At 38.7% G+C, this 60,948-nt stretch overlaps 1 protein-coding gene across 1 annotated transcript; it reads right to left on the bottom strand.

Annotated features, from left to right (window-relative positions):
- Positions 1-19,870: 19,870 nt before the first annotated feature.
- On the bottom strand, positions 19,871-29,778 carry LOC110694860. Its single transcript, XM_021872024.1, has 7 exons — positions 29,441-29,778; positions 29,276-29,317; positions 29,100-29,153; positions 28,959-29,012; positions 20,720-20,773; positions 20,562-20,633; positions 19,871-20,427 (listed from the first exon to the last, which is right to left on the bottom strand). Exons 1-7 carry the CDS (start codon positions 29,477-29,479, stop codon positions 20,212-20,214), a joined length of 531 nt encoding a protein of 176 aa, XP_021727716.1. The 5' UTR covers positions 29,480-29,778; the 3' UTR covers positions 19,871-20,211.
- Between the last annotated feature and the right edge of the window lie 31,170 nt (positions 29,779-60,948).

Raw genomic sequence — 60,948 nt, 5'->3', positions numbered from 1 at the left:
CATAATCCTCTCTTCATCCTCTACAATCCTACATAAAAAATTTCAAGTTTTAATCAGATATTTTCATACCCATTTTTCTACTATGGCTTCAAAGAGGGCTTGATCAATTATTGGGAGGAGTTCTAGTTCGAGGGAGGAGTACGATCCAGATTTGCAACTCTCCTATTGGCCAACCATCCGAATTGCTAGACAAGAGGAAAAGGAACGGCTAGAACACCTTGACGGGCGAGAGGTAATTCCTTACGGTGGTTACACCGCCCCACTCTTGAATCTTATGGTTTGTATGATTTTGTTAAACGATTATTGAATGATATAGGAATGAGAAAATTCGTTGACATGCACTATCCTACATACCGTGAATTAACATGTAAATTTTTGTCTTCTTTGAAAGTTGTAAATAGTAGAAATAGACCGAACTTATTATTAGGTTGAACAATAGGAATATTAGTTTGACTTATGTTGAATTTTGCAAATTATTTGAATTTAACTCTGAATTACCTTTTTAATGGCATGCTGATTATAAAATGGGTGATATATATCATGCTTTAATTGGTTTACCGACCCCCGACCCCCAACATGCTAGTACGAAACCTATCCAATCACCCTATCCCGCAAATCTGGCAAAGATTTGCAGGATTGTGTTCTCTTGGTAGGAACGAGCCTCATAACGCCCAAACCAACGAACTAGCTGTTATTGGACACTATTTGTATGGGTTTGGTAAATTGAACATAGGTAGATACATCATCCACCACCAGAGTACACATGCCACGGCCAGTACACAATCTCGTACCCCTATTCATATAGGAGGCCTTATCACTAGGATAGCAGTTAAAAAGGCCGGTTTTATTGAGAGTGGACCCCACCAGATGACTAACTATGGACCGGATACCTATATGACTGCTAGGTATTTTGAGGAGTTGGGTTGGGTGCGACTGGATAGTGAGCAAACCCCCCACTGGTGCATTAGGACTGGGACCAAGCAGCCATTGCCCATCTTTTCCTTACCTAGTCCTGACCTGACCGCCTTTCCCCCGGGCAAGTGTCCTACACGTACGAACTTTTAGTTGCCCATGCTAGGGGGCAAGCACCACTAGTACAACCACTAGTTCCACCACCCCAGCCTGAGCCCGAGGTAGAGCTTTCACCACCTCGCATGTCTCACTCTGTCCCCCATGTTGCCTCTAACCCAATTTGGGACTTCCAAAGTATAGGTCAGGCTTTAGGTTGTATTGAGCATTCCCACACTAACTTTAGGAGGATGGTAGGCTCCATTGACCATAGGTTAGGGTACCTTGAGAGGAACCAAGGTAGAGCTCTCTACCCTATGTATGATGATTATGTTCGTCGGGGCATTATTCCCGATGATGCCATTTACCCTGACTGGTTTCAGCCTCCACCCTAGGGATACGATAGGGATCCCACTGTCCATGGTATTTATACTGATTATTCTGTCTTCCATGGGTACGGCCAGGACATTCCTTTTGAGGGACCGACGTGGGGATTTTTCACGCCGATTATTTTGGTGGTAGCTCTTCTGGTGCAGGTGGTGTAGGTGGAAGCAAAGGCGGAGGGTTCGGCTCCATGGATGAGGATGATGAGGACTAGCCATGTTGGGCTAGTTCCCGAGCCAATGAAGACATTGTCTGATTCTAGCTTAAGGGAGATTTTAGATTTGGTATCTTTCTTTTTCTCTTTTCTTTTATTTTTGGTGTGTTTTCTTAGTTTAGATTTATTACTTTCTAGGTTAGTTTTATTGCTTTCTTATATGAAAAATACAAAAAAATTGAAAAATAAAAAAAAATCCAAAAATACGTTCCAATGAATTGTAAATCATGCTTCCCTGTGCCCCATACTTGGAAAATATTGTTTTGATTCTTGGTATATGATGATAAGCATTGTGGATTTGTTGATCATGATTTGAATTTTGATTGCTTAGATGTCCTAACATGTGTCAATTTTGTCCAACTGCTTGTGAATATAGTGCTTGACTAGTTGATTTAGTTAGGAATGTATGATAGTTCCTGGTATGTCAATAAATTTGAGTATTGATTTGTAACTATAAGTAATGTTTATATGACTCATTATTATGCACATTGTGGAGGACAAAGGCATTTGTTCTTTTAGGTAGCCTTCAAATGATTTTAGATACATTTGTTCCCTTCTTGATACCCATGTTGTTGCCTTGACTTTTTGTTATTTATTGGCCACATTACAAGCCTATTTTTCCCCATTGGTTACTAGTCCTAAGCTTGGCTTGGGGGATCTATTAGTGATTGAGGTGAGGGAGTTTGTAGTGTGCTTATTATTTGCACAATTTGGGTGGGTTTTGAGGAATTAATTAGTTCTTTATTGTAGTTTATTTTTGATGAGCTTGAATGTTTATTCTTCTTGAAAAAATAAAGTATGATGTTATAAAAAATAAAAAAAAAAGTGAGTGAACTTCAAAAAAAAAAGCAAACAAAACAAAAAAAAATGTTCAATGTTCAAATGTTCTAGTTGGAGGATAATCAAAGGAAAGAAAGAAATTGAGTTTCAATGAAAAATTCAAGTTTGGAAAATAAAGTTTGTTATTTCACTCTAATTCTTCATTATTTTATCTTTATGAGTGAAATTTGTAAGTGTTGGGATTGTTGTTTATGTTTGGAGTTATTTTTGGTGGATTCTTGTTGGAGTTGGTTATATTGGAGATGTTGATCATTATTTATTTTGATCATGGGTGTTATTAGGATTTGCTCCCTTTAAGCATAGCTTTTCTCTCACTTATTCCCAAATGTTTCCTACCCTTTACCCTAGCTTTACATTACAAGCTTTAAAGACCTTCCGACCTTTGTGAATAGAGTTGTATGAATGTGAAAGTGTTGTTTATCAATGCAAGTTATGATTTGACATATTTCGAGTCGACTAGTAGGTTGAGTGTACTTCTTTTTATACATACGAGACTGTGAGTTGGGAGGGAATTGTTCACATTAAAGGGGTTGGTTGGAGAGCGATCGAGTACATCTTTTACTCGCCACATAAATGAGAGTTAAGTGTGTGAGAACTAGTCTTGAATTCTATATGCTCTTGTGGTTTGCTCTATTTGACAATTGTTAGGGAGGAAGAGTAATTGGATGGATTTGATTGGTTGACTTTGAATCCTGTTTATTAGATTTACCTTGAATTGTTTGCGCTTGATTTTTACTTTTTAGGGTGAAGCATATTTATTTATTCATTGATGAAATCTTTGCTTAGGGACAAGAAAAGGTTTGGCTTGGGGGAGTTTGATGTGACTATTTTATATAGTATTTTACCCCCGTCCCTTGGTCATAATTAGTAGTGTTTTTGGCTCTTTAGAGCCACTTTTATTACTAATTGTTGTTTTCTAGTGTTTTCGTAGATTTGGTTGACTTTTGTAGTAATTTACACTTTTGGAGCATTTTCCCGAGATATTATGGAGTAACTACGAGCATTGGAGATGCACGACCATCCTTTATAGCCCAGGGCCGGTTAGAGCCATCGAACTGGTGATTAAGGGCTCGGTATATGTAATACCGGGGCATTTGGACCGAGTATTCAAGACCCAAAGAGGAAATCCAGATTGGCCTGAAGAATTGGAGCCCAATCGAAGTCCAAAGAGTGGCCCAAGAGTGCCGCCTGGCATTAGAGCTGCCGCCCGAAGGCGAGCCCGGCAACGCAGGGGAAGCAAAGCCGGCGCCCGAACTCGCGCCCGGCCGGGCGCGAGAGATATACCTGGGAAGAAAAAGGCGCACCCGATCGGGCGGTGCCTCGCTCGATCGGGCGCGTGTTATTATTAGGCGGTTTAATCGTCGTTTAAGTTTGTTTTAATTTAGGATACTTGCTTAATATAAATACTTTTCCGTTAAGTGAGTTTAGTATCTTCTTTTACTCTTTCTTAATTCTTCTCTTAGATTTTCTCTCTCTACTTAACTTTTAGATTAGTTTCTCTCACTAATACTTTGTTCTTAACTCTACTCTTAGTTCCAGATTACTTTGATAACGATTTCTTCTACTTTAATCTCAGTTATTTTTTTAATTCTTTCATCATGTCTTATTTTATTGCTTTGACTAGTTTAGATTTAATTATTTGTGAGTAGTTTTATTTCTAGGGTTTATGGGGATCCATAAATAATATGAAGGGGTGATTTGTTGTTGTTGATTATCAATGCTAGATTAATTTCCTATTGATTGATTTAATGCTCTGTGACTAGATTAGGCCTGGTCTTTTATGCATGAATTTGAAAATATTGATTCGAGATTCGAGAGATGAGAATTCATGTTTAGGTCTAGTTTCAATAGGCAAGTTAATTTATAAATGCTTAAGTCGAGATTCGAGAGATGAGATTTAATACCGGTAAATTAATTGTGTGATTGTAATACGTAGCGAAAGCCCTTTATGATCTGATTAATTTATGCATTGATGATTGATTATTATGTTTTACCATGGAATGTTATTTATTGGTGAACCTATTCCCTAGATCTTTTATTCATTGATTTCCTCTATTCTTATTCTTCCCTACTTTTAATCTCCGTAGTTTAGTTTCCTTTGATTATAATATATTGGTTACTTTATAATTTAGATTGCTTGAATTAATTAGGAATAGAAATACCAGTTTCCCTGTGGATTCAACCCTAATACCCTATCTATTATTAGTTAGTGGTTTTAGGAATTACTTTTGATTAGGTGATACGACTTTAGCCTGTCAACAACCTCTTCCTCGGTCTTGTTCATGATCGGGCCTCCAGCTCCGGCATCAAGACATGACTTCCCTTGGGGGATCAATCCTCCTTAGAGAATTTGTATGATTTTTTAAGTGGGGGTTCCATGGTGAGGACATTCTCGTTGATCCTCCTTGTATCTTTCCCAAGCCTCATACAAACTCTTACTAGGCTTTTGCTTGAAACTTTGGATTAGAGTTCTTGCCTCGGCTGTCTTCTTTTGAGGGTGGAAACGGGAAAGAAACTCCTTAGTGACCTCATCCCAATTTCTCAAGGAATTAGGTTTCACTTCCTTGTATAACCACTCCAAAGCTCTTTCTATTAGAAAGAACGGAAATAGCTTGAGCCTTATGAATTCTTAAGAAACCCCCATTGACCTTGATTGTATTACAATACTTCTCGAACTCTTTGAGATGATTTAGTGGGCTTTCATTCTTGGCACCACTAAATTGCTTTCAATCAATCATTGTTATCATTGTCGGCCTTATCTCAAAGTCATTGGCGGGAGTTGTTGGTGGAGCTATGCTACTCTCGAATCTATAAGCATCGGGAGTTCCTAACTCCTTCAAAGCAACTCTTGGATTAGCTCCCATGTTTCCTCGATCCTTCTCTTCTCTATCTTGATGAATTTCCTCTCTTGAAAAGCTTGGACTTGAAGAACAATTAGCAACCCTTATCCTTGTTTATGGTTCTCTCAATTTCTAGATAAAATGGCACTAGAGTCCTTCCTCTTATCCTACGCAAACAAAAACTCAAAGATAATATCAATAGCACGGCTACAAATGTAGCCCAAAAGAGAAATATTTTTGTATTTTTCAAAATAAAGTGAAATAGACTCAACAACAATAGCAAACAACAAAGCCCCTCCCTGGCAACAGCGCCATTTTTACGAGGGGGTTGAGACTAAGTAATTGGACTAATCTTCCCTAGGCCAAAAAAAATTTATATTACTCAACACACCCTTATTACTAGTATAGGAGTAAGTCAAGGGTCAAACCACTAGGAATGGGAGGTGGTTACTATTGCTAGAGTTAAGCTATTTCGAAAAGGGTGAAATAGAGGTGTGTGTACTCTAAGACAGCTAACAAACTAGATGAATTCAAATATATCAAACACTAGGGTTTAGGATCCACATATACTTGCAATGGATACAACTAATCGGGATTGGAATTGACTAAGTTGAGTATTGCGAGGGAAAATCAATAATGCAATCAAAAGAGTATGATAAGTTATTCTCCTAGAGGTCAAATCAGCTTCAACTACGAGAGACTCTAGCTAGGAACTTCACAAACCAACTTAATCGGAAAAAATTCAAGCCATAAATCAATTGTCCGTATCAATGTGAACTTACAATGAAATCTAGTGCACCAATCAAAGTTAGATACTCTTCAATCTATCACACACATGCACATAATCAATCAACCAATTAAATCACAACATCAACTCCATCAATTTCCCCCAATTAGTATCAATCCATTACTCACATATGCTTCACCATCCCCCTAGCAAAAGAAATACTCACAATCCATGGAAATCAAGATCAAAACTAAGCTATACAAGATCATCATCATCATATTAATCAAAATAAATCAATCACAAATCAATAAAACTTGAACAATCAACAAAACATTTGAAATCAAAAGCTAAAGATTTCATTAAAGTAAAAGAAATCCTTATAGACTTTGGTGAAATCAATAGAAATTGTGCTTAGAATCATCAATCATAAACAATGAACTTCTCTCTCTACAACCTAGAGTTTCTCTCTCTAAAACTATCTCTAATTATCTTCTCATGGAATTCTCCTTCAATTCTCTCTCTAAAAATAGAAGGAAAGTATGTATATAGTAAAACTAACAAAGGGAAATTAGTTATATCGTTCAAAATAGAACCATACAGGCGCGGCCATCTTCAAGAGGGAGCGTGACTGCGCAAAAATGGGCATGGAACAGGGAGAGCAAGCGGCGCGCCCACGCCTGGGAACAGGGCAAGCCCCCTTCACTCTCACTTTGATGCTCCTTATGCGCTTCACTCGATGCTCTTGATAAACACGAGACATGGCAGACCCAAAATCACCACGATGGTGGGTTCAACACGAGAATTTGTGCCCCCACGGCTTGAATGCACGGCCTAAAGTCAAATGGAACTTGCACTTCTCCATGCCCGAGCCTTAAATAGAGAACACTAGGCATCCTAACCAATTCCAAACTCGGGAAGGGGACTCGGGAATCATTGGATAATGACCTTAACCTGAAAATTGAAAGTAAACAAACAATAAAAGGGAAAAAGATAAGAAAAACCAAGAAATGCATGAAAATAGAAAATCAACTAAGAAAATGCAAACTAAGGAAATAAAGAGTAAAACTAAGGAAAAACTAATGAAAAGAGCTATAAATTAGCATGAATTTCACCCTAAAAGGATCAAATGAGTGCTATAAATGACACTCATCAATGATTGTTATTGATTTCTCTATATAAGCCTAGTGTTGGCAACCCCTAGTTAATGAGTCAATCCACAAGGGTTACAGTGTGCTATGATTATGAATGATGCTATGTTGCTTGTTTGGTTTTTACTTTTGTGAAAAAGGAAGATATTATGCGTTCAAGTCTCGCTCTCTGACTAGTGATTATCAAAGTTAAATCCTGTTACAACCCATAGGTAAGCTAGTGTTGGAAACCTTGGACCATAACTAAAATTTAATCTTGTAACCTCTAAGTCCCCATTTGAGTCGCCACTATAAGGAGGGTGTTCCCATCGTAGGGGATATTTCTCCTTAAATTCCCATGACCCTTTAAAAGCGTAGGACTTTACACTTGTTAGGGTGTATTAGGATTTGAATTCCTTACAGCGTAGGGGACCTTGAATTAGAATTGATCCTATCATCACGCTTTTTTGTAAGAAACAAGTAGGAGTCACCAATGAGTTTTAAGAAAAATTATTAACCTCGTTCATGCCTTTCTCCCAAGTAAAGTTCAAAGGATATATAGCACAAATTGTAAGTTTACCCATGCCAAAATTTGTCTACATGAACCAGAAATGAGTTCAGGAGCGAGTGTACCAAGATAACACTCCCTTCAAAGGGGAATCGCTATCCTAGCCCTAGTACGGCCTCTACTAGCTCTTCCTTTTTCACAATTTCATCACCAAACAATATATGCAACGTGATGCCTATAAAAAAGTTAGTTGATTTTATTTACACGCATCAATCATGTAGGAACTACATTGCAGATCGTTATTCTTATTTAATCAATCGTGAAAAGAACAAAAATAAACAAAATTCGCCTTGGCTTAAGTGATCAATCAACAATTAATTATCCAAATCTATTCTTTATTTAACACAAAATACTGAGTGGAATTGATTAATTAGAGATTTTTTTTACAGTGATTAAACAACATTAATTAATTAAATAAAGTTATTTTAAACAAGAAAATAATGGTGATTGATCTAAGTCCTCAATAATTTACCACTTCTCTTTGTTAGATCTTTGTTTAGAACACTTATGGACTCCTTCATGTTTGGGAACTTCCACTGTAGTAACAAGTATTGAGAGGGTGAGTGTTTGATAGTTCATAAGTTCACAAAGTTTCTGCCAGAGTTTTAGGTTAATTTCTGTCTATTTGAGCCTTGTATTAAGCCTCTATTTTTAGGGAATAGGTATGTTTAGGGTTTTGAGCATTCTGCCGCAGCAACTGTCGTGCGCATCTAAATGGGTTGTGCGCCACAGCCCAGGGCAAGTGATTAAGATGCGCTGCTATGGGTAGCGCAACTAATGATCTTACACGCGGTATTATGGTAAGATTCGATTTTATATTTTTATGAAATTCTAAATCTTTTGCAAGCGCATCACTAGTAGTCGAGCTAGGTGTTGCACGCAACTGAATTAGTTGTGCGCGCCAGATCTAGACCATCGCGACTCATTGAGATGCGTGTGGATTTCTCTGCGGCAGCATTGTTTTTTAACCTAGGCGCCTCGAAATCTGTCATAATAGGTTTTAACCTCATGCTTAAACCTAATTATGATCGGGTTTAGTTAATTAGACCTTATTTTATTTGTTTTTGGGTTAGGCTATTCATTTTTTTGTTCTTTTTATTTAATTAATTATCCATAAGTGTTCTTCACGTTGATCCAACACAAAGACGGTTTTATTTATCGTTATAGCACTTCCTGTCAGGACAGGAGGTCAAAAGTATATGTTTAGAGCGGCCGAATGTCCTTCAAATGTATCTTCCGGCCTGCGTGCCGAGTAATCATGTACCTTTACCGACCAAGGAGTCGGGTAATTCAACAATTTCTCCCGGTTTTACAGGTTAACTTTTGTTGTCGTCCATAGGGACGGCTGTTTTTAATTTAATGAAGCATCCGGTCAATCTTACCGGTTTTGATTATATTAACATCTTGATTTAAAATTTTTAGATCTTTCAATTTTATATGCCTAGATTTTAAGCTAAGTATTTAACCTGCCTGTATACTATGCGATTATTTTCTTTACCGGATGCCTTTGCCCCTAGCCGGATGTTCGCTTGGTTTTAAAAATTGGTTGATTGACTTAGAAATTATTGATACTTTAACTAGTATGATTGGTTTCTAATTTAATCAATCAATATGATGATTTCCCCAAACCAAGCAACAGACGGCCATCTTGAGCAGACAGATAAGCACTGAGAGTATCCAGCCAAAGGCCTCGATTAGTCGTTTTGATGTTCTTTAGTCGCTAAGTATTTAGACTTAGCTTATTTTAATAAGCATAATATGTCAGTCTATATTGCCCCAAAGCAATAACAGGCGGTTATACATAAATAGTGTAGCCACTAAAATGAAATAGTAGCCGCTTTCGGTCTATATTAGGACAGTTGGAAAACATACACTTTTTTAATTTCAAATTAGATTAAGTCAAACGGCTGCAAGCGTTATCTTAATCCTGACAGTCAGTAGGGCTGTTTGTTTTCGAATTATAGAGCAATTTACCACCCGAATGGGAGATGCTCTCTTCGACGAATTCATTCAAATGGACGTCGTTGTTTGTCTAGCTCATGTTGGAGCAGACATTCATACTCATATTGGAGCAAATGGCTTTATTTATTCACCACATACTTTGGGAAAGAAGGTGGATTTCTCATTAATGATTTTGAATTAAAAATATACAAAATTTCAGAAATAGTACTTTTTCAAGTTATCTACATTCCAGGTTCTGGGTAGCTGCCTATTGTCTGGTGTCTCCAAACGTAGGTGCCGCCTCTTACTTCTTCATATATTCGGTAGGGGCCTTCCCAATTTGGGGTTAGCTTCCCTTGCTCATTCGCCCTACCGACTGCCTCCATTTTCCATAGCACAAAGTCCCCAACTTTAAGGGACGGCTCATGCACTCTCTTGTTGTAATCTCTAGTCATTATCATACGGTAGATCTCATGGCGCAAGGTGGCATTGCCCCTGTGCTCTGGAATCGAGTCCAATACTAGTCGCATGGCCTCCCAATTTGCCTCTTTGTCATACAACATGATTCGAAGAGTCGGCTCATAGTGTTTGATGGGCAAGACAGCCGATGCACCGTACACCATTAGGAATGGGGTCTCTCCATTTGCCCCTTTTGTTGTTCTTCTGATGGCCCACAAGACGTGTGGTAGATCATCCACCCAAAGGCGGGTAGCTCTTTCAATCTTCTTTTTTATGTCGTCTGAGATTAAGTTTTTGAAAGCTTCGACCTGGCCGTTTGCGTTGAACCGGCCGACTAACGCAAAAAAAATTGAGATCCCTTAATCTCCCAACCAAGTCTTGAGTTGAGGCGTCTCAAACTGAGGACCAATGTCAAAAACCATAGACATAGGCAACCCGAACCGGGTGATTATATTCTTTTAGATGAAGGAGATGACCTCCTTGGTCTTGTTATTTTTGACCGCCTTTGCCTCTACCCATTTGGTGAAATAATCTATGGCAACTGTAGGCGTCATTCGAAGTGCGTCTACGTTAAAGCATGTGGTGAATATGCTTGGAACTCATAGGAAGTGGGAATTGACATATACGATTAGGGACAAGGAAAGTAGGGAGCCGCCAACAAGTTTTTAAGAAACTTTTCAAACGTTCACGGATCATAAAAGGCAGCCACGAACAAAGGGACAAAGAAAGGCAACAACGATTGACCCGTGAAGGTTACACCCCATTCATAATCCATGAGATAACTAACTCCGTATGGTTTGGAACCATGAAAGGAGGATCGGGGATGATGGTACGAAGTGAGTCATGGAGTCACATTTGCAAGTATTGGCCTCTACTCGATTCTTATAGTGAAAAAGTGATTTCTGCGATCTCAAAGGCATGTAAACAAATATTTAATTTTCTCCAAACTATTATTATGCTAAATTGGTTTAATATTAATGCAACATATAATTCTAAAATATTAGTGATCACTTGATTTAACAACAAGATTAAAAAGGAACCTAAACCGGTCGTCCAAATTATCTTATTAGGCGTGATTTCCAATTACATATTCCATTTAAACATGCAATATGGTGATCATAATAATAATAATAGAATATACATTAATATTAGAAGCAATTTAAAAATAATAACGTTAGTCAAATCAAATATAAAATAACCTAATCATGATACTAGCAAGTAGCAATATTAAAATAAAATAAGTAATTAAATTAATTAATTGCTCACATTCTTTGCGTTCTTTTAAATTGCTACATCATGAATAAATTGTTAGTAACTTCAATAAAAAATATAAATCAAATGAAAATTAAATTAAATAAATGTAGATTTGATTTGGACCAAACCCTCAGTTATTTATACTTTTCAAGCCTTGGTTTAAGGACGGAACCTCGGGTTAAGTATGGACTTCTTGGAGTGCTTAAGGGAAGAATGGTGTAATTAGAAAGATAGGTTTAAGGCTTAGAATATGAGAGAGAGAGAGAGAGAGAGAGAGAAGAGAATGATTTTTGGTATAAAAGAGAAGAAGAGAGAATGATTTGATGCCCCGAATTGTAGAAAGGAGGGGGGTATTTATAGGGAAAATGAGTAGAGGGAACACACGAAACCCTAAAAAGATAAAAACTCTAAAAAAGGTTGTCGCGACACGGAAAAATATGCCGTGACATGGGAAACTCTTGTGTGACGCTGCATACTCTGGAGTGACGCGGGAAATATTTGACCTAGGGGAATAAAAACACGTGAAGGGTTTACGCGGAAAAGACACGGGAAAATTAAGTGAAACGGCATTGTCCACCGTGGCACGGTAGAGTACACCATGTCACAGTAAAAAAGTGTGTGAGAAAACGTGGAAATTACACGATAAAAGCACCGTGACACGGTGAGAAATACCGTGTCACGGCAGCAGGTACCGTGTCACGGCAACAGGTACCATGCCACAGTGGATTTTTATGCGAAAAAACATTGGAAAAATCACCGTGATACGTTGTAAATTACCGTGTAACGGCACTAGGCAATGTACCACGTCATCAGGCGCCGTGACAGGGTGCTTTTACACTGTGCGCGGTAATTCTAATTTTTTACACGTTATTAAAATCATCATAACTTTTGATCCGTAATTGCAATAAAGAATATAATATATCATTGGAACTCTTATCAAGTCTAATTTTCAACCCAATTTGAATCAGTTCAAAATCATTTGTAGATTATAATATTTATGCGTTTAAGTAGAAGGGTGTTAGTTTTCAGTTGAGTTTAGTGTTTAGCTCATATCTTCTTCGTTTTAAATCGGAATTGGGCTTATGATATATGGTTGGAAAGCTTGTTTCAAGGCTTATCCAACTAAATAATAATTGGATCAAAATTATTAGGCCACAAAATCAGTTTCTCTCGGTTTTGTGATGTGGACACGAAAAGAGGAAAACAAGCTATGGTTTAGGGAAATAAGCTAGGAAATGAATTGGTTTATGAAATGTATTGGATAGAACATGGATTCAAGCACTCCAATATTAAATACTCAACCCGAACGATAATGGCGGTGAAAGGTTGTTCATTATCGGGTTTGGTTTTGGGGAGACATTTTTAGGTGTATACAACAACAAAGATATATAACGCCATCCGCCTAATGCAGAAGTATAGGTCCCTAAGATGTCCATGCCCCACTTGGAGAATGGATTAGTGTTGCGAATGGCCGTAAGGTCGGTGGCCGAACGGTGGATAAGCTTGCCGAATTTTTGACATTTGTCACACTTTTTCACTAAAGTCATGGCATCTTTCTCCAGGGTAGGCCAGAAATAGCCCTGCCACCTGGTTCATTCTGCTAGCGACCTGCCGCCTATATGTGAGGCACAAAACCCTTATGTAGGTCTTCTAGAATTTTATGCTCCTTTTCAGGGTTGATGCATTTTAAGAGCGGCTGTAGAAAGCCCTTCTGATAAAGCTCTCCTATGCGAATTTCAAATTTGGCCACACGTTTATTTAGTGCGGCTGCTTCTGGAGTTGAATCCGGCAGCGTGCTGTCTAGCATATATGCTCGGATGTTGTCCATCCAAGTAAAATTTCGGTCAATTACTCCAATGGGATCTTCTTTAATGCTTCATTTTTCCATTACTTCCCAAAGAATGACCGAGGTGTATCACATGAGGCGGATGATGCCAGCTTAGACAAAGCTTCCGCCTGGTTGTTTTAGGATTGAATTCTTCAGGTTTCTCGGCCTCAACTTTGACCGCCTGCAAGTATTTCATCATAGCCAGATGGGTGGCTTCATAACCACCATGGTATTGGCTCACTACCAACTAAGAGTCAAAGTAGGCGTCAATCTTAGTTGCCCCTACTGCCTTGCACATGTGGATGTTGGCTAGCAGGGCTTCATATTCTGCCTCATTATTATTTGAGGCTTGGAACTTAAACCGTAGTGCATGCTCATACTTATTCTCTTCAGGGGACTGATATATAACTCCTGCACCACAGCCCGTTCATAGTAGAGCTCCCACCCACATACACTTTCCAAACCTAATTTTATTATCCGCGCAGCCGACCTTGTCATTTTGACAATATCCCATTTGAGCATTTGGCATGATCATTCCAGGTTCGTCATTGGCCGCTTGATTGGTTGGTCAGTGTAGACCACTACCGGGTGTGCCAAGAAGTAAGGTTTCAACTTCTTGACAGCCATGTAAATTGTAAAGAGCGAGGCCAAAATTTTCAACTATAGGGTACCGAAGCTCTGCATTCTTGAGAACATGGCTAATGAAATAGGCCAGGAGTTGGATGTCGTCTCTTTCAGCAAGGAGAACGCCACTGACGGCATGTACAGCGTCTCTTTGGGCAGAGGGCTGACCAGCCTTGGCAAAGAGTGAAAATGTTGCTTCAATTTTTTGAAGGCCGCCTCAACATCATCCCCCCATTCAAACATAGCCTTCTTCCTGATTGCCTGGAATAAGTAGAGGCACTTGTCACCTAAGCAGCTAAGGAATCTCCCCAAGGCCGCCAGACAACCTGTTAATTTCTGTACTTCTTTAACAGTGCAGGGTGACTGCGTGTCAATGACCGCCTGTATTTTTTCAGGGTTGGCCTTTACAATCCTTTGATTAATCAGGAATCCGAGAAACTTCCCAAACTCAACACCAAAGACACACTTCTTGGGATTGAGCATGACCTTGTGCCGCTTGAGTGTGGCGAATGTTTCTCGGAGGTCGCAAGATGATCCCTCTGTTGCTTGGATTTGACTATCATGTCATCGATGTACGCCTCTTCATTCCTCCCAATCTGATTAATGAATAATGTGTTGATCATTCGTTGGAAAGTAGCAGGAGCTTTCTTCAAGCCAAAAGACATCACGGTGTAACATAATAGCCCCTGATCAGTGACGAATACCATCTTTTCTTGATCCTTTTTCCACATAGGAATCTGGTGAAAGCCTAAGTAGGTGTCCATAATACTCATCAAGGCATGTCCTGCTGTAGAGTCGACCAGACTGTCGATCTTTGGAAGCGGATAACTATCCTTTAGACCTGCGCTGTTTAAGTCAATGTAATCAATGCACATGCGCCAGGTACCATTCGTCTTTTTCACGAGCACAACATTCGTAACCCAGTCAGGGAAGTTACATGGCCGAATGAACCCCACCTCTAATAGCTTTTTTACTTCGGTGGCTGGTGCCTGACTTCTCTCCTCGTCGTGATTTCTTTTCTTTTGCCGGATGGGCTTCTTTTTTTGATCCATGGCGAGTTTATGGACAGCAAGGTCCGGGCTGATGTCTGGCATCTCTTTCACTTCAAAAGGAAAAAATATCTTTGAATTCTTTCAGTAGATGGTGCAATTCTACACCCATCTTTGCAAAGGAAACCGTCCCTAGTTCGCTCTGGACGACTATCGTCCAACGGAATATCAATGTGCTCACCAGCCGACTGGGGACGGACGTCGTCTAACTGTTCCCCGGTCAATGATTGCTAATGCTTTTATTTTTTTACCACCACCAGCTAATCAATCTTCCTTTTCTTTGAGAATGGTGGGGTCGGTCTCTTTGATATCATCAAGGCCTATTAGCTCCTTCCCCTGTCCGGCTTCTGCAGCTGTAGGTTTGACGTTCGAGAGATAGCACTCTCTAGCCGTCTTCTGATCTTCGTTCAGGGAGCAAACAAAGCCATCATCCCTCTCATACTTGACCAGCATGAGAGAAGGGATGATGATGGTCTTGCACTCGTTTAGAGTGGATTGGCCGAGAATGAGATTGTAGGCGGTTAGCTCTTCGACCACCAAAAACCGGATGGTCATGTGCCGTCCGCTGCCCTTTTCTCTCACCCAAACGGGGAGATCTATTCGTCCGACTGGGTGCACTACTCCTCCCCCAAATCTAACAAGAGGATGGGAGACATCAAGCATGCTATAAAGCTTATACTTGAGGTTGGAAGGCATTTGTAGATGAAGATGTCGGAGGAGCTACATGTGTCAATCAAAATGCGGCCAACTTTTTGGTTGGCCGTCGTGGGTTCGATCCCCACAGACGGCGCCAAATGTTTCGGGTGTTTTTGTGTCCCTTATGAGAGTTACAACTCGAAAACTAGGTCCAACGAAGCCGCCTGTACCTACAAAAGAACAGAGCTCTGGATGTTTGGAGGTTCGCCTCTGAAGATGAAGTTAGTACGGATTTGGAGTAAAACATCGGAAAGTAAATATCTTCTCGGAGTCCGAGATTAGGTGTTCTCTTTTTTCAAGAGCAATAAATGTTGTAATGATTGGGAATCTCCCTATTTATAGGGTCCTAAAAAGGTGTGCCTTGTCCTAGGGTTTGATGACCTAGGATTTAGGGTAGTGCCGTTTTGCGGCTCCCTTAGGATTTAGGCCTTGAATGCCGCCATTCCCAGAGGCCATATTTGCGTAACACGTGTCAACATCTGGGAAGTCCATTTGGACACCTCTTTCAGTGAAAAATGTCGCGCTCTCATTGGGCCACTTAGCGGGGTAGAAATACCCAAATTAGTAACTACTTCCGGAAAATCCTTATTTTAACATAATAGAATCAAATCGCTTGTACCATCGTCGAGAAGATTGCTTTAATCCATAAATTCATTTCCTCAACCGACATACCTAATTCTCTTTACCCTCAACTTTAAATCTCTCAAGTTTATACATATATATTTCCTCATCCAAGTCACCGGGTAAGAAGGTTGTCTTCACATCGAGTTATTCCAGCTCAAGATCTCCATGAGTTACAAGACTCAACAACACCCGAATAGAAGTATGTTTTACCACTGGTGAAAAAATCTCATTGTAATCAATACTTTCTTTCTGTGCAAATCCCTTGGCCACTAACCTAGCCCTATACCAAATTTTATCTAACTTGGAAGGATCCTCTTTTCTTTTATTCACCCACTTACAACTAATAACAGTCTTTCCCACAGGAAATGGGACTACCTCTTATATCTTGTTTTTATGAAGAGATTGTATATCTTCTTCCATAGTAACCAACTAAATCTCGCTATTCTTGTCTTTGATAGCTTGTTTGAAGGTGAACGGCTCATCATCCTCCACCGAGAGTGCATATTCTACCAAGTTTACCTGTCCGTAATGCCTCAGAGGTTTGTTTGACCCAAACTTCTGAACTAATTTATAATTTCTCTTTGGCTTAGTGGATGCCAAAGAATCCTGCTGCTACTGTTGTAGTACATGCGCATTTTCCTGCTGAATCTCCTCATGATCCAGATCATCCTCTCCTCATCTTGAGAAACACCGGGATGCTCCACCTGAACATGACTAGAATCTTGTTGGTTTCTATATTCTGCACCACTTGAGTATTTGTGGTTGAAGGGAGGAAAACCTAGGTCGTTGATTTCTAAGTATCCCCCGATAAAAACCAAATTTATAACCAAACCCAACCCTAAGTATATGGGTAAGTCCGGGTCGAATCCAAGGGAATGAGGTTAAGCTAAAGTCTCTAGTTAAACTATTCTGAAATCTTAAGTAATTGGGTTGGTCTAAACTAGCAAATCAATACAACCAAAGCTTACAATAGAATCATTATCAAAGCACTAGGGATTTAGGATCCACATGCACTCACGATAAACTTGCTAATTTGTCGGGAAATTGATCAATCAAGCAATGCGAGGGAAAACGGTATTTGGAATCAAAATCACTAATTTAAAGAGCTATTTCCTAGGGTCAAGCTAGATGTCTCTACGAATGACTTCAAAGAAAATCACAAAACAAGATCAATCGATAATAATAGCTTCCAAATCAATTTTTCGTATCATTGAAAACTAATATGCAATCTAGCTTGATAATCAAACACATGCACAAATTCCATCAATCAATTTAATTGTTACCTAAATTGATTTGAATCAAACACATGCACAAATTCCATCAACAAATTTAATCACATCATCCAATCAATCAAAAACCCCCAAATTAGCTATAGCTTATCATTCATACATGCTTCACCAATTCTCTAATAAAGGAACTACTTACTACACATTATAAAATTGAAAAGGATTACTAAACTAATCATCAATTTCATCATCAACATTGCAATAAAAATATCAACAATCAAATCAAACAAACTATAGAAATTCAACAAATATATCAAGAATCAAACACTAAAAATGCATTAAAAAGGAAAGAATTCTTACAAACTTTGATCAATATCAAAGTGAATAAAGATCAAAATGTAGCAATCATCAATTACCAAAGGACCTAGTCTATTCTAAAATCTAAGCACAAAATTTCCCAAAATCTTGAGCTTCTCTCTCTAAAAATTCAATATATTACAAATTCTAGTCTATTCTAATTCCCTCTCCTTCATTCTAAAAATGAAGAAATTCTATATATAGTTAAACTAACAAAGGAGAAGTTAGTTAGACATCCAAAAAGAACCTCAATAGGTGCGCTCTCTCCTCTAAATGCGCGGCCGCAAAGAAGTGGGTATGGAACAAGGGGAGGACAAACTTTTAAATAAAACGGATGTTTAGTAAATTACTGAACATCCGTTATAAAGTGACAATAAAATGTGCAAAAGTTACACTAAAACGCACAAAAGTTATCCTGACATATATAAAATTTATTTATGCTTCATTGATAAATTTGACAAAAGTGACTAAATTTGACAAAAGTGACACTAAATCTGACAAAAGTGTACCCGATGTTCAGTAAATTACTGAAAACCGGGTGTATACAAAAGTTTTCCCAAGGGGAGAGCAGCTACGCGGCCGCACCTCCTATCTCGCGGCAGTGCACAGGCCTTGTGCGCCTGCGCCATTGTCGTGCGCGCCCGCGCCTAGGAGTAGGGGAAAGCTTCCTCGTGTATCCGTTGATGCTCCCGTGCGCTCCACTTGATACATGTTGGGGGTGGCAGTTTCCAAAGGCCTCCACGTACGGTGGGTTCAACACCATTTTTGATGCCCACGCAGCATGAGAGTGCGGCTTAAAAGACATGGAATTTGCACTCCTTAGCAGTTGAGCTTCAATGGGAGAGACCTGCTTGCATCTTAAGCTTTATAAACCCCGAGAAAAAGCCATTGAGCTCCTTGAACATCACCAATCTCCTGAAATCAAAGAGAATGCAAAATATACTAAGAAAAGTAAGAAAATGGAAAAACAACTAAAGAAAACACAAAATAGAGAAATAACAAGTAAAACTAAAGAAAAGAGAGAAAAAAATAAAAATAAAAAAAACCCTAGAAGCTACACCAGTAAAAACAAAGGGAAAAAAATGTCACACATGTAAACAATGACGTATCTACATAGTCACAAGGGGTAGCACATGCTACCCTGAATTTTGAGATAAAAATTTAAAACTGCATAAAAAACCTATATGTTAAGCTTTGCTTCAGTAATAAAAGGGGAATTTGTGAAGCTTTGTGTTGTGCGGCCAGTAGGTTCAATTCCAACATTTTCTTTTTCATTGAATTTTTTCTTTTTAAGTATTTTAACCCCTTGCCCTTTGTTCCAAATCAAATTTCCCTCTACACTTTATTTTTATACTACGTACAAGGTATAAGAAAAGCATTAACATGATAAAAAGTAATTGAAATTTCTTCATTACTCTTAATAATAAAGATTTTTTTTTTCGAATTTACAAATTATTTACGGAGTATGGAGTATTTTATGAACCATATTGGATAATTTAGATATGAATTGGAGTACAAAATGCTAGTATTAGTTAAAATAAAATAAAATAATTTGATACTGCATACTATTATATAGTTTATTTTATTGTAATTATTTTGATATGTATAATATATCTTAGTATTGTTTAATTTTTGAATAAGTTCTCTGTCAATTGTACGAGTTGCGTTCCCTACAACAATCGTTTGTTTAACGAATTCATGTCAAATCAAATTGTCAAATAACAAGGAGCATAACAATGTACTTACATATTGCATTGCATCAAAAAATCACAATAAAGTTCAATTTTAATTTAGTTCTAAATATTTTTAAACAACTATGCGCTATTACGCTACCTCTGAGTGGAAATTCTAAATCTGCCACTATATGTAAATAAACATTTTAAATGATATAGTTGGCATAACACAATTTATAAGTTTGTGGTTAAACTTTTAATAGGGTAAGGAAACAAAATCATTTAGGCTTCAATATTCTAGAGCCCTAAAAACATGGAGACCCTTAGCTTAGGATTTGTTTGCAATGCATCATTTGTTCCAGTTCCTTAAACAAACAAGACCAATATTTATAATTAAAGTTGAATCGTGTAAACGCCAAAAGCCTATTATAAGTAGTATTAAAGGATTATACCACAAATTGACTAATTAATATATGGCACTTTACCTTGGTTTCATTCAAAAAAAAAAAAAATGATACCACAATACCAAGAGTCACACCATAAAGCTACAAGCTAGTCTCAATGAAGTCACAAAGGCTACAAATCTTGGGATGGGATCTGTTAACTTTCATATGCTATTGAGTAATGATATGGCATCGCTACTAAGTACTGATATAGCATGGCAACAAAGTGTCACCATGACAGAAAAACGTAGAACACATACTATGAAGAATACTAATATCACCTTCAGAGTTCATTTAAATTTTTTCCAAATTCTCGAAAGTTAATTGACTTAATGCTCAATGTCCACTCCAATCCCTGATGAGGAAAGATGATCAGTACCACTTCCATTTCCTGTAGACTCTTCTGCAATGATTTCGTCCTTTGAACTTCCAGATTCATTAATTTCAGCAGTACTGCCTTCATCATTAACTTCATGACCCATAGTGGTTCCAGCATCCATGGGATTGGGTGCAAAAATTCCAGCATCCTTAGATGTATCCTGCAGCTGCATAATACCCACATGATCATCTTAAACAATAATAAAGTCTAGTTTCAGACAGCAATATCTGTCATGTAGAAATTGGAAAGAAATATTTAGATAGCTTTGTTCGAACAGTAAAAATTTTGGACACTACATACCCCCAAAATTTTCAAACTTGCAGTCACATCCTCCTGCTGTTGCTGCAGCGTTGTTCTAAGATCTTGAAATTCCTAAACGAATGGATATTGAGTCATCACAATGATGATGAATAATTAAAGGACAAGAAAAAAAAAAAGGAACCTGAAGAAAAACTTACTGATCGAAGTTGATCTACTTCAACAATCAGAGACTTCCTGAGTTCTACCAACTCCTGAAAACAAAGTTTAAAATATGCATAGAATTGTAATAACAAACTTCCAAAAAGGAATACAAAACAAATTCAGCTACAATAGCATGATTACTCGGAGAAATCTAAAAGAAAGCCCATTAGAGAAAAAAAAAAGTGAACAATTGTAAAAAATTTGAACAGTTCTATTGCAAGTCGAAAAGGAATATTTTTCATAGAAGCATAAATACTTTTGCCTTTACAAAGATAACCAGTTAAATATTGCAATTCCAATCATAGTGAATGCTGACAGATTGGAAGCATTATAATTGCAGCACAATTCTGCTACACAAATAATTTCTTCAAGAGCTGCAGGATATACAAGTTTCAATATTCAATACTTCGCATCATTAATGACACCAAGACCAAGTTTTTCACACTCCAAGAAAGAGGGACTTATTCAGCTAATCTGAAAAGTTTAATAAAACATTTAAGCGTTCACTGCATACTTAAGAGAGTATGCAAAACACAGCAGGAAGGAAACATTAACTAATGCAAAAAAATAATGGTCTCATAGATATATGATAAAAACCATTTGATCCAAATATCAAAATGATCCTCGTTCATATAAGCTCCCTGAGTGTGTATCCTCAAGTAAGCAGCCAACCACCCTTCCTACTGAGCATATCAATACATGATTGTATGGCACAAGGCTGTTGTGGTTATTTCCTTCAAGATGGCACTTGCAAAAAGTAAACCAGCGGGCTGAGCTCATGCTAAAAAGCTTCATAACCAAAATTTGAGGAGTGTCATGCCTGACTACGGAAATTATAGCGCAAACATAAACAGAAAGAACAAATTTATTGGGAAAATTGAAAAACCATGGTTTATTACGCTATAAATGTTCTCCCACACACAGTGCAATTGGACTGTAACAACCTGACCCAATGAAAAATATAATAACAAAATAAGTAGTAAGCTATGAGAAAAAAAACAGGTTAAAATGAGGAAGATGTAAAGGAAGGAAAAATTAACAAAAATAATCCAACCTTTGCTTCATTCTCCCAAAAAGATCCAACCTTTCGAGTAACCCTAAAAAATCCTAAGTTATCTATTTATTTTCTCCTAGCAACCCTACTAGGTCACCATACCCCTTATAAACGGTTACCATCCACATGGCACTTCCTAATTGGCCAACTTTTTAATTTTATATTATAAAAAATTTATTTTTAATTCTGAAAATTAAAATATAAAAAAAAATTAAAAAAAAATCTCTCTCCATCCCCTTCCTGCCTGTTTCTCTCTCCTCTCCCTTCCTCCATTATCACCCCAACACCACACACCACACCATCCACGACCATCACCAAAACCACCTCAACACTCTTAACATGACCACAACATCCATGAACAACGCAAACAACACCCACAACCTACGACAGTGCCACAATCAACACCATAAGCAACTATCATCCGCAACACCAACTAACCACCCACGAAAAAAAAAAAAAAGAAAAAAGAAAAAAAAAAAAAAACCCAACCCCCGCTTTTCCAGCCCCATATAAATGAAGACATATGCCCCAATTTGGCCCAAATTCAATGCAGAGAAAGAGACGTAAAGGAAATTAAATGAGGTTCAATAGGGAGGTAGTAAGTGGAGCTTGATGAGGAAGGGGAGAGGGTGGCAGGAAGGTTCAGGGAGGTGAGGATGGGGTTGCGGGGTCTGGGTATGTGGGGCTGGTAGTTTCGGGATTCGGATAGGGTGGGGCTGGTGGTTTCGGCTAGGTGGGGTTGGGTGGTTTCGAGTCTAGGTAGGAGGGGAAGGGTTATTTCAGGTTTGGTTGGGGTGGGGTAAGTGGTGGTAGTTGAAGTTCAGGTGGTGGTGATGATGGCTGAAGTTTACAAACGGAGTTGGAGAGGGAAGAAAGAAGGGAGGGAAAAATTAAGGGGGGAAAAAAAAAAAAAAAAAAAAAAAAAAAAAAAAAAAAGGAAAAAGTTATATGAAGTTCAAATAAGCTCGTTATAAGAAAATAAATTGTAAACTTAGAATTATTCAGGGTTAATTGAAATGTTGGATTATTTTGGGAGAATGGAGAAAAGGTTGGACTATTCTTGTTCAATTTTCCTCAAAGGAATTATAATTTAATTGTTACCTAAATTGATTTGAAACAAACTTTAAAATGTGGGCTATTCAGGAGAAAATATAGGCAGGCTCTGGTTCTATAATTATTTTTATTTTTTGTAATATACACCAACTCTCCCTTTCCACTCCCTTCCCTTATGTGTTTTCTATCTTCCCCAGGTGATTTACCCTCCCAAATTATCATAATTTTTCCACCATATTTGATTGATTCTTGCCTTTCCCTTTTTTATGCTTCCTCCGTTACCCAAATATTGCAACATTGAGATGAGAAACGGATATTAAGAAGAGAAGAGAGATAGAGAGGAATAAAGATTTAGACTCATGTGATGAAAAGAGAGAAAAGTGAGAAAACATTTGCAAATAGGGAAATGTTGCAATATTTGTGATACTTCCTAAAATGGTAATAGATGCAATATTTGTGAAACTTCACGTTTATTTGATAGTTTTGATACTTTTGAACAAACTAACTTTATTTCAGCAAGCTTTTAAATCTCACCACATCCAGACTTGTGAAAATACATTCAGTGGCATTTGCGAGATCCGCATAAAGCTAAATCTGACAAAACTCCAAATAGACATCTTCAAAACTACTCTCACTGCTACTTTAAACCAAACAAAGGAGGTTATTAACCTCAACAATCACTTAGTCATGGAGTTAAGAAGTACATAATACTCACAATGCATATAAAGGCATGCCTAGGCGTTGATGACTGATGTAAGGGGTGTAAGTGGATCGAGTCAAGTAAGAGACCCGTCCCTCCCTGCCCGATTATGGGTCCTGATTTGCAAGGTGGTGGGAAATGAATGGGGGTAAAACTCATGCCCGCCAATGGGTGGGGGACAGATAATGAATTGTACTTGCCCAATCCTCGTCCCACCCCATACCCACATACATAAATTTAAAAAAATAGGTACTTTTACACTTATTACAAAAACAAAAACAAAAAAACAAAACCAAATTTAAGTAAAATAAAATAGTAAATATAATACTTTGTAATAGACTTGTAATACAATAAAGAAAAAACAATTATGTGATACAAACATATTAAGTGAATTTTTGTTCGTAAATTATAGTATCTAGTACAGATTGTATTTTTGAAGCGCGGATTAGGCAGGTCTTGGACGGGGCGGAGATTAGGTGGATGGTGGGGTGGAGATGGTGGAGATTAGGTAAGTATGTTATCTTGGTAAGGGGGTATGGTGGGGAGGGCTTTGGATTTGTACCTACCGCGTAGAATAGGGATAGATTTAAGACCGCCGCGGGGATCAGAATGTTAGGTTGGGATAGGATGAGAAGGCCGATATCCACCCCACCCTATCTCATTCACATCCCTACTAGGCGAAGTGATTTCCCTACCTTGATAAAGTTTGAGATAACTCTTATAAATAGTGTTGACCAATTATAACCTCTAAAATATTTGTTCACTTAATTTCCTCATTAATGGTGATTGTCTTTTTTCCAAACCTTTTACATTTTGGAATAACTTTTATGAATTGTGTTTTGACAATTATACCTTCTAAATTGTTTATTTACTTATTTTCCCTAATAAGTGTTAATTATCTCTTTCTTTTACTTCTTCAAATTAGTATAAGTACATTTATACCCCAAACAATATTTATTTACATATTTCCTTTATTAATACTACCAACAACTATATTTGTGACAAAAGGCCAAACCAAAAGAACTTCTCTAACATAGATAGTTATGGCGCATACATTGCGCGCATTACCCGCCCTAATTTCATTAAATTTCTTGGAGTGATGTTCTCTATACAAATTTGACACAAATCTTTAGCAAATCTGAAATATCCTTTATTAGAGCTAAAAAAATTTATGATTATAGTTTTCTACTTAATATTTTTCAATGATTCTTTTTGCGTTGGATCCTAAAACATTATAGTTTCATCCTGTTGATTTTCATGAAATTTTTAAAAGAAACAAACCTACAACAAGGGCAGCAACAACAAATTTTGACAAGAGTTGTAGATGGTATGATAATGTTTTTTATAAGATTCATAGAAAAATAAACTTACTAAAACTTACAAGATGATGGAATGGATTTGTGCTTATAGTAAAGAGGATTATATATATTATTTGCCCTTTGAACTTTACATGGTTTTACTTCGGCATGAGTTGAGACAATATAAGCAAAAGAATCAAATAAATTAGTTGTTCATAGCTACTTAGTAGAAGAAATACCATAATTGAATGTAAGGATTGATGAAGTAAATCTTGACTCCCTAAGGATCTTCATGAAGGAAAATTAAAACTAAACTGTTTCATTATTTGTAACACCTATTGTTGGTGGTTCTTTCACTCAATATTTGAGTTTCAAAGAGGAGAATGAGTTACTAAGTTTTTAATCTCATTTAGTTTTGGCCTAGAACATAGCTATTTGCTAAAGTTAGATTTGAGGGTGAGGCAAAAGCCTTTTCTTTGTTTTATTAATGAAATCCTCAATTTCAATAAACATGAGTAGTCAAGTGCTAAGTTAAAGGATCCCTGAATAGTTGAAATTGTAATTCCTAGCTCTAATCCTGGTTTTGTGAAGTTGAAGTTGTACCTTCTTTAACCCCATGTCGACAACAAGGTGCCAAATGACTCTGTCAAATTGGGCAATCTTAATGCGCCTTATTTGTTAATTAATGATTAAAATACAATCGAGAAGGATTTGAAGATCAATCAACTTTCATTAACCACCGAAAACAAGTTATGGAGACTCCAGCGCTTACTTTCTTAGTAAGTGAAAGCGGGTGGGTGAATGTAGTTGTTAAGCCATCTTTCAGACAAAGGCATTGTTCCCTCCTAAGGCTATTAGACACTTATTTCTCTTGATTCTATTCCCAGAAGCATTTTTTTATAATCACTAGGAGTGGGAAAAAAAAAAAGTTAATGTAATTAACAAACCAAAATGTATTGCTCAATGAACTGATTACTAATGACTAGATACAAAGTACATCTTTAGCAAATGAGCAAAGGCTAAGACATGACAATCTTTTATAAAACATATTAGCATTTCAAGTTCTCATTAGCCTTACTTCAAAATAGCTTGCATTGAGTGTAACTAAAAATGAAAATATTGTAAAGTAAGTGCACTTTAGCTTGTTCATTATCCTCAATTAGCTTCAATTTAAAAAACCATAAGAGTCCAATATAACTTAAAGCTCAAGAAATATAGTTTTCCATATGCAAGAAAAACATTAAGTACAATTCAGTTGGTTATTTATTAGCTCCAAGTTAGTATTCACAAAAAAGGAGCCTTTGGCTTTCATTGCCAGAGTGTTCAATTGATTTTGCTCTTTAAGTTATAGTATAAGCTGCTGGTGGAATCTTTGTTGTTTTGTGAATAATGGATAATTACATTTGTAATTGCAGGTAATAGTAGTTTAACTGCTTTCTGCTTCTACCTCGTTCTGTGCTTTTTGGTTTCTCCATTGGAGCAGCTTCTAATTTTCTTTCCTTCCTTGATAACAACTCTTGAGGTAACATGTTTTTATTTCTTTAAAACTAATCAATGAAATACTTCACAATTCAATCTAGGTTTTATTGTTAAATCACTTGTCAATATAAGATTTATCTATGTTTCTTCTAATGTACAATCAAGCCTCCAAAGAAAAGCACACACTTAATGCCTTGGGAAGTATACAAGTGCTTCATCACCGAGACTAATTAAAAATTAGTTGCCTAACTAGTGATGCAGAGGTAAATTTAAAACTAGTTTACATGAAGCATTTACATGAACTGGGAAAATGCACTGGGTGTGTGAAATCCTTGACTCTTATTGCCTGATAATGATATAACATAGACATTATTGAGCTTGTTATAGTCTGATAATTATATAACATATAGCCTGATAATTATATAGCATATACTCTTAGTACTGCCTGAAACATCATTAGGGTGATAAAAGCATTAATCAGCAAGAGTTGTAAATGAGAAGTCTGAGAATGCCTATAGAATCAGTTATGAAGATTTCAGTTAATACCGGTTATATTGGATATTCTCAGGCTAAAGAATGTTCTCAAGCTAGAGAATAGGTTCTGAAATCCTTTTGCTTATCCTAACTCACTTCTTACAAAGGTGGCAAAGTCTCAGTAATGCAATTGATTTCAATTAAATATAATTCGCTTGGTACACAGCAATTGTGGCTAAGTCTAAGTAATGCAATAGATTTCAATCGGCATCTGCAGTAATTCAAAAAATGTGTTTTATTTGGATTAAATCCTTGAGCAATGCTTTATTGGTTGTTAACCAAGAACATCACATTCTGTGACAATTGATCATTTTCTGATTACAATTAGAAAGGACCCTCTTGCTTTGTGAGATTTAGTGTTTACCCATTCAATATTTTATTACAAATTTCATTAATTTCCTCATTTAATAGTCAATACACAAAGATTCTTCCTTGGATTTCTTTCAACTTCAAATTCAAATCTACATCACGGAGTCTAAGGTCAAGGGTCAAATAAGCTTTAATCCATGCCAAGAATGACGATACCCACACCATACCCATCATAAACCATCACCCTACGATCCTTGCCACCAGCTGTCCCGTAACACCTTGCTGTACTAACCGTCTTACTTCACAATCCTCACCGAAACTGCACACACCACACCCAAAAAAAGGCAACACACCAGCCAGTGCACCACAAAACAATACCCATCTCTATTGTCTTCATTCCACACACAACAATAACCAAGCCTATTCCCTTACAACAATACCCAGCTCTATTGTGTATCCTTCCCACACTGCCACAAGAAGCAACAGCCACAACACTCACCAACTCATGCCCCAACTGTCTTTCAAACACTGCAGCACACAACACAATAGCCTAAGCTGCACATCCCACACCAGCCCAACCCAGCACGCAAACAGACCCACCAGTCTCACCTATCTTTCCCAATCAGCCACACCCTAAAATCCCATCTCCTAGCTCCCAGCACCAACCCACAAAGCACAGCACCCCTTTGCAGCCACGAGCCACCAACACTAAAACACATAGCCCCTACCTTCTCACACCAACTACTCCATTTCACCCCTACATTTCTTTAACTAGGTCTAAGTTATTACTTAATCTTTTGAGAGAAGCTCCTGATTGAGTCCTTTGGAGTGTACTAAAATTAGACAAACTAAAATCCCAAAGTTCTTTAAAAAGAAGTTCATTCACTATAATACCACGCTCAAAAGTACAGGAAGGAGTGAAGTACATGTCACTCTTACAAAGAATAACATTTAAATACAAATGGTAAAACATAAGAGTTAAATGTACAAAGTATATGACAGTAAAAGTAGACATAGAAAAAAAAAATAAATAAATAAAAAAATAAAAAAAACAGCACAAAATCAATCATGGAATTTGAGAATCATAAAAGCCTAAGTTCCTCAACTTGGACCAGCTAGGTGCTTCACCAAGAAAATTCCATCGGGCAGAGGGCTCGTGGTACCTCCTGCTCACCCTTCCTCCTCCGCTTTGAGAACCGTGTGAACGGAGAGTGGGCAGAGAATTCATCTCGTTACAGAAGATCTCCCACACCGAACATGCATGCAACTGCTTGTCGCATACTCCTGCTACTCCGACCTACGCTTCTCACATCGCGTCCTTGGTCCTTAAACGACGGTATATATTTTCTTTTTCCAGGTTCTATGAGCGGAAATGGTCCTTCTTCGACATATGAATATGCCTCGCCTCGAAGATCAAGAAATCCGGAGTCAGTGCATCAATGACGATAGATGCATTCGCTATAGTTTCAGCATTACGGCAAACACGTGTCAAATATATAGCGGATTTGGGCGCTCTAGCCAAAACGAATCCTATTTCGGCTATTACCTTCTCTATTACTATGTTCTCATACGCAGGAATAATTCCTATTGATTTATAAAATAGAACATGGTGAGATCCCAATAGATTAGTTTATATTGTCATATAATCAACTTCCTATGATTTTTACTTGAACATAAAATTATTTTGGAGACCACGCAAAAGCAAATTGTGCAAACAATTTGGGACGGAGAGAGTAGTTTAAAGTACTCCGTAATTTTTACCTAACCATTTTGTTAATTTTAACAGAAAAATGCAGATTGAAACTTACATTCCGATGGCTCTGAACTTGATTATCTAATTTGGACCTCCAATTTTGCAAATCCTGCACGCAAAAAATCATAAACAGGAAAGCAAATCACAAACACATCAATCAATCCCAGAAAACATGCAAATCAAGAAAGATATTCACCTGCTTTAAGCCCTGAATCCTACTCAACAACTCTGTCCTCGATTCACTTAGTTCCTAACTCCAAAAACAACAAATTAGTGAAGGGGAAAATGGTCAGAAAATTAAGTACTACGAATTGAACATCAGAATTTGCAATTTCGATAGGAAATGAGCAAGAATTGCAAAGATTGTCATACCGCAAGTTTAGCAGACTGTGTTAGCGCCGAATTCTCTTTCTTCTGCAAAACAATAAAAGATGGAATCAAATTTTTTTACACAAATTAGGGTTTTTGACTCATTCATTCAGAAAGTAATCCAAAATACATATAGAAAACCCCAAATTTCGAAGAGAGAAAAATCACCAGGGACTCGTTGGAGGAAGTAACATCGGAATTCGCCATTGATGAACTCCAAAGTTTCTGGAGTTATTACAGAATTTCGAGAGAAGTGACAGATATCAACACTGAAACTTAGGGTTTAAGAAATTATCGAATATGGAGTGATGAAGAAGATGATATTTGGGAGAGATGAAACAATTAAGGTTATGGCCAAAGCAAATTCAAAAATTGAATCGGCCGGGAAACGACATCGATAAAGGCGGGGTCTGTAAACTGATTACTTTCGACTTTACGAGAGTGTGTTTGTCAGCATGTTTACCATCCAACCCGGTGCTCGATATTAGTACAGTACCGTTCTGTAGTCTAAGTAAGTACAAAATTAGACCCGGACAATCGTGTTTGGTTGGTGTAGTTTTGACATTTCTACGTGGAATCGGACTAGATGATGGCTCTCACTAGTATGGATAGCAATGGGTCCTAGATCCGACCCAGATCCGATTAGATCAGACCCATATTTTAAGCTCTGGGTCCTTAAAATTTAGACCTAATAGGTTTGGATCGAGCAATTGGTCTTAGGTACAAATTCTTGTGTGAACCCTGGTCCATCTTTTAGATAGACCATCTCCTAAAACATACCTCTATACAAATAAAATACAACACAACTCTACTCTACTCATTCTTCTTCGTGCATCTTTACGAGAAAATATAAGTCGATCAGCTAGATTGACAAAATCACACTCAGGGCCTCTTTTGGTCCTTTCATTGATTTAGTAGGGGTAATTTCGTAACTACAGCCAGATGTCCCTCAAACGGCTGAATGACATGGAAAAATATTGATTAACGTGGGTTTAGTCAATATTGTAACTTCCGTTTGACAAGGGTGAACCACTTTCCCTTTTCAAATCCCAATTCGAACTTATGGCGCAATTGAGAATCATCTCCAGAAATTTCCCAATATTTACTGCACTAGGAATACAATTTAGCAGAAGAATTCATAAACGTCGAACTTATATTTTGCCGGCGAGGATTCGTAAGAGTCGAACTAGGTTTTGTCAAACTCGAAATTCAATTATTCAGCCGGCGAGGATTCGTAAAAGTCGAATTAGGTTTTGTCAAACATGGAATCAATTCAATTGCACCCTTTGCTACCCACGTAATATAACTTTTGTCCAACACAATTAAAAAAAAATAAAAAAAATAATTCAGCCACATAGACAAAAATCTTAAATACAAATTATCAGCTCTACTAACATTAATTATAATAAGATCTACTAACATTAATTATTATCAAATTAGATCTACTAACATTAACAACGAAAAATAGTGTCAATAGCACACAACCATAAAAATGGCGACAGAGTTTGATCTCGTAAAGGCGTCTACTCTTCTTTGGAATACGCTTCTCTACCACTCTCGCGCAGTGTTGTGTTCAATTGAAGATTCTGATGAAAAACCAGAATAAAGCTCTTCTTCCAATTTCTATTTTTTTTCAGAATAAAATTCGGATAGACAATGTTACTTAGCTCCGTGTAAAACGTCTCAGGCCGTTAGTTTGTTAATGTTTGTGTTCGTACTATGCATTATTAAAATATTTTTCTTGCAATAGGTGGCCCACAAATTCGATGATTAACAAAATTTTGTCAATCAGGTTGATTGCCTAGGTCTGCCTCCATCTTTACATATTCTTCTTCTTCCTTTTTTTTTTGTTAATTTATTGTTCCTTCTATACATAATCTCTCTCTCTTTTTATTTTAAAAAAAAATCTGATCTCTTTTTATTTCTTTCTCGATTTTAATTCATTCTTTTTTTTTCAAATTCTTATTTTCTCTCTCCTCTATTCTTTGATTTTTTTTCCATTAATTTTCTCCATCGATTTTTTGCATTTAACGTGATGGAAATTGTCGATATTCCTGAAGAGATCAATTTGGGTTAGTTATTATAAATTCATTGTGATCAATATTAATTAATTTTTTGATTTTACAATGCATTTTTGTGGATGAAATTATTGTTTAATATCAATTGAATTTGTTGCAACTAATCTAATCGATTTCAATCGTAATCCATTATGATCGATTAATTGATATTTTTTTTATTGATGTCATTAATTTGATCGATTAATTTAGTAAAAAAAATTAAAAAATAAAAATAAAAAAAATAAAATTGGACATTGCAAATTTTGAACATTTAATAAAAAAATCTGAACAATTGCAAATTTTGAACATTTAGTAAAAAAATCCGAACTGAACATCGAAAATTTTGATCATTTAGTAAAAATATTTGAACAATCGCAATGTACCACGTCTATACGTTTGAACATTTAGTAAAAAATACTGAACGATTGCAAATTTTTAACATTTAGTAAAAAAAAAAAATCTGAACTGAACATTGAAAATTTTGAACATTTCGTAAAAATATTTGAATAATCGTAATGTACCACGCCTATACTTTTGAACATTTAGTAAAAAAAAATCTGAATGCAAATTTTGAACATTTAGTAAAAAAAATATGAATTGAACATTAAAATTTTTGAACATTTAGTAAAAGTATATGAACAATCGCAAGGTACCACGCCTATACTTTTGAACATTTAATAAAAAAAATCTGAACGGTTGCAAATTTTGAACATTTAGTAAAAGTATCTGAACAATCGCATTGTACCACACCTATACTTTTGAACATTTATTAAAAAAATCTGAACGATTGCAAATTTTGAACATTTGGTAAAAAATAATCCGAACTGAACATCGAAAGTTTTGAACATTTAGTAAAAATATCTAAAAAAAATTGCAATGTAACACGCCTATACTTTTGAACATTTGGCGAAAAAATCTGAACGATTGCAAATTTTGAACATTTAGTAAAAAAAATCGAACTGAACATCAAAAATTTTGAATATTTATTAAAAATATATGAACAATCACAATATATCACGCCTTTACTTTTAAACATTTAGTAAAAAAAATCTGATCAATTTCAAATTTTAATTTGAACTTTTAGGAAAAAAATCTGAATATCACAAATTTTGAACATTTAGTCGAACAATCGCAATGTTCCACTGCATGCCTTGAAATCAATCGGATTAGATTCAACAATACTTGTGCTAAAAAATGTGAAAAATATTTTTAAATTATATACTGTAAACACCTAAAAATGTCTCCCCAAAACCAAACCCGATGATGAACAACCTTTCACCGCCATTATTGGTCGGGTTGAATATTTAATCTTGGAGTGCTTAAATCCATATTTCCATTTCATAAGCCAACCCAATTCCTAGCCCATTTCCCCAAACCATAACTTATTTTCCTCTTTTCGTGCCATTAAACCCAAAATAACTCATTTCGTGTCCTTTAAATCATTCATTTCGTGCCCTTTATATAAAAATATTTAGTCCAATTTATTTTGGTCCATAATCTGGGTCCAATTATTAAATAGTTGGATGGGGATTGAAAAGAGTTTTCCAATGATATATTATAAGCCCAAATCCGAGTTATAACGAATAAGTTATTGCCAAAATACTAAATTGAGCCCAAATCAAACCTAAGCCCACCTTACCTACGACCCAATAATCATGTAGAGGGTCCAAATTATTAAATCCCATTTCTAAACCAATTAGGATTAATTATAATCTTCTATAAGTTTCTAAAAGATCTTAATTATCCTTTATGAAAAGATAAGATTAAAAAGTTTGAAATTGAATAAAACTTTTCTGTTTAAAAGTCCTAATTCTATTCGAATTGAAAGACTTTCAAAGATAGACAGATATTATTTTCGTGCCGCATATTTTTTATCCAAATCTTAGATGGTTGGATAGCCCTTGAAATTATCTTTCCAATTATGTACTATAATAGCCATTCTGAGCTATAACGGAAAAGATATGAATGAAATATCAAACTTTATCCAAAACTGACACCGTCCCACCATTTTGTCCATATCTTTTATTCTACAAATTATTTTAATCTGATTCTAATTGGGTTAGAAATTATACTTCAAGAGCTTTCCAACTATATCTTATTTATCTTATTACGATTTCTGGATCAAAAGATATGATAAAAACAAAAACCGCAAAAACTGCTGTCTTTCGCAAGAGTATTATTCCAATTCAAATTCTTATCTTTTCTTAATTCTTCGACCTTTATTTTTGCTTATAAATAGAGGTCATATCTCCCCTTTTCAATCATCAACAATCTTGATCACAAAATAATTCTCTTCTCCCTCTTTAGCCTGAACACTAGCCTCCCTATTCTTTCATTCCTTCCTTAAGCACTCCAAGGAGTTAGCGTGAAAGGTATAATTGACTGAGGGTTAGACCAAATCAACTCTACTTTTTATCTTTTTTTAATTATTTTCATTTGATTTATATTTTTATTGAAGTTACTAACAGTTTATTCATGATGTAGCAATTCAAGGAAACGCGGAAAGTGAGTAATTAATCACTTAATTACTCTTATTTTTATTTTAATATTGCTAGTATCATGGTTAGGTTTATTTATATTTGATTTGACTAACGCTATTATTGTTAAATTGCTTCCAATATTAATGTTTATTATATTATTAGTTATTTATCACCATATTGCATGTTTAAAAGGGAATATGTAATTGAAAATCACGCCTAATAAGATAATTTGGACGACCGGTTTAGGTTCCTTTTTAATCTTGTTGTTTAATCAAGTGATTACAAATATTTTAGAATTATATGTTGCATTAATATTCAACCACTTTAGCATAATTATAGTTTGGAGCAAATTGGATCTTTGTTTGCATGCCTTTGAGATCGCATGAATCACTTTTTACAATAAGAATCGAATAGAGGCCAGTACGGGCGAATGTGACTCCATGACTCACTTCGTATCATCATCCCTGATCCTCCTTTCGTGGTTTCGAACCATATGGAGTTAGTAATCTAATGGATTATGAATGGGGTGTAACCTTCACGGGTCTATCGTTGTTGTCTTTGGTTATCCCTTATTCGTGGTTGCCTTTTATGATCTGTGAACGGTTTAAAAGTTCCTAAAAAACTTGTTGGAGGCTCCCTACTTTCCTTGTCCCTAATCGTAATGTCAATTCCCACTTCCTATGAGTGTCAAGCATATTCACAACATGCTTAACGTAGGCGCGCTTCAAACGACGTAAAAAAATCTGAACAATTTCAAATTTTAATTTGAACTTTTAGTAAAAAAATCTGAATATCGCAAATTTTGAACATTTAGTAAAAATATCCAAACAATCGTAATGTTCCACTGCATGCCTTGAAATAAATCGGATTAGCTTCAAGAATTCATCTTCATCTCTACTTATGCTAAAAAATGTGAAAAATGTTTTTAAATTATATACAAATTGCAAAAATTTAACTAATGAAGAAATTTAATTAACGGTTAATTGCAAATTCAAAGAAATTTAAAGAAATTTTAGGTTTAGATATTTTATTACCTTTAATCAGCATGTGTTTCTTCCTTTTCTTCCATGGCGATTCTCGAATTTGTAGCGGAGAGAAAAGTTTTTCAGCAATTGTTAGAGTAAATGTTCATAATTGAATCTTCTATCAGTTTTGTTAGAGTGGAAAGAAAGAAAATCGAGAGTTTGGGCCACGTAAAATGAGTTTTGTATTGTATTTGGGCTGGTGGTCCACCTATTTTAGATGGACTAGGGTCTACAAAAGACTTATTGGGTCTTGGCTACACTCTAATGCAGCTTCTTAGCTGCAACAAGACGTGGCCTAAAACACGCGGCCCATACTTCATCCAATTTAAAGCGGCCCAGACAAATATACCTTTCTCAACCCACTTCAACAACCAATGTATTCTTTGGAATTTATTTCTCCTCTTTATGGTTTTCTCTCACTAGAATCAAACACAATTCATTCTATCTCCTCTATGAATTTCTATTACTAAAAATCTGCACCATGTATATTGGGGATGAAGTGAAAAATCAAACAAATTCTCCCAAAATAAGGTAAATTAGTGAATATTACTTACTTTTGTTTGAATTGTTAGATATATACTTTCTTGAAAATTTTCATGAATGAAATCTATCCCAAAGAAGATGAAACTATACGTTAATTGTTTAGATTAGTTTTGATTCACAAGTAGTCGAATTGATTTGTTTAATTTTTGAGGTTGTATTCATAATTTGAGGTACATATTTCACTTTTATTTTTATTTTTTTGTAGAAACAAAAAAAATCTTCAACAACTACTGAAAATCAAGATGAAATGTAAGTATAAATGATTATTTTACATTGTTGATGTTATTAAATTAAATTTTTATATTTATTTATTGTTACATTGTTGATATACATTTTTGTTATGTTCATAAGCTTAAAAATTCCTTTTGTTCGTTCTTTTAATCTTAAAATTTCATATTATTAAGTATAATAACAAGTATCAAGTCTATTCATTTTTTAATGTGTATTATTCATTTTTAAAACATCCTAAATGTTCATTTTTTAAAAATACGTAAGTTCATTTTTAAAACATCCATCCTATGTTCATTTTTTTTTCACAAGGATAGTAACAAGTATGTTCAGTTTTTAACGCTTATATGTTCATTTTATTAATGCATATAGATTCATTTTCTGTATTCTTGATGTGCATAATCACTTAACTTGTTCATATTTAGTTAGCTTTAAGTTCATAATCTTTTAGTTAATTACCTAGAGGCTATAGCTCATATAAATTGTAGTGTTTATTAAATAAAGCATATGGAAATATACACTTCAAATTCTTTGCAAGAGTGGGTTTGTGACTTAAAAGCTAATTATACGAGTTTTTAAAATTTAAAATATTCATTTATAAAAATGTGTTCATTTTTGAAACTCATATGTTCAAATAATTTATTCATTTGTTCATATTTTTGTTTTCAGGCCGATTAAATTTGGAAGCTAAGGGTGAATTTTGTGCTAAATTATACTAAGTAAAACATACAAAGAAGGACGTAGAATAGACACGGCTACAAGAAACTATACTTGTGTTTGGGTGTTTTTATCCCTTGGGAGAGTTACGGATCGAAGACTAGTCTGGCTGTGCTTGTACTTGCAAAACAACGGAGACTCCGGGTGGTTGGAGCTCCGCCTACGACGATCAAGTTAGAACGCGTTAGAGAATGTGAAAAAGGTGCGGAAAGTAAAGTGGGATCTTCTCAGATTCCGAGATAAGGTGTTTTCTCTATTGTAAGATTATGCAGAGTAGGTGTAATAAATGATTGAATGTGTCCCAAAAACGCGGCATTCTAGGGAATTGGGCCTTGAAGGCCACAATATTAGTAAATATCTGAGGCTGACACGTGTCAGCTGGTAAGTGGCTCAGGTGGACCAATCCAAGCTTGACACGTGTCCCTCTCTGATTTGCCTACGTGTCTAGGGTATTTTTAACCTAAACATTTGCCCCTCACTGGGATCACGTGGCAGACCATGTGATGCTTATGACACGCGGCTTTCTGGGAGTGGTGAACAGTAAAAAGACTGTTCACCTTCTGGGGTGTGACAGGGATGCCCCCCGTTTTACCCCTCTATAAATAGAGGTTTACCCCTCCCCCCCCCCCCCCTTTCTCACTTTACTTGAATTATTTTACTTCTTAAAGAGAGAAAGAAAGATTTCTAGAGAGAGAGAGAAAGAGAGACTCTGCCCCGCCTATAGCGATTATTCGAAGCTTTCGTCTGCGTTTTTGAAGAACACATCCGGTCACCGTCTGAAGTTGTTTTTAGATTTTCAGAGGTAAGATAAAGGTAACCGCCTCTTCTCTCTTCCAGATTTTTATACTTTTTCCATTTGTGTACATAGACTGCAAACATAGAAATGGACTCTTCAATGACACGCACGACACTGTTGGGGTTTGGTGAGTCCCACTCACTGCGGAAAAAACCCGAGCCAAGGATCACACTCGCAATAAATAATATCACTAATGCATAAAATAAACATAAAAGGGCAAAATAGGAAATATACCTTTGTCGCGTGCTTCGCCCCACAAATTGGGCTCTTACTTGAAATGCAATGCTCTATTGAACTCCTACTCAAGCAATGAATTATATGAGTTTAAGAGTTTTTGCAAATGCAATGCTCTATTGAACTCCTACTCAAGCAATGAATTATCAAGCCATGCTTTGGCTATTTATAAGGAAGGATAGCTTGTGAATTCCACTCATCTTTCAATGTGGGACTTTTTCACAAAAAGATCCCACATGGAAAGATTGATGAATTCAACCCTTAGTTAAATAAACCAAGGAACAAGTAACAAGTGTCACATGGTTAGGTGAGGACCACTTTCTCACTTGGTCCCCAAGGCAACTCACATGCATTGTGAGCTAACCATGTGTCACCCAACCTTGAGCCCCAAGTAGGGTTTGTTTTGTAGAAACGTCAGTTTCGAAAACGATAGTCAAAGTAGTCGATAGGGACGGAGAATGATTTAAGACGTTCTGCGATGCTAAATCATTCTGTATACGCCGATACCTGCAGAAAAATGTTAATTCCACAGATAAAAGAGTAAAAGGATAGAATACGTATCTGGAACCAGTGTATCGGTGACAAATGAGTTTGGCAGCTTCCTATGCTTGAAGGAATCCACCGGATGAGGTTTGTTGAAACACTTTCCATGCCTGAGGAAAGCCAACTGAGGAGTTTGGTAGTTTTCTAAGCCTGAAGAAACTACCGGATGATACTTTCCATGCCTGAGGAAAGTCGACATATGAATTTGGTGTCATTCTATGCTTGAAGAAATCCACCGATGATGCTTTCCATGCTTGAGGAAAGCCGATAAAGGAATTTGGCGGTTTTCTATGCTTGAAGAAAAATCCACCGATAACGCTTTCCATGCTTGAGGAAAGCCGACAAAGGAATTTGGCGGTTTTCTATGCTTGAAGAAAAATCCACCGATAACGCTTTCCATGCTTGAGGAAAGCCGACAAAGGAATTTGGCGGTTTTCTATGCTTGAAGAAAAATCCACCGATAATGCTTTCCATGCTTAAGGAAAGTCGACAGATGATGAGATTGCAAGTCTTTGTGTATCGAGAACCTTGCGTCGTGAAATGATAGTGGTTCGATTTTCCCCGAACGTGGGTTTTAGATGGTCCGCTTGTCCCCGGACGTGGGCCGTAGATGGTCCACTTATCCCCGGACGTGGGCTGTAGATGGTCCGCTTGTCCCCGGACGTGGGTTGTAGTTGAGACCTGCAAAAATAAATTTGCCAATGGACTCGTATATATTGTGATTAACTTGACCACTGACTTGACCAAGTTTGACTTGACGTGACATAACATGTGTATGACTTGTGAGTGTGTGTGTGTGTGTGTGTGTATGTGTGTGTGCAAACACAAGCAAACAAAGATGCAAAAGCAAAAATTTTCCGTCAATTTTTATCATGAGTGGCGGGTACCGACTTTATCCCGAAAAAGAAAGATGTGAAAACTGAACTTTTATTTTCGAACTTCCTTCCAAAAGAAAAGACGCGAAAAAAGGAAAGAAGTTTTAAGCTTCCTCGTTGAGCAAGACAAAATGAATCGCATGGATTGAATTGCTTTTCTTGAAAGTAATGTATGCATGATGCATGTCCTTAGGCCAGGAGGCTAAGGAAAATTACATCATGTGACACGATAGATGAATTAACTTAGGTCTTGGAGCTAAGCATCATTTATGGTGTAAGGAAACGATCTTGAACGTCACTTAGGTCTGAAAGCTAAGCACGTATACAGATGAAGTGATTATTGCATAATGAACATTGCTTAGGTCAAGGAGCTAAGCACGATATGCTTTGTATGATTAAAAATCATTGATATATAAATGTTTCTCAGCACATTATGCGATGCATGAAACAATGAATATAGCTCAGGTCAGGAAGCTAAGCAAGTATACAACGTTTCTTCTAATGAATGTTATCTTTAAAATGATGAAGCATGCGCAGTAAGGAAATAAGATATCATGATAAAGGGTTCCTAAAGGGAAGGATGATATGAATATGAATGTGTGAGTGAAGTGTGTGAATGTGATACTAAGGCTGGCTGCAAGGGTTATGATGATGGAAATATATGTGAGAAGAGTCAAAGATGATGACTCTTTAGGCTGGGTAAGCTAATGTGATATGGGTTCAAGCCCCCAAGTCTAGCTCTAAATGGGTAGGGTCATAGGATTAAGCATTGGATATTCTTCGACTCGATTATGCATATGAATGTGGCCGCACCTCAAAATGAGGTTGCCTACGTATCTGTTAGGAATCAGGCCGAACGTAGCTCTAACCGAACTTTGCACAAGTGTGTGTACACCTCAAAGAGGTCTTTCAAGGGTTGTAATGTGGATAAGCTGAAGGTTTAAATAAGAAAGGGGTAAAAGGCTCAAGACCCGAGAGAAGCCCCCAAGATATGCAATTATGTATTAGACTTTGCAAGTTTTATTTTTCATATATTTTTTTTTGAATTTTTTTTTTGCTGCAGGCCCACTGCGCCACGGTGGACTGTACCGTGACACGGTGAAATGTCCCGTGTCGCGGCAGAAATCCTTTTTTTTCTTTTTCTTTTTTTTTTTTTTTCTTTTTCTTTTTTTTTTGTCGTGATGCAATGCTGAACTGACGAGTATTATTGATCGACGGAGGGATGATTTTTATTTTTTTAAAGTGGTCGGGCCCCCTTGAGGGGTTGCCTACGTATCCTTAAAAAAGGAATCAGGCCAAACGTAGCTCTATTGGGTCATGAACCCATGTGACTAGGCATAGAATTTCTTGAGTTGATCCAAATTGGTTAAATTGTGGAAACCGTTACCGTCCATGTCTACCAATTGTGCCGCTCCGCCAGACAAGATGGCTTTAACAATGTACGGGCCTGACCAATTCGGTCTGAATTTTCCTCTTGGATCTAACACATTTTTACGAAGTGCCTTAAGCACCAGGTCACCCTCTTTGATGTTCCTAGTCTTGACTTTTTTATTAAAATGTCGCGTTATACGCTGTTGGTAGGTTTGGACATGATGCAAAGCTACCAAGCGTTTTTCGTCAAGTAAGACTAGTTCATCATATCTTGCTCTAATCCAGTCGACTTCATCTAATTGGCTTTCCAGTGCGATTCGAAGAGAAGGGATTTCGAGTTCTATTGGTTGTATTACTTCAACTCCATAAACCAGAGAGAAAGGAGTAGCCCCCGTCGATGTATGAACAGAGGTTCGATAACCCCAAAGGGCGAAGTGCAGCTTACTTGGCCAATCCTTGTAATTTTCTGTCATCTTTTCGATGATAGTTTTCACATTTTTGTTAGCCGATTCGACCGCACCATTTGTTTGTGGTCTGTAAGGTGATGATCTGTGATGTTTGATATGATATTTCTGTAATAATTCCGCGCATTCGGCTTGGAAATACGTTCCATTATCGCTGATCATCTCATGTGGTACCCCATAACGGCATATGATATTTTTCTCAATGAATTGAGCTACGTGTTTCGCCGTCAGCTTAGCATATGAGGCAGCTTCAACCCATTTGGTGAAATAGTCGATTGCTACGAGGATGAATTCATGCCCCCTTGTCCTGGTGGCGTTATTTTTCCAATGATATCGATGCCCCAAGTGGAGAAAGGCCATGGAGAAGTATATGTGTAGAGAAGCAAAGGTGGGACATGCTGTAAATTTGCGTAGACTTGACACTTCATACATTTCTTGACGTATTCGTGATAATCTCTCTCCATGGTAGTCCAATAATAACCTTATCGTTGAAACTTTTGGACTAACATCTTTGCATTCATGTGCGTTCCACATATACCGACATGGAGGTTTTCCATGGTTCTGTGTGCTTCTTTCTTGGCTATGCATAAGAGATTTCTCCCCATTGCAGTCCTCTTGTGGAGTTCTCCCCTGATGAGCACATACTGTGAGGCCAGGAGCCTCAAAGCACGGCGTGCCCTTTTATCAGTATTGGGAGGGTATTCTCCTCTTGTCACATAGTTAAGGATATCTGTATACCATGGCTCTTCATCTCCTTCTTGTGGTTCTTGTTCATCGTCGAGTGCGTGAACATAAGCCGGTTCATATCTTCTTTCTATGGTCAGTGGCATTTTGATTGTATCAGTTGGAATTCGCACCATTGATGCTAATTTAGCTAGTGCCCGACGAATTGATTTTCTTCTCTCGGCAAATACGTATATTCCACTTCATCTAGTTGCTCCGTGAGAGTTTCTAAATGAGCTTGATACGTAGCGAGACTTTCACTTCTCACTTTCCATCTCTTGGAGATTTGGTTAATGATTAGTGAAGAATCACCGTAGATTCCGAGTTTCTTAATTCCCAAGGCGACAACTGTTTCTAATCCCAAAATACATGCTTCATATTCTGCGGCATTGTTGGTGACAACAAATTCGAGTTTCATGGAAATTGGGATGTGTTCTTCATTGAGTGATACAAGCAAGACTCCTACACCACATCCTTTTTAGTTTGAAGCTCCATCAAAATAGAGCGTCCAGCTATCATCTTCGGTCATGAGTAAATCTTCGTCAGGGAAATCGTACTCATCTTCTTCTTTCTCAACTTCTTCTAGCGGAAAGTCTGCTAAGAAGTCAGAAACCGCAAAACCTTTGATGGATTTTTGTGGTACAAATTTCAAGTCAAACTGTGCAAGATTGACTATCCACCTTGATAATCTGCCATTGAGTGTTGCTTTTTCGAACAAGTATTTGAGAGGATCCATCTTGGACACAACATGCACTGTATGAGTGAGCATGTAATGTCTTAGTTTCTGTGCGGCCCATACAAGTGCGAGACACAATTTTTCAAGTGGTGTGCATCGTGTCTCACATCCTTGAAGCTTCTTACTCAAGTAGTAGATTGCATTCTCCTTGCTTTCGATCTCTTGTGCTAGCATTTCCCCCATCATTTCTCTTGTGACCGTAAGGTAGAGTCGAAGAGGAAAGTCAGGTATTGCTGGCGCTAGCACGGGTGGGTTTGCCAGGTACTCTTTGATTTTGTCGAAAGTTTTTTGGCAATCGTCATCCCATGTGACTGGGACATTTTTCTTCAGCTTATTGAATATATGTTTACATATCGCTGTGAGCTTTGATATGAACCTACTTATATACTGCAGCCTTCCAATGAAACCTCGAATCTCCTTCTCATTCTTGGGTGGTGGCATGGCCATGATCGCCTTCACTTTTGTGGGATCTATTTCAATCCCTCGAGAACTGATCACATATCCAAGTAATTTGCCCGACGTGACTCCGAATGCACACTTTGCTGGATTTAATCTCATGTTGTACTTGCGGAGTCTTTCAAAGAACTTGCGAAGTGCAATAATATGGCCTGGGCGATCTTTAGACTTAACGATCATATCATCGACATAGACCTCCACCTCTTTGTGCATCATGTCATGTAACAATGCTGTAGCTGCTCTTTGGTAGGTGGCACCCGCGTTTTTCAACTCGAATGGCATTACCGTATAGCAATATGTACCCCATTGGGTGATGAATGTGGTTTTCTCCTTATCTTCTTCAGCCATCAATACCTGATTTATATCCGGCGTAACCGTCCATGAATGATAGGTGTTTAGGGTAAAAATTACCCATGACAAATGGACCAATCCGGACCTGCCACGTGTCCACCACGTGGGCCAATCAGCGTCCGCCATTTGTCACCCTAAGAGGTCCAACATGGACTAATCAGGCCACGCCACGTGGCCTCCCATATGCCAAATAGGCAAAATGGCCACCAAGGCCCAAAGTCCGAGAGAAGCCCAATTTGCCCTGGTTAACCTAAACCTAAAATTGGCACGCTTCTCAAGACTATAAATACTTAATTAATCCTCATTAAAGGGGATTCAGCAATTAATGACTCTCACCTAGAGAAAACCAAAACACTTTGATCACTCCTCCCCTAGAGGAACCAGATCTCCTACCTTTACTTTCCGCATTTATCACTCCTCAAACAAGTACTAACTTGATCGTCAGAGGCGGAGCTCCTACCACAAGGAGTCTCCGTTTGTTTTGCAGGTACAGGCGTCCGGTTCCAGTCTCGGAATTGTAACTCTCCCGAAGGACATTGGAAAACCCCGAAACATTTTGGCGCCGTCTGTGGGGAGAGTACTTTCGAGATGGAACCACAGTCTGTACCGAATCCAGAAGAGAGGCGTCCAGTGGACGACCCTCAGGTCTACTCAGACCAAGATACTTATAAAGAGGTCGAGGTGGAGACACACACGGCCTCAGACGGGACCCTAAGGGCCCGACGCACCCGTCCCACCGAGAGGAGGGAACGGGTAAATTGCAAAGCTGGTCCCAGCCAACCAGCCGGCTCACCGCCTGAGCAACAGTAGACGGCTGAGGGATCTACTCCCATTACAAGGAATGAGCTCATAACCTTCATGAGGGGATTCAAGGGAGAGATTCAAGAGTTGATCAAGAAGAGGGCGCCTGTTCCACCGAAGGAACAGTCGACCATGTTTAACCACCCCTAATTGAAGTTACATGCGCCTAGTATCACTCTATGGGTATAACGGATAAGATAGTAGCCTCCGAGCATTCGGCCCGACAACCAAGTAATGCAGGCGTCATACGGCCGAATGCCAAGAATTGTATGGATAAACTTGTAAGCTATTCATATGGACATATCATTATTATGATAATATAAAATTTTTGCATTGGTAAAGGGAAAGCCGCCTAATTCCTCCACTATCATTATACATTTTGGTGGAAATAAAGGGAAAGCTACCTAACGACACAACTTAAGTATGTATTTACAAGGATCATATGGGCCACACCCATATCTCATTTATGTATGTGTGACAGCTAGCATGTCAATTAATTCACAAAAGGCCACTTCGTATTCACCTTTGTGAGTGTTCTACACCATGTGCCTCATATAAAAACCCACCATCAAAACAGCCTGAACTCTTTAATGAGGGCCATGGACACTAGCATACAATCGACCCTCATAACGATTGTGAGCATTAGCTCACAATGGATACTTAAGTCCTTTGATACAAGGCACCTCCCTCGGTTCTCAAACTAATAAAAGTGTCATCCGGCATCACCTTTGCCAAGTCTTCCTTGAGATAGCACAAGCAAGCGACATTAAGATGGTAAACATGGAATCAAGCGCTGACTTTGACCGACTCGGCAAACACTCAGCACTATAATTGAGCATTATTGTGTTTATTCGTGAGCTATCTTGGATAGTCCGAATGGTCGAGGAGTTATGAGCAGCCGACTCACGAGCAGCCTGAAATAGCCTCACTTTGACCTCCTTGAGCAGCCTCATGAGCAGTCGGCGTGAGCAATCAGGCGGCCAAAGACAAAGCTGGATGTGTGCCCAGCTACCCAGCACCATGATTGGCTGGATGAGCAAAGCCGACTCTTGGGTAAACAACAGCAGCAACTAGCATGATTTAGCTGGAGCCGGCCAATGCCGAGTTCGAGGCGAGAAGTTTTCAACTCCATAGAATCAGAGCAATCTTTGTATTTTGTTAGTTAAAAGCAAGTCAACCGACACTTGATAGCTCCACATAAACATGCAACATTAATCAAGTATATGAGAGTTGAATATTACTACAAGGAACATGCGGTACTCCAAACAACAAGCGGCTCTACCAACAGTCGCATGAATATTCGACTATTCGATGCCGAAATTTGAATACAAGAAGAATGACTTCATTTCATAAGCATATAGCCTACAGACGCGTGTATGTCTCAATTCTTGCAAGATGCTAGGAGAATATCAGCCAAGATTATGAGTAGTCGGGTGTGGCCATGCTTGTTTCAAACATCAGATAGCACGTAAAAGCCCACCTTTAATCAGCCGTTTGTTAAATCCATTCAATGTGCAAGGTTGGGTATAAGCAGGCGGCATGACGCATAGGCAGCCCCAGTTAGACGCACCAACTCACCTAAAACAGTCGGCCAGCAATATAAACCAGTGGCCTCCAAGGAACTCTAAAGGCCGAGATGAATGAGTTCGCGGCTAGGCGGTTGTATTTATGTATGGGAAGCATTGTACCACTGGCTGTTAAGCCATCAAGGACAGCTACCAAATACAAGCGCCTAGAAATACAAGCATCATCCGTCTAGATATTCAATCGCTCCTATTGACGAACCAAATTGGTTTGTTCATGCGTGAGCAGGGGCAGCTTCATATTCATGATGCTCCAATGACAATCAATGGGATCAGCCGGCTATTATCAGCCAGGCGCCTCATCTTGAATCGTTGAAACAGTAAAAATTGAGTAGCAAGTGCGAGGCGGAGCATGGGCATCTTTGCTGAACAGTCGGCACCCAGGTAATGCTTCTCTTTGATACAGCCGGAACAAGCATCTAAAAATACTGCCCAATCCCAACGCACTAAAACAGCCGGCTCCATCACGAAAGCCAGGCACCCTCATAGACAAAAGTGTGCTTCAGCGGAAGTGCACCTTGTGATTAGATGAGCCGGCCTTGATTAAACGGCACATGCTCACTTAAAAGTCATTGGTTAGCTAAAGTGGGCAGCCCTTATTGGTTGGATATGAGGATATTAGAGCAACCTTTGTATTTTGTTAGATAAACCATAATAAGCATGGATGGCCGAGATTATCAAGCAAATCGTCATGAGAACAGCCGGCAATTTCTTGCTAAATCAGAATCTTTATTGCTCTTACTTTAGTGTTCGGATGCTTTGTGAATTCAACCAACTTCTCGTGGATGCTTGAGCTTGAATATTGGTAAATGGTACTTTCTTTGGTCCTCGCAAGTTCTACCTAGCTGGCATTAAGAAAACAAAGAAAGCCTGATGATTGTAATAAAAACAAGCGGCACCGTCGTGATCAAACATTGTGCGTGCCAATACCCTGACAAGCTCCTATGGCTGAAGATCACTACTAGGAGGCACCTTTCTTAATTAAAGACCATTTCGATTCGGTGCTTTATGCCTATGCAGTGATCACCTCCTATGTGATCGATTCTTTTGCTAAACCAAAGTAGCTCATTACAGCCGGCCATTGTGAAAAGCTGAGCATTTGTTTCCATGCTAGACGAGGCGGCACATGAACGTGCCCCCCAAGACTAGACGGCAGCAGCCACCCAGCACTTGGCCATGCGGCAGCTGGTTTAGTCCCAGCAACGCAGCCACCAGCCGGCCTTATGCGAGCTCCAAGTACCAGGTTGTATGCATATGGGATAGCGTTATTATGCAAGTTTCGTGCAACTAATTTACCTTGCGAGGCGGCATCCTAAAGGGAAAGCGTCTATGTGGAAAGTAAGCACATCATGGCAAAACTATTCTAGTAGCCGCATTTTGCAAGAAAGGCCGGGATCATCAACAAATCATCATGACAATGCATCGTGGTTTCATAGCCTTTCTCTAAGCTACCACTATCATTATTATGATTACAAAAAAAAAAAATAAAAAAAAAATAAAAAAATTGCCTAAGGTTATTAAACCCGGCAGCATAGTTAGTAACCAATTGAAGACCGTCTCCCTTCATGGATTACCTCCACTTATTTGTGTGACAGTAAGAGAGGCGACATGAATAGTAGCCGGCCCCCTATATAATGAAGTCTCGTAGCTATGAAAGCAGCCGACTCTCATTAATAACACCATCCATCCTCTATGGAAGGGAACTAGGTGATCCATCTGCTCTAACACTTGAAATGATTTCAATACTTGATACTGATTCAGAGGGGCATGCCACTTGTACCTTTACAGTCGGCTACTCTCCATTGGTTAATTTACTCCACCAGAGGGGCATGTCGTCTAGACATACAGTCGGCCACTCTTCATAGAAGAGGGACGGTTGTTTCCAAAACAGACAACCACCCCCTTATACTTAGCTAAAAAAGATTAGGTCCAGGCCGACCATGTGCCTAAACAAGCGGCTGCCCTCTTCTTACTTAGCACCTACGTTCGCCAAGAACTAACCAAGGCCACAGGCCCGATGATCAGCCTAGGCGCCAAGCCAACTGATCCAATCTTTAAACTAATACGACCTGTCCCAACATCATAGCAGGCGTCCGACGGCATCCCTCTGGATGAAATTCGTCGCAGAGAGCAGCTCCCTTTTGGGTGGAACATTGCTCTATAAACTAATTACACGGCACCTATACGACTGTCCCCAAGGGCAACCACGTAGCCGTTTTTGAGACAAGGATAACTCTATCACTAACCAAACCAGTGGTAGCAGTTGACATCTGAGTCGGATGACCCCCTGTATTACTTGGGATAAATTCGGGGGGTACCTCTTGAGTTAATAGCCAACAAACATTGGCGAATCAAAAGGTTCAGCCGGCCTCCGCCGCCTGGTACCTTTACTACTCAAGCAGGAGTGACGGCGACTGAGTAACACCAAAGTTAACTCATAGTCACTCTCTCAAACTTAGTATGGAGCCTAAAAGGTATGAGTCGCCCGCCTGTTTTTAGCAAACAGGGGCTCTCAACCACTACTCCTGCTAGGTTAACAACCTTTGAGTTAATAGCCAAGAAAAACTTGGCGAATCAAGGGGACTATTCGGCCCCCGCCGCCTGGTTTCCCTACCACTCAAACAAAATAGGCAGTGATTGACTAACCGCAAGGTTAACTAGTCGCCCTCCTAAGTACGGAACCTAAAAGGTATGAGGAGTCCGCCTGTTTTTTGGTAAACAGAGGTACTCGACCACTATTCTTACTAGGTTGGCTATACTTAAAGCTGCCGTCTGTAACCAAACAGGCGTAACTACTTTGGTTGGACGTCCTGTCTGACGCCTGCTTCTATGCAGCCACCAAAGCAGACGACCAGCCATCCCCCAACGAAATAAACTAAGTACTAAACTTAGTATATTGAATCAAAAGAGGCCAATGGCCGAATAATGCTAAACGCTTACACATTATGCAATAGTTGACAGTCCACCTGATCAGGGGCTATCTGCATAGTGGGGCAAAGAATCGGCATCTGTCTAGTTCGGCGGCAATCATTATTATGATTGATTAACTTTGAAAATGTCATACCGCCCAAGGTATCAAAATTTTCTAAGTTAATCAAGTCCATCTCCCATTAGAACTAGACAAGATGCCGACCTAGCAAAGCTTCGAGGGTCTAACTTTCGAAAGGAGCAATCCCTCCTGGAAAGAGAAATTACTCCTTCCGAGGGGCAAATGTTTAGGGTAAAAATTACCCATGACAAATGGACCAATCCGGACCTGCCACGTGTCCACCACGTGGGCCAATCAGCGTCCGCCATTTGTCACCCTAAGAGGTCCAACATGGACTAATCAGGCCACGCCACGTGGCCTCCCATATGCTAAATAGGCAAAATGGCCACCAAGGCCCAAAGTCCGAGAGAAGCCCAATTTGCCCTGGTTAACCTAAACCTAAAATTGGCACGCTTCTCAAGACTATAAATACTTAATTAATCCTCATTAAAGGGGATTCAACAATTAATGACTCTCACCTAGAGAAAACCAAAACACATTGATCACTCCTCCCCTAGAGGAACCAGATCTCCTACCTTTACTTTCCGCATTTATCACTCCTTAAACAAGTACTAACTTGATCGTCGGAGGCGGAGCTCCTACCACAAGGAGTCTCCGTTTGTTTTGCAGGTACAGGCGTTCGGTTCCAGTCTCGAAATTGTAACTCTCCCGAAGGACATCGGAAAACCCCGAAACAATAGGAGTGCATGGTTTGCTGTGTTATCGACCAAAATGTCAATGTGAGATAGAGGGAACCCATCTTTTGGGCTTGCTTTATTGAGATCCCTGTAATCAACACACATTCTGACCCTTCCATCCTTCTTTGGAACTGGAACCACATTTTCTATCCATTCTGGATATTTGGATACTCTGATGAAACCTGCGGCCAACTGCTTCCTGATTTCTTCCTTGATTTTGAGAGCCACATCCGGTTTCATACGACGCAGCTTTTGTTTGACAGGCTTCATACCTGGAATGAGTGGTATCGTATGCTGAGCTATATCCCTGTCAATTCCTGGCATATCTTGGTATGACCAAGCAAATACATCAACAAATTCACTAAGCAAGTTAATTAGCTCTTTGCGTTCATCTTGACTTAGTGTTAATTACTTCTTTAACAGTCGTATCATTGGAAATGTTAACTGTTTTTGTATTTTCGATAACGGCTGTTTTATTTTCGTGTTCTTCCACTGCTTTTATTATTTCTTTGTCATTTTTATCATTAGCAAAGCAATATTGATCAGGGCTAGGGGAATGACACGCATCGTAAGCAAAGGTACTCATTTTATTGAATTCATTGGCTAATACATCAAGAGGGGCGAGATCAGCTGCGACCTCACCGGGACTATTTAGACTAGAAATAGAGGACTCAACAAGAGACTCAGGATTGAACTCTATAGCAGAAAGAGGGTCGGCCTCAAACTCTAAGGACTCATCTACAAACTTAGACTTAGACTTGGACTCGGACCCAGACGACTCAGACTCATCAAACATAGGACCTTCGCCAACGGTTATTTCCAACTTCTCTCCATTTGGCGTAGTGATCCTTAATGTCTTGCGCCATCCCCTTGAAATATTATCAGCTTGGACGATTAATTCGGAGGGATCAAAATCCTTGTTTGCTATAACAGCTTGAACGATCTCGGAATTATCATTGCAGACGGGCTTAGACTTATTCTTCTCCATTCCAAAAAGCAGGTTGATGCCTAGATCATCAGAACTTGGGCTAGCTGGCTTCTCGGTTGTGAAGAGCTCTTTGTCTTCATCAACAAAGTCACAATCGAGGAACATCTAGAATCCTGGTTCACGGTTCCCATCGTGAACGAATGGTTCAGGGAATTCATAGCACGGAAAGTCTTCCCCTTCCTTGATGTATTGGCCATTGAGTGTTAATGGATATGGATCCATGGCCATTCCCTTCTTCATGATTCGAGCATTATTGCAAGCCTTCATCTTCAATAGATCTTGTTTCACATCTTGTTTTGTTTACTTGAATCCCAAGCCAAAAGTATCCTTCTTGAGTTCACTAGGATGACCCCAAAATTCAGCCATTTTCTTTTTGAGTCCGAGGGTCATTCCAAGGAAGTGCCCTTGCTTCTTCAGAATGGCATTGATATTGGTGTTTGAATAGGGATCGAAGTCGAGATGGCACTTTTCCTCTTCTTCAATCACGAGAACATCATCGAGTGAAAAACCCCAAAGATCTTCGTCTTCTTCGTCATGCTCGACATGGACGATAGGAGTGTCGATAACTTGAATGCACATAGGAGAGGCATCAATGGTAATTGGAACCCCTCCAACTATGGCTTTCACCTTCTGGTGCAGCAATGATGGAATCGCCTTTACCTCATGAAGCCAAGGGCGTCCTAACAACAGATTGAAAGAGGCCTTAATGTCCACTACCTGAAATTTAGTGTGACGCTCAATGGCCCCAGTAGCTATGTTGAGTATGATAGTACCCACGGCTTGACGGCGAGTATTATCATAAGCTCGAATCCCTTGAGTAGAGGGAGTCATTTCTTCATTCTTTATGCCCAACTTCTTTGCAGTGCGGAGTGGGCATACATTGATTGCAGAGCCGTTATCAACCAGACTCATAGGAATATTCATTTGCCAACATAAAACAGTAAGGTGTAAGGCCTTATTATGTTGATCCCCTTCCAGGGGCAAATCCTTGTCAGAAAACGAAATCAGATTGCTAGTACTTGGCAATTCAGTAGTGAGAAAGTTGACCAGTCCTTGAGGAGTCATGTCATCATCAACTCCTATTTTCACCAGAGCATTCATCACAGCCTTTCGATGCTCGTGGGAGATGGCCAAAAGCTTCCATACATTCATCTCCACCTTGGTCTTTTGCAATTGTTTGACCACATCGCTGTTCACAGGGTCGATGGGATCAATTATCGGATGTGATTTTGGTAGAGGTGGAGGTGGACTAGGTTTTTGCAACCGTCCACTTCTGGTGAGAACCTTGACCTGAAAGTCCCCCCAAACATCTTCACTTGTGCCAAGAGATGAACAGGCTATATCTTTGAGATAGACGTCTTCATCGTCACTATCCCAAATTCCATTCACTTCTTCAGAATTCGAGACAAACACAACTTCCGGCAGAGGTTCATTCACAGGTTGAATGAGTATTGACGGACCAAAGGAGACTTCATTTCCCATGATAGCCAAAGCATCAGAAAGAGGACCTGTTTAAATGTTAGGCTTCTTGCCCCCTGGAGGGACAGGAAGTTGATTAGCATCAATTAGGTCTTGGATTGCATCTTTCAGCCTCCAACACTTCTCAGTATTATGACCCTTATCTTGATGAAACTTGCAATAAGCATTGGGATCATAGCTAGCGGTCCTATTCTCTGGTCGAGGTTCTGGAAATGGTCCAATTGGCATAATCAATCCTTGACCATGCAAACGGTCATAAGCAGCATCATAAGTCATTCCCAAAGGCGTGTAAAACCTCATTTGCCTTTGGAATCTTTGAGGAGGATCATTAAGGGCCAGCACATCATTGATATTGATATTGTTGGTAGCATTATTGGGCTTGGAAGACGAAGAAGAAGGAGTGTCGTTCTTCTTGTTTTTCTAAGTGCTGTTATTACTGTTGCTACCAGAAGTCTTCATTAGTTCGTCCTCGATATTGATTTCAATATCGTATACAGCTTCAAAGGTACTCAGAGGCAGAAACTTAAAGTGTTGCTTGTACTTATGAGTCAGATTGGCAATGAACAAGCGAACCATCTCCTTTTCCTTGGGGGATCCACCAAGAGCGCGACTGTTTCCCTCCACCTGCTTAGGTAAGTGGTGAAGCCTTCATTCTCTTTCTGTTTGAGAATGGAGAGTTCACGTTTAGAAGTCTTGGCCTGAATGTTACACTTGTAACGATTCATAAAGCTTTCAGCAACATCCTCCCAAGTCGCGACATGTTTGGATTCCAAAGAATAGAACCACTGTTGACAGGCATGCTCCAATGAAAGAGCGAACACTGTAGGGAAGAGTGTCACATCTACTCCCTTAAGAGCCATAGTTGCAGAAAAAGCCTTCAAATGGAAAAGCGGATTATCAGTAGGCTTGAATTTGGGAATATCAACAGTGGAAAACTTCTCAGGAAGCTTGTCTCTTATGGACGAAGAGGTGACAGGCTGTTCCACATAATTGAATTCTTCAGAAATCTTGCTCATCTGTTCCTTAATCTTGTCCATTGTAGCGGTAGTGACAATTGTTTTGATTGTCTTGTTATACCGTGCTGACTCTAGTGGTGAGTGTCTGCATCATGTTAGACAACTTTTCAATTGTCTTGTTGAAGTTCTCGATGTCTTCCTTAGTAGCCATTGGTTGAAAGTAGACTGGAGATGGATCTTGTGGAGATGATTGAGGTGGTTTCCTTGTACACCTCTTTGGTATATGAGGTTTTTGAGCTATTGACTCGAACCGTAAGAATCTACCCCTGCTTCTTGACCAAGTGCTGTGACACCGAAACAAACACACCTTTAATGACCAAACTTAACCTTAACCCATCCGGATTAAAAAAAAAAAGAAAAAAGATTTTTTTTTTGTTTTTTTTGAAATTCTACTTGTTTATTTTTTTTTTATTATTTTAAAAAAAAATATGGGAGGATATCATCCGACTTACTCTGAAAAAAAAAAACGACACAAAAAACAAGACTATCCTAAAATACGGTCAAAAAGTGGTGCACGACTATGGAAAAAGTGTGTGAACACAATATGCGAGTGATTAAGTGAGGTTATAGACGCGTGTTTTGACCGTATAGCTAGACGTGACACCAAACTGGACACAGCAACCACATACGTACGCACAAAAACCGAAAAAAGACTGACAGGACACTTTTCCTGGGCACCGTGTCATGGTGCTGACTGCCGTGACACGGTGCAGTCTACCGTCAGACGGTAGAAAGCCCCGTGTCACGGCACTGTTCACCGTGGCGCGGTAGAACATGCCGTGACACGGTGCGCAGTTCCAGGTCAGTTTTGTGATTTTTCCAAATTTTAATCGATTTTAGGTCCGTACTAATTACTATGTGAGAATAAAAACCCTTGGTCATGGGTTAAACAAAAGAGTAAACACATGAAGGTGAGCACCAAACAATCACGTAGCATTTAGGCACGATGATGTAAAAAAAGTTCGCAACCTAGAGTCAAGATCTAGGTTCAACTATTGGTCAAGCTTTGGGTTGTCAAAAGGGTACCATGGTTAAGAGTTTGGACGCGTTAGCAAGGCAGCCTCCCTTGAGGGAGTATGCCAACGGGCGGCTCCGCGAGTTCGTGATGAAATCGAACTCGACTCCATGGTTTGGGTGAATTTAATAACTCGGATGAACCCTTATTGCCATGAGCGTTTTTGGGTTAATAGAGCTTACATCCCCCGAGGCTAAGATGCATGTAGAACACATACGTTTTTTCAGAAAAATCAAAGGAAGTTGACTGTAAGAAGAGAAAATAAGCCACCATACTGATTTTAGGACCTCACGGCAAAAATTCCCGTGCTACGGTACTGTGCACCGTCAGACGGTGCACTGTACCGTGACACGGCAGATTTTTCCGTGGCACGGTAGTCAAAAGATCTGACTGGTGCCCTGTTTTCCTTCGTGCGCAACCAAGTTATTCAATTTTTCCTACGGGACAGACCTGAATGCGACGTTAAAACGTCTATGCAGATGCAAAAATGCCAAATTAATCACAGGTTTTTCAAGAATCTTTCAAGTCTCATCCACTCATCTTAATTAAATACCGATCACTCAAATCGATAAATAATCAAGAATCCTCCCCAGTGGAGTCGCCAAATTGTAGGCGTCGCTCAAAGTGCGCCTACGTTAAAGCATGTGGTGAATATGCTTGGCACTCTTAGGAAGTGGGAATTGACATAATACGATTAGGGACAAATAAAGTAGGAAGCCGCCAACAAGTTTTTAAGGAACTTGTAAACCACGAATAAAGGGACAACAATAGGCAACAATGATTGACCCGTGAAGGTTACACCCCATTCATAATCCATGAGATTACTAACTCCATATGGTTCGAAACCACGAAAGGAGGATCGGGGATGATGGTACGAAGTGAGTCATGGAGTCACATTCGCCCGTATTGGCCTCTACTCGATTCTTATAGTGAAAAGTTATTCTTGCGATCTCAAAGGCATACAAACAAAATATTCAATTCGCTCCAAACTATTATTAACTAAATTGGTTGAATATTAATGCACACATTATTCTAAAATATTGGTGATCACTTCAATTAACAACAAGATTAAAAAGGAACCTAAACCGGTTGTCCAAATTATCTTTTTAGGCGTGATTTTCAATTACATATTCCATTTAAACATGCAATATAGTGATCAAAAAATAATGTAATAGAATAAACATTAATATTGGAAGCAATTTAACAATAATTCCAACAATATAAAATCGTTAGAAAAATAATAGAAATAAAAGGAACATAATTCTTACTTTGATTCTGTTTGTTTGCAACTACAAAATAATAAACGAGTTAGTAACTTCAAGGAAATAATAATAAAACAACAATGAAATTAAGTTAAATAAAGTAGAGTTGATTTGGGGCCAAACCCTCAAACAGTTCTACCTTTCACGCCTTGGCTTAAGGACAGAACCACGAGTAAAGTATGGACTCCTTTGAGCACTTGAAGAAGGAATTTTGAAATGAGAAGGGTAGACTAGTGTTTAGGCTAAAGCATAGAAGAGAGAAAAATAGAACTAGAGAGTTAATTGATGCCCCGTACATAAAAAATGAGGGGGTATTTATAGAGAAAATGTGCTGAGGGAACACACGGAACCCTAAAATGATAAAAACCCTAAAAAAGTATCCCGCGACACGGAAAATTGTACCGTGACACGGGAAGTCCCACCGTCATACGGGAAACATTCCCGTGACACGGTGCATTTTTGGTGTGACGCGGGAAATTTTCAGAAAACGGGGAAGAAAACGCGTTAAGGGTTTACGCGGAAAAGACACGGAAATTCCCGTGTCACGGCAGACTTCCCGTGTCACGGAAAATCCCACCGTCAGACGGGAAGGATTCCCGTGACACGGTGGGTACCTGCCGTGGCGTGGGAATTCCCAGCCTGCTTTTCCGTCTAAATACATTTTAAACCCTAATTTCGTTCAGCATTTTAAGTGCCGATTGATAATTTCGGGCCATTTTCTGATTTATTATTATTTGGGATAAAATTAGAAAATAATTAAATAAAATAAATAAAAGGTTTGGGCCAAAAATAAATAATAAAACAATAAAATAAAAAGGTTTGGGCTAAAATTAAATAATAAGTTTGGGCTGAAATCAAAATTATGCTTTTACCAAACATCAAGACTAATCCATGGACTGTTCAAAAATATGAATTTAATCAAATACGATTTTTTAAGCACTCTCGGGATTAAATACTGAACCCGACCAATAGTGGCGGTGAAAGGTTGTTCATCATCGGGTTTGGTTTTGGGGAGACATTTTTAGGTGTCTACAACTACCAAGCCTTAGAGGCGGCGACTCGCTCGGGAAGTGCCCGCCAATGAAGTTACTCCGGATGAGGAGTATGAGGGATCGGAGGAGCAAGCAGAATCTTCTCCGGGTGGCACCCCTTTAACCCCTAGTGACTTAATCTTGGGGGAGTTAGGCGGCGAGGAGTCTGCCTCTTCCCCAAGGCTCAGATGGAGAGGAGTCAAGCAGAGAAGAGGCCGCTGAACGGTCCGGATCAGAAGCGTTGAGCTCTGATCAAGGGGATATTGTGGCTGACTACCAGCAGCCGCTTAGGGGACCAGTCTTTTCAGATCCCTTAAAAACTAGGATGCTCTCCAGAGATCTTGCTACCATTAGGGGTAGCTTTCGAGCACTTGCAGATTCTTATCCTATAGGGGAAGGCCGACGAATAGAGGTTCCGCCTACGAGGCAGCAGTTGCCTGGAAGGACGACATTGATAACGCTGACAGCTGCTTCAGCTATTATGAAGCCGTGATTAGAGTCGGCCTTCGTTTCCCTCTCCACAAGGGAATTAAAAAGATTTTGAAGGGGTATGAGTTAGGCGTTTGACAACTCACCCCAAATTCATGGATAAATATATAAGTTACATCGCCGCCTGCGAGTTTTAGAATATAGAGCCAAGTTTTGCGACCTTTGATCACATGCACTATATGAGTCAGATGCCAGGCGAGTATGGGCCATGGTACACATTGACCACCCATCCGCAATATCTAATTTCCTTGGACAAACCGTCCAAGTGGACAGGCTAGAAGGAGAAGTTTTACTTGATCACCTTACCCAAATTAAGACACAACCAGTTCTTTCATTGGTACAACAAGGATCCGGCTTTGCTTGGGAAGAAATGTGCCCTCCTTCGCATTCTGTCTAGCGCTTACGAACAAATAAAGGAGCACATTTTCTTTGAGACTACGATTGAACTCTTGGATGATGGGACCCATATAATTGTTCTTAAGAACTAGATACCCCATCCGGATTTTTTGAAGGATGAGGCCCTCCTTTCCTCCTGTGGTCTTAGCACCATGTCTTAGATTCACTATACATTTGGCAATTTGCCGTATTTATTAATGCAATAACTGTTTTATTGATCTATTTGACCAACTGTCTTCTTCCTTTTTTGCAGACAAAGCGTTGAACATGGTGGACCCAAGCAAGAGGCTTGCAAAATTGGTTGCGTAGTTGAGGAAAGAGTAGTTGCTGGAGAAGAAGGCCGCCTTAGACGCCAAGGATTCTAAGAAGAGCTGGGTAAGAACTGTCTGCCATGCTTCCTAGCCTTTTGCTTTAACTTCATAATTTACCGGCTATAACCCTTTTGTTTCATTTATAGAGTGGGAACAGATCCATTCCCCGTTCCATTACCAAAATGTTCAAGCGGAAGTGGGATGAGCTGACAAAAACCCCGACCAAGACAATGAAGAAGAATCCTTCACAATCAACCCCTTCAGCTGACCCAGATCATCCTACAACCGGGGGTAAAAGCCCAGTTGTGCTGAAAGCTCTGAGCGAAAGCTCAAAGCGCGCTGTTGGAAAACAACCGGATGCCTCTACGCCATTGAAGAGTGGTGAACCACTCAGTGTTGTAGTCGGCGCTGCAACGACTGAAGGGGGAGAATCCTCTCAGCCTAGAACCCAAAGTAAGACCCGTATTGAAATCCCTTGGCCGCTTGACTTCATACGAGTCAAGACTCGAGTCAGCTCCTCTAGAGGTTCGATGAGCAGCCGACATAAATTGGATACTGCCTGTGCTGCTTTCTCACCAAGTACCTATTTTGGTGCAGATGCCCCCTCAGGGCCGCCTGATGTCCAGGCGTTTTCCAAGAGGATGGTGAGGTCTTTGACTTGATTAGAGAAAAGCTCAGTTCCTAATCTGTAGGTAGTTGACTTTGACCGGATCCAAGGCTTGCTGGCCGAGGTAACTCAAAATTCATTTTATACTTTACTCTTTTCCTTTTATTATTCAAATGCTTAACTGTCGTCTACATCCCTCTAGGTAATGCTAAGGGTAGACAGGCTAAGGGCCCCCTTCAGGCATAAGCAAGACGAGGTAAACGATGCTAAACGAAGGGCCACTAAAGCACTCAACTCTACTGAATACAGTAAAATAATGTGTGATGTAGAAATTAAAGAAGTGGAGTTGAAACAGGAGGAGCTGGTGAAGAGTTTGCAGCTGACGCCACCAACGCTAAGGCCTCCAACCTTGAGTTGGAGCTAAAAAATGCTAAGTCTGACATTGCGGCGTTGGGGGAAGCGGACAAAGAGAACGCCCAGCTGACGGAGGTGATGAGTGGCATTTATGCCACTCTTTTATCCTTTTTTCTCTAAGGATTCTCCCCTCATATGCACTTGTTTGGCCCTTTTCTAAGAATTTTTACTTAGTTTTGTTTTCTCCTTTCCCTTCTCTTTTATCTTCCTTTTCCCTAGATTTTTGCCTACTGTTTACTTAGATTTCCATGCTTGTGTTTTGTAGGAACCGGGGTCTTCAAAGAGGAGAAGGCTTAAGTTGAATTGGAGCTTAAGAAAGCATGTTCTTGAGGAGGTGTGGTCGAACTCAAGAAAGGTTCGGTCGAACCTTAGGTGTGACTGAACCTACACAAGGTTCGACCGAACTTTGGAAGCAGGAACTTTTCAGATTTCAGCATTTTGCAGAAGCGGTCGAACCCCAGAAGTATGACCGAACCAGGAGCAGGGAGGTGCGACCGAAACTACCCTGATGTTCGACCGAACCTACCCATGGTTCGGCCGAACCTACCCTGATGTTCGACCGAACCTACCCATGGTTCGGTTGAACCTTTTGCCGACTTCAGCTAGCTGTGTACGGACTATATAAGTCCCGTTTTAGAACGTTTTAATGTAAGGAGTTTTACTTAGTTCTAATTTAAGAATATTAGCTTAATCTAGGGAGAGAAAGTGGGTTATTACTCAAGTTTCGTTATTGTATTCAACTTTGGTCAAGTTTAATCTTCAATCAAGCAACACTTCAAGCTTTCATCTTTCATTAATCCTTTCTTTAGTAATCTCTAATCCTTTCTTTTAGCTTTATTTATTTGCTTTATTGTTGCTTATTTTTGTTAATCTTATTAGTTCATCCAGTTATTATTGATTTCATTGTTCTTAATCATGTTTTGTTTTGAGTTTCTTGAGTTTGTTTCTAGTTTTGATATTATGTTTAATCTCTCTTCTCTAGGCTAATATCTTAGATAGGGGAAGGGGGAGGAAAATATGTGTTGATATTGGATGAATGATGATGGTTGGATTGAACTCATGCCATAAATTGATGAAAGACATGATTTTTGATAGCTTGAGTTTATTGTTGCACTTTATTTGATGTTTTCTAGTTTAAATGCATGAAAGTGATTTGAACTAGATTAAGATCATCTCTATTTTAATGGTTGCATGAGAATGAGTTATTAAAGTGGAGTTTTATATATTATGTATCTTTATTCTCTTGATTTGATTGAAACTAATAGGATGCATGAGAATGATCCTTATTAGTATAGACCTCTTTCATTGATTTGCCTAGACTATTACATGAGAATGAATTGTTTAGGTAGAATCTTGTGTTCTTTGGCATGTTTTTCATGATAATCATCATTATTCCTCTCATTCTAATGATATTCGACACCCCCGTATCCCTAGCGTCTTGTTCCATTAATTTTAATCTTCATTTTCTTGCTTATTTGTAGTTTTAGTACTCTTTACTCAACAAAACCAACAAAAACAATCCCCTTTTTACTCTTGCATTAGTGAATATTGATGTTGAATTAGTGTGTTTCCCTAGTGATTCGACCCTTTACTTGCTACTAACTAGTTTGGTGTATGTCTAGGTTTTATAAATGATTAATTTTATTAGGGTAGTAGTTTAACAACCTATTTAACCCGTGATCAAATTTTGGCGCCATTGTCGGGGAAGCGGCTTATTTAGCGTCTACTTTTGCTATTGTTAGAGTCATTTTACTTGCTTTTCTTTTTGTTTTGTTTATTTTATCATCCTTGTCATTTCTAATTGTTTGCTTAGCTTCGGTAAATGCTTAGGAGGTCTCAAGGAGCACCCTCACATCAAATTGACCAGGAGATCAACCAAACCTTGAGACAAGTCCATAGGCTTTATCAAGACGAGGGAAGAGGTTTTGGTGCTATAGTTGATAGGGAGAGTGATTCTTACTCTTCAAGTTCACAAAGCGGATCAATGGCGGGACAAGAAGATGATGTTTTGTTTTGTGAGTTCGGAAATCCGGAGGATTATGAGCTCACGGGAAGGATTTTGCTACCCCGTCACGGAAACCAACTTCTCAATCCATCCTCAATATACTAGAATGGTCCAACCGGAGCAATTTTCCTGAAGTGCAAGTGAGGACCCTATTGATAATTTGGACCGATTCCTTTGAGTTGTGCGCGATGATGCAAACCAATGAAGTGAGCCAAGACTACATTAGGTTGCACCTTTTCCGGCAATCTCTCACCGGACGAGCAAAGAAATGGCTAAAGCAAGTAAAGCCTAACTCTCTCACAACATAGAGGGAGGTGGTAAAGGCGTTCTTAAAGCGATTTATCTCCGAGGAGAAGACCGCCGAAATGAGAAGGAAAATCGCATCATTTGAGCAAGAAGCCGATGAAAGTCTTGGTGAAGCTTGGGAGAGATTCAAAAATTTGGTGCAAGCGTGTCCCCACCATGAGTACAATCAAGGGTTGCTTATGCGGTTTTTGTTACGACGGATTAGAGCCCATGTCAAGAGCCAATTTGGATGCGGGGGCGGGTGGTCAATTAATCAAAATCCCTCAAAATTAAGTTGAAGCCACAATATAAGAGGTAGCAAAGAATTACTCTTGGGGGGGGGGGGCTGAAGAAGAAATGCTCAAAAGAAAGGTGGTATTTACGAATCGGAGAAAGTTGATTAATTGCAACATCAAATTGATCAACTAACAAAAGGGCTTTCCAAGTTGAACACGAGTGTTGATGAGTGACATTTATATCTCCCTTAGGGAGTAGTTTTAGAGTTATTTTCGTGTTTATTTCCCCTTATTTTCCCTTTTATTCTCTTATTTTCTTTTTAATAAAGTTTCTAGTTTATTTCTTAGTTTTAGTATGTTTTAATTTAATTTCTTTATTTAATTGGTTTCTAGTTTATTTTCGTATTTTATTTGCTTTCGATTTATTTTATTT

Source organism: Chenopodium quinoa, unplaced genomic scaffold (genome assembly GCF_001683475.1).
Source record: "Chenopodium quinoa cultivar QQ74 unplaced genomic scaffold, ASM168347v1, whole genome shotgun sequence".
Taxonomy (NCBI): Eukaryota; Viridiplantae; Streptophyta; class Magnoliopsida; order Caryophyllales; family Amaranthaceae; genus Chenopodium; species Chenopodium quinoa.
This window is presented reverse-complemented; position numbering and strand designations above follow the sequence as displayed.

Coding starts and splice junctions, on each gene's coding strand:
- LOC110694860 (XM_021872024.1), bottom strand. CDS start 29,479: ATGGCGAATTCCGATGTTACTTCCTCCAACGAGTCCCTG. Junction 29,154..29,275: donor CACAGTCTGCTAAACTTGCG/GTATGACAATCT, acceptor TTTTGGAGTTAG/GAACTAAGTGAATCGAGGAC. Junction 20,428..20,561: donor CAAGTTTGAAAATTTTGGGG/GTATGTAGTGTC, acceptor GGTATTATGCAG/CTGCAGGATACATCTAAGGA.